The sequence below is a fragment of the Semicossyphus pulcher genome, unplaced genomic scaffold, assembly GCF_022749685.1.
Source record: "Semicossyphus pulcher isolate SPU_LCO1_2020_fin unplaced genomic scaffold, fSemPul1.0.p SCAF_15, whole genome shotgun sequence".
In the NCBI taxonomy this organism is placed as follows: domain Eukaryota; kingdom Metazoa; phylum Chordata; class Actinopteri; order Labriformes; family Labridae; genus Semicossyphus; species Semicossyphus pulcher.
The window spans coordinates 22,253,209-22,322,415 of record NW_027211659.1 but is presented as its reverse complement, the minus strand read 5'-3'; the positions used below and the strand labels follow the sequence as shown (position 1 = coordinate 22,322,415).

The window sequence follows — 69,207 nt, the reverse complement described above, 5'->3', positions numbered from 1 at the left end:
CTGGCCACAAACAGCTCTTTGATCCGCGCTGGGACTGAGCCATTACAGTGTCACGGCACATTGAAGCGATAGCTCACAGCAGAAGTTAGCCTTGACGGCAGATTCAAGCTTCAGATACCCTCAGGCCTTTACCTTTAAAGGTAAGCTACAATCAGCATTAATATGTTGCCCCACTTCAAAGGGCATGTCTGTCAGCTGAATGAAAATAATGCAGGAAATGCCTCATTGCATGCAAATGTCTTTTGCATGTGAAGAATGTGTGGATTTGGGGTAACACTCACTTCCTCAAAACCGCAACAACACATTCTGAATGTGTGATCCTGTACTGCAGTTATTTGTGCAAACTGTGCCACAAAGACAAACTCACTTCTCCAAATTCTGCCAAAGAAATAACTCTGATTCAAATCCTGAAAGTTAAGTAGCAGCTTACTGGCTCCGCGCCCATTCCTGTCTGCATTTCAGACCCAGTTCAGGTCTGGAAAAAGCATCATGGTCGTAAAGTGGACCTTAAGCAAACACCCCTTCGGGGGCACCACCCCTCTCTGTGGACCAGCGAGAGCCTGAAGCTGGATCTGAGCTTCATAGAAACACATCAGTTCTGCAGTATGGGTGTGTGTACACTGCATGACAACAGGTGGTATTTAGATAACATGAGCTTGTATGTGTGCGTGTGTGTACAACACATCATAAGCTTCTCCTTTGCTCCAGTTTTACTTTATTAATCCCAATCTGTGTATACATCATGTGACCTTTGGTGTGTCTCTTTGGGATGTGTGAAAGGCCACAGAGCCTCTGGGAGAGGACTGATCAGTAGGAATGTATGAACTGTAATCATCAGTGGTGACACCTGCAGAGGACCAGATGTCAACAGGACTCCCTCTAAAATCACCTGACTTCAACAGATGATTTCATTGTCAAAAAGGTGGCTCATTGTCTTTATTTGGAGTTGTAAGACACTTTTACTATAGGCATATTTCCTGAGCTCATGGACAAAATAACCAACTCACCGATATATAAAGGCCTTTTTTAACTTTCGGCCGCTACCAAAGTCAGAGTAGATTTTGGCAGAGTGTACCAAACCACTCTGATTAGAACGGCTGGGTAAATCATAGTTTAGTATGAGGTAAGCATGCCAGTAAAGATATTCTGTGATTAGTAAGAGAAACAAATTTGCTATAAAGAGAATCCTGCAATGCAGGGTCAACCTTCTAACAAGTAAGGAGTCTTTTTCTATTTGTTTTTATTAAGGAAAGAACGGTCATGATTGAAGCTACAGAGGCTGATGATCCTGACTATCAACTAGGGAGACAGATAAGGGTCACAATATAAAAATAATGCTTTCTATAATTGATATTTCATCTCAAAACAAAACGAATCATCACCAAAGAGAGCCATTCAAAAGCGACAAAAGACATTACGCAACCCCTCATAACAAGTAAGCTAAACTGCGTGTGTTAAACTAGTGGAGTGCCCCTTTAAATATTTGAATGTGGAAAGACACTAAAAAAGTGAGAAACTCAACAATTAAAGTTACAATCTCAAAGATCTCAGTTTCGTTCTCTTTGGTGGCACCTATGGCGATAAACGGTAAACAGTGTTGCATGTGTGACGTCCCCGGTTGGCTCCAGTTGTAACTCTTAATTTTCCTCGCTGACGGTCGCTTTCCTTTTTAGACCGTTTGCCTTCATCTGAGCGTCCAATTTGCTTCTTTTGCTTTTGATTTTCACTTATCTTTGAAGTTGTATCTGTAGTCATCGATCTTTTCTTTGTTTGTTCAGCCATAGTAGATTACTGTTTCCTCGCAACGCTTGCAGAGACCGGAAAAGCAGCCGCTTAGCTCCGCCTACCCTCTCTGGCAGACCAACCACTGCTGGCTGATGGAAAACACGTCACTAACTGGGCGCCGCTTGGGATTTTTTCTGTGAATGTCACCACAGACACCCAGTCTATAATACTGTAAATGCAAAGGCTTTCATCAGTGGGCCTTAGGCTCAATCACCATTGTGTTACCTCATTCTGCGTTAGATAGGGAATTAACAGACATTTATTTTAATGGAAAATCTTCAAGATTATCCCTTTAATATCATTTTCAGTGGACAGCAGCAGAGTGGCATGTGGATGATTTCTAGCCCTGATGATTTTTTGTGCAGCCTGAGGTATCATTATGGGGACACTCTCGCTGAAACCAGATGTGAATATGCTCTTTCTGCAACTCCACTTCCTTGGAACAAAACACTATCAGGTCCATGGAGACAAACACATGCACACACTGAAACCCACACACACACAAACACATTCACAGGCCTGATACTCTGGAGATTGCCTTTACAGGCATGAGGGCGTCTTAGGTCACTGCAGAGACATGCCTGTGGACACACTGGCCCTAAAGACCAGCTGCTAGCTTTGTTGTGCAGCAGTTGTGTTCATGTCTCTTTGTCCCGACCCTGTTGTTCAGGTCACAGAGGTGTCGTATGTTTTCCCATCCTGATTAAGAGAAAATGAAAGAAGCTGTTTTTCTGTTCAGTCTTTTCGGATCAGGGTTCACTCTTAGGACATTCACACTCCGCACAATCGTCTGCTTGAGTGCTTCTGAGTGGTGGATAGGATATGTTGTCCAAAGTTAGCCGAAGAAAGAAGATGGCTGAGGCTGAATTGAGGATAGAGCACTTTGGACACAGAAGGTGAATATGTTGTTGCATGCTCGGGAACAAGAGACACAAAACAAAGAATGCAAACAGGGAGCATCTCTAATGTCACTCTTTAGTTAACTGGGTGATTATCTGATAATCCAATTATCTCTTTTCTTCTGTGCAGATGAATGCTTTCCTCTGGGGACAGATGCTCTATGTGTATGATGGGACTGATGCTTCCCTTAATGAGACAAGAAAGTGTAAACATTGCATTATTTCTTATATAAGTTAACCAAACAGCAACATAATTAGTTCAAATATCAATTAAAAGTGATTCTTATCCAAGTCAAACATTAAACCAATAAGAACTCAGTCTCTGTTTAGCAATTGGACGAGCAACACAAAGACTGGAGACAAGAAGAAACAGCTACACAATGGCTCTCTCCAAAAGTGATAAAATGAAACTACCAGCAATTAAAGCTCTCTTAAAAAGACATCATTACTCATATGTTGTCATCTGATTTATTTCATAATGAAACAGTGACATCACATAACTCTTTTTAAAAATCTAAATACATGTTGATTAACCAGTCATGGCTGCATGGGGGTGCAGTGGTCAGTGCTGTTGCCTCACAGCTAGGAGGTCACAACAAAAGTTGACCTTTCTGTGTGGAGTTTGCATGTACTCCCCGTGCATGCGTGGGTTCTCTCCGGCTTCTTTCCACAGTCCAAAGACATGCTCGTTAGGTTAATTGGTGACTCTGAATTGCACGTAGGTGTGGGTGTGAGTGTGAAAGGTTGTCTGTCTCTATGTGTCAGCCCTGTGATTGACTGGCGACCGGTCCAGGGTGTACCCCGCCTTTCGCCCAATGACAGCTAGGATAGGCTCTAGCCCTCCACGACCCTGAACAGGATAAGCGGTATAGATAATTGATGGGTGGACGGACGGATGGATGGAATAATCAGTCATATTCCATGTAAGAAGCAGGAGGTTTGAGGTATGGATTTATCTTAAAGAGGGAAAATAGTCCAGAAAGTCTAATTATTTGCCAAAGTGGCATAGGGTTACAGATTGTACATAATTCAACTTCCGCATGACAAAAACATCTTAATCAGGAGGGAACACTTGCTCCTGCCAAAGGATATATAGAGAGGAAAGAGAGTGGGTGCACAAAGGAAGGAGGTTAGGCTGTTAAACATATAGAGAGCTTCTTTAAACTGGTCCCATCTGATAGAATAATGATGGCTTTATTATTTTTTCCCAAGCTGTTTTTTAAACATGCATACTGGAGAGGAATGACAGCTGCACCTCTGGTCACTCAACAGTACGAGCATGCAACTGTAGCTTGATGACAGTTGTCGAGCTGAGAGGTAAAACGAGCTGGTGAATGGAAGCAAAAAGAAGCACTGTAAAATGTTTAGTTATTGTAGCTCTGATGTGAAAGTGTTATAACATCGTTAATAACATGCAAACTAGTCAGAGGTGTGGACCCTTTCGAACAATGGGTGTTTTCAGTTTGGGTGATTTTTACATATTGCAATTAAACTCTTATTAGTCTAGTTCTTTTTCTTCACACACCATCCTTCAGCTTTTCATGAAATTGAAAGTGAGCATCTGCCACGATCATTCTCCAAGTTTTTTTTATGCTTTCTTTCATCCTACACAGAAAGCAGATGAGTTAAATCTGCCTCATAATAACATGCAAATATTTGAAAGACCATTAAGTTTACTTTTGTGTGATTGACGGCTTATCAAACACTGAGACCAACTGATCTGTTTATTTCTCCTATGCACAAACAGTCCTGAGCAATTCTTTCCTATCTCCGCTATAACTGTTCGACCTCGGCCCGATCTGCTCCCTCATTCAGTGAGACTTTAAGCCTGTGAGGCACGCAAGCATTTTTAATCAACGTCAGAGAATTAATCCAACCTTAGAACAGAGCAAGTCACACCAAAAGCTTCAGCATCTGAGAACAATTAAACGTCTGGTTTCCATGAGAGGCTGATTTGCAAGTTGACAGTTGCAGTGGGGGGAGAGCACTTCTCTCCCTTCGCCCCTGAGTGCCCCGCTGCCTGCACCAAATCACCAGACAACACGCATTAGCAATGAGGCTTGATTTTACTTCACAAAGTCACAAAGTCAGAGAAAACAATGTTGATATAAAAACAGCAACACTGCAAATGTTCCGATCCATTTGCAAACGATTCAGGCGCATTCCTTCCTGGTGTTAATGCTCCCTCCCCTGTGGGGCCAACTGAAGGCCCCGTGTTCATTCACAAATGGCCCTAAAGAAAAAAGCTTTGACATCAAGTACAAGCTTGGATGCTTGCACTGGTCTTGAAATACATTTAAAGAATTCTGGGATATATTCACTAGCTTTGAGAGTTTGATGAGGAGATGGATACCTCTTTAATGCCTGTGCAGTGAATCTGAAGCTACAGCCTACAGCTGGTTAGCTTAAAGTTATAATCTCGAAGATCTCAGTTTCGTTCTCTTTGGCGGCACCTAAAGCGATAAACGATAAATTCGGGAGCACACTTCCCAGATATCCAGACAGTGTTGCATGTGTGACGTTCCACGGTTGGCTCCGGTTGTACCTCTTTATTTTCCTCGTTTCCCTTCATCAGAGCGTCGAATTTGTTTCTTTTGCTTTGGCTTTTCACTCATTTTGAAGTTGTATCTGTTGTCATCGATCTATTTTTTGGCCCTTCTTACACTGCGGTTCCGCCTCAGCACCGTAACGAAGCTTCGCTGTCATGGAGCCTTTGTCTTTTTACATTGGACAAAGTAATGCCGGCTTGAAGCCGTCCTGGTGTGTGTTTTAACACAGTGTTCTGGCATTGCTGAAGCAAAACATGCGCAAGGTCTAAACAAACAGTGCATGCTTCAAATACACACACACGGCGCTGTTCTGCCCTCCCGTTTACACAGCCGCCGTTTCGCCTCTGTTACTACCTCCGATTACTACCTCCGATGCCGGCTCATATCCGAACGTAACAGAGGCGAAATAATGCCGCTTTGAACTGGCAGTGTGAAAAGGGCTTTTGTTTGTTCAGCCATAGTAGATTACTGTTTACTCACATTGCTTAGCTCCGCCTACCCTCTCTGGCAGACCAACCACTGCTGGCTGATGGAAAACGCGTCTCTAACAGGGGCCGCTTGTGATTTTTTCAGCAAAAGTCGCACCAGACACCCAGTCTGTGATAATGCGAATGCAAAGGCTTTCATCCGTGGGTCAGAGGCTCAATCACCATTGTGTTACCTCATTCTGCAATAGATAGAGACTTTTAGCTTGAACAGAGTAAGAATTGGGGAAAAGCTAGAGGTCGTTATGCTAAGCTAAGTTGAGTGTTTGTCGATCGCAGTTTCTAACCTACAAAGGAAATTATTGTTTCAATCAAAACTTTAGCCCATTGTTTAAAGAGTATGCAGTATATGATACTTGTAGCTGCCAACACAACAGTGCTACATATGTAATGTTGCAACTCTTTGAAGCTGTAAATATATATGTTGTGTAGTGTAACATGTAATATTTGTCAGTCTTTCTTCAGTTTGGGTTTGGGAGTGTTCTGGTTCAAATCCCAGTCCAGCTCAGCAAACATGTAAGTTGTTTGTTACAGCTTCTGAGCAAGGCATTTAACCCCCAATTCCCCGGGTGGAGCTGCTCAGCAGTCAGCAGTAGTACACTGAGGTTTGATCATCATCAAACATACCAATGTGAACCAAGACATTACAGAACAGGAGCGCATGTGCTCAGCAAGTCCTCCCCAGATAAATAAGGTAAAGAAGGTGTTGCCCTTGAAGGTTTAATGGGATTATGTTCCAGAGCCTTATTTCTACTGATTCCACAGTGATCCTCCTGTTTCCTTTTGCAGAAAGTCTCTACTCACTGGGAAGAACAAAGGAGAGTCCGGTGAAGAGGCTGTGTCATAACCATAATATTGACCTCTAACCTCTTAGTGCTTGTGGCATGATGCTCTTATTTTACACTGCGGCCAGAAGAACCAGCACATCATGAGCTGAAGTTGGTTCTTGTGCGTGCCTCTTTCAGTTAGTACGTTTTTAAAGCTGATTCCCATCTTGTACATTGATGTTTGGACACTAATATTTCAATTTCAAATCAGGATAACACTGAGATGGGATTTTGTTGTCTTCCTAACTTTAGAATCTCCAGTGTGGGGAGTGATAAAAGAAGTTGACCTCATCCAGGAGTAACGTCCTCCTTCCTTTGAGACAACCCCACCTCATACACTTACACAGCCCATCCCCAATATGCTGTTTGGATTAGATTGATGGCTCATGCTGTAGGTGTTCCCATCTTCTGGTTTAACTGCTGCCAAGGACTTAAACTGCTTATCCTTGAGTAGGCCTAATCTTGGAACATCTCATAAAGACAATAGGAAAAAAGACAGAGAAAGAGATTGGCTTGAGGAGAGAAGGAATAAAGACCGGCAAACAGAAAGATTATAAGAAACAGATTGCTAAACATAAACACCAATCAGTTGACAGGAGCAGAAACAGGAAATTAGATTCCCAGGAGCTGGAAAATGCATTCATGAGAGAAAAATGAGGATCAATGATTCATTGTGTTTCGCCTGCCACAGTTGGATGAGGAAAATAGGGGTAGGAAGGATGAGAAAAAAGTGTTAGAGAAGTGAACAAAGAAAGCTAGAGACAGACAAGAAGACGAGGAAAGGAAACAATCACACACAGATTTAAGAAAGAGCGATCATGAAAGACACCCAAGACGACAAGGTTTCTTCCCTGCTCTGCCAGATACCGCAGGAGCTTCTGTCTTGGCTTCACAACCATCTTTTCCCTTTATCCTCTGAGTTACCACCATCTCTTCATTTGTCCTCATATATCAGAAGCCCAGACTGCAACTTCAGTTTCCCCCAAAGAGGAGGACCCATCCTTAGCTGCTAGAGAAAACACAAGGCCTGAATAATGTGCAGAGATGTTGCAGGTATGACACACAAAAAACAGGTAAAGTTAATGTTATAATAGGCCTCAAACAACTACAATATGGCTTAGCTCAGGCTCACTTTTTTTTTTGAGTATCTGCGTGTTAATCACTGAATTTTATGCCTAATATTTGCCTGGTTTAGATCATGCTCATGGGGGACTTTGAACATTTTAAGAAATATTGTTAATTGTTATTTTACTTTATTTACTGAGAATTACATGAGAAGAAAGATGCCACTTTCATACCTGTGTGTTTGAGAGGAAGCTACAGCTAACAGACGGTTAGCTCAACTTAGCTTGACTTAGCACGACAAGCACTGGCAAAACACTGGGAAACAGCTAGCCTGGCTTTGTCCGAACAGCACTAACGCAATAAAGCACAAACTTGCCAAAACATGTCGAGCGCCCCCTGCTGACTGGCTGCAGTATAGGTCATAAAGCCCGCCTCCTCCATGCTAAAAGATGGGACATGAAATCAAAATACACATCAAATTTTTCTCATGCTGATTAATGTCCAGGTGTTCATTTTTTATTTTTAATTAGTTATTTGATGCTGTAAAAAGGATGATTGACAGCTCTGTTGACTAATGTGGCTCCTGCAGCTGATCTGTTCCAGATTAGTAGAGTAGAGGAGGACCGGCAAGAGGAAACGTAACTAAAACATTCACTACAGTCACTGAAGTTCCCATATCTGTGATTGTTTGCTTCAGACCAACACAAGAAGCTGACTTGCTGTTAAATACACCGGCATGCGGGATCCTTCCTGTTTTTTTCGGCAATTAACGTATGTGTTTTGGTTGGTGGAAGAGGCTACGGTGGTCCACCTGCCGCTCTCTACTGTACAACTCTGGCTCCAAATGATGTAATAAACAATAAACAAGATGGCAGCGCCTATCATGGAGGCTGTTTTGGCATCAATTTCATTCAATGAGAGCAGATGGAGATATACAGTCATTGGTATCAATGTTTTCATGTAATTCATTTTAAGCTTCAGTGTTTTCCTTGCGAAGTCAAAGCACTTAAGACACAACTTAAAGCAGTTCAAATAAAAAGGGACACATATATATTTAACATACTATTTTCACTAATGACAATGTGCAGATTCTGTTATAACATTATAAAATAGGCTACTGTTACTGTGACAGAAGCTCCACTCAGCCCCTTGTCTCCTCCTTCACTCCCCTCCTCTCTTCACTTGTCTGCTGTCTTGTGGGAGAAATGTAGTTAAAAGTGTCTTTTGGAAATGAGCAAAACATTTTGGAATAGAACAAAGCCACTGTGATCATGGTGTCAGTGGATTTCCTGCTGAGTCACCTGAAACTCTGGAGCCATCTCGCCAATTTGTGAGTCACTGGATTCTTGAAGCAAAAGTCATGACATGTCACACAGTGAATTAGAGTGGATCCCCAAACCTCCCAATTATTGGATTAACATCAGAAAGAATGGAAATTAGCTACAGCGAAAATGGTGAAAAACAAACGTTTTAAATGTTCTGTGAGGCTCATAACGGAAACCACAACAACAAAAAATGTATTTTCAGTCACTTCAGACAATCTGAAGTGAAATATTTTTGGCTTTCCCAGTCCCAAATGCAGACCAAAGCACTGGGAACAAAAAGTTTAATAATATAACATGAAACCCTCTTTGACTATAAAACCACTGTGACTCACACAAATGTAACAAAACTAAGAAGCTTGACAAGAGTTTCTGCAGGGATCCGCTTAAGATGGATGGGATGCTCCTACTGTTTAAGAGAAGTCGGGTTAGTACATTTAGGATAATATACAACTTGGACTTGTTCTATGGAGGGAACAAAGGCACAGGAGCCGCAGGGTGGCGGAGGACTGAGGCCAGGTTGTGACCTGCTTTTCCTGAAGGCCTGACCTCACAGCTGCCCCCTTATGGGCAGGAGGAAGCTCAGCTCTTCAACCTGGAGACTAGAAAGAGTGGGACGAGGCCAAACTGGCGAGAGTCGCTGTGTTTTGGGGGCAATGAAAAATAATTTCCTCCTGAAAATGGGCCTCAGGGGATCCGGCTCGGCCCAAAGCAGAGGAGTGTGAGCCATGCAGGAGGAATTCCAAGGCGGGGTGACTGAGAGCATCAGAGGGGAAATGTCAAAGACAGACAGCGGCGTCAGGCTGCTGTACCCCGGACCTGTTTACTCCATACCTGATTAAACTGCACCATGAAAGAACAGCCAGAGTGCAGTGTGAGTCAAACAACAGGTATTAGGTCACTAATGTGGACTGCAGAAATATCAAGTGGAACACTTTTCTTTGAAAACCTCCTTTTGGGATATGTTATGTAATAGACAAACTTCCTTAATTTCACAGTGTTCCTGATGGAAAGCAACTTTTTATCTGTGACTAACAGAAGTAAATGATGTTCATGTGTAAAATCATACGGCTCAAGAGCTGGTATTGTAGGAAACAGTTATTAGGGAGCTGCATTATTTATGGAGTTGGAATAAAAAATAAAATTCATCGACAGTGAATGGAAACTCTGATCAGCCTGTGAGAACGTTTGTTGGCCAAGGAATTAAGGAACTGACTATTTGTATGAGTCAGTCAATCAGTTCTATATTTAAAGTTATCACATCACACTGTAAACAATAAAGCAGAGTAAAGCATATATGCTGGTTATCTCAAAACAAGCACTTAAAGGGTATAAATATTAGGGGTGTGAATCTTTTAATATCTCACAATTCGATTCGATTTCAATTCTAAAGGTCACGATTTGATCCAAAATCAATTCTGGATTCATACGATTCACAATCAATGCAGGCCCTGTTTGTTACGAAGGGGTGCTTATTTCAAGATTTACTCCAGTCTGCTGTGTGCTAACAAAACGTATTATTTTATTTTAATATGATATTAAAGCACAGTTAAATGTGCTCAAGATTATGCAGCTTTTATATTTGATACAACAATGTAAATACACAGAGGCAAACCTAAGAAAAAAGACAATGTATTTTTGATTAACTTGCTAAAATAAAACATTAATAGTTGTATTTAGTACTTAATAATTAATTACTTCAGCTGTAACATTTTAAGAAAAACAAGTTCAAGTTATACAAAATAAAAATTACTTTAACTTTTTAAAAATTGGTGGCTCAGCTACCTCTGTATTTATCAGAAACTTGCCATTAAAATAATGTTTTTATGGGGTACTGGTTTAGCTCAGTTGGTAGAGCAGGCGCCCTATGTATAGAGGCTACAGTCCTCGACGAACTGATCGCAGGTTCGACTCCTGGTATGCCAACCATTTGGTGCATGTCTCTACTCCCAACATTTCCCGTCTATCTTCAGCTGTCCTATCAATTAAAGGTAAACATAATAATAATAATAATATATTTACATAAGTAACACTGTTAAACTCAGCTTTCAGTTTGAGTGTGGGCAACTGCAGATTCACGTTCACAGCCGTGTGGCTTTCTTGCATCACTCACGTTTGTATGTGAGACTCGAGCTGCCAGGCATCCGTGATGTAGTGAGCGGTGAATGTCAAGAATATCTTGGTGGCTCGAGAGGTCCACGCATGGCAGGGAAGAGCTATTCTGTGAGCTATGGTTAAGGCTTCCCCCATACATTACTGATGCTGAAACTAGCTAACGTTAGCAGCGCGACTGACGCACTGGAACTGTGTACAACGGAAGCCGGGAAGGGTGCACGGCAAACGATGCATGCAGCGGCTTGTCATACACAAACTGGCGATTCTTGGACGTTTCAAATAAATTCAGAATTGTATATATTAGGAATTGCGATTCTGACATGAATCAATTTTTATCAGCACCCCTAATAAATATATTGTGTTTCCATGTCAAATTGTGGCCATTTTAAATGGATCAGGAGAACTACAACTGTCTGAAGCTCACATTTTAATGTCATGTATGAAATCTTTTAAACACTCCTCATCTAAATAACATTAGACACAATAGTAATTAAGCTTTATGTAACCCCACTTTTCACCATTCTTGTGTTTAAATATCCCGAGCTTTTAGAACCACCACTATTATCCCAGCTGCAATACAATACATAGTAATCTGGCACCGCTTTGTCCCTCTTTCCATAGGCTTCAAAGGACCTTATGGGATCATGTCACACAAGTCTATTCGAAAAAGACAAATTCTGACATCACGTAACAAAAGAAATATACCCAAATTACAGTTGTGTGTTGTTTCTAGTTAAAAGTGCCATGGCAAAAAATATACTAAGTTGCTATGACAGATTCCACATTGACACGACGTTCCGGTATTCTCCCCTTGTTAAACCAGCTGGACATTTGAAGCTTGGAAAAAAGACCATGATGGAAAATCCTCCTCCCTCTGACTGTCCATATCTTTGTTTTATGAGGAGATGATGATTGGTATTTTTACAGGGCATCTGATGTTCTTTAGGGGTTTTTTTTAGCTGTGGGCCGAAAACTAAACTTGACAAAGAAAAAAACATTACACATTACTAAATTTACACACTCACCCAACAGTCTTTTTCCGATAGGCAGACAAGACACTAGAAACCGCCACCAGGTCATGACCCTTACAGAAGCCAGTACTCAGCTGTACTTGTGTATAAAGTTTTCCACTTTCCCAGGCGCTTGTTCCAGTGCCCAGACTTCAAAGAGCACTTGAAAAGGTAGAGATATCTGCCCCAACCACTCCCCATTTATACAGGGGGAAAGTGGAGCAATGTGGTTCATATTATTTGATAAGCATCCCATATTCTCTAAGGTATTTTAATGACCTGCGGCTAGTGCTTTCATGGTCGTGGTGCTGACTCTCCAATGACACTTAGGGAGCCTGCACATGGAAGGGTCGTGAGTGAACGGGGCTCACAGGTCTTTATTACACAATGACACCCGGTGTGTAGACATCGCTCTGTTTGATGGTGAAGAAGATCAGTTTTCCTTTCTCCCAGACCACTGGTTTTCATTATGCATTTTCTTTTCTTTTTTTTTCCATCTGTCCGTTTATTTTTCGCTGTCTGGAGATGTCAGGGCAAGCATGTGTTCTTCCCCATGCCGTGACTGTACGAGTGTGTACTGATGGCCGTCGGGAGGGACACACTGTGTATTGTTTTAGGCCGTGCGGTGTGCCAGCTGTCATGGACGGCCTTGGCCGAGGTTTTTCCCTCAGACCTCTGTGTTTCTCAGTTGCAACAAGTGCAGCCTGTGAGGTCTCTGGCAGTCACGTCAAACCATCCACTGATAAGTTTAGACCAAAAACAGGGGTCTCCCCACAGAGGGATTTTCACAGCTTCAGCATAAAGATTCATCTGAGCCCTGACGTCGACCACCCAGGCACTGCTGTCAGTGTGTTAGGAGTGAGTCACTGAAAAACTACTTCCTCTTCATGAGCTTATGTTTCAAAGATGTACAAATCAATAATGCTTAAAACTTTTTGTTCTTATTGTAGTAAAAATCGTATTTATAATTTACTTTCATTGATTTAAAAATCAAGTTTTTGTATACTGTCTGTAAAAGCCACTGAAAACCCAGATCCATAATAGCTTCTTAACTGTTATTTAGGGTTTTATATTAGATAAAAGTGTTTTAGATTTAAGTTTCAATCCCAAGTTAAAATGTTTTTTTAAACTTTGTGATATTGGGCTTCAGTGGGCGTGGCCACGTTGAGATATTACTCAGCAAACTCCACAAACCAATCATAAGCTCCTTCTACACTGCCAGTTCAAGGCTGGAATTATTACCCCTCTGTTACGCTTCGTCTACTATGTAAAACGCACAGAGGCGGAATGGTGGCATCAGAGGTAGTAACAGAGGCATAACAGTGACGAAATAGCTTCAGTGTAAACAGCAGTGCCGGCAGGGCGGGACAGCACTGAGTGTGTGTGTGTGTGTGTGTGTGTGTTTGTGTTTGTGTGTTCACACCTCTCGCACGTTTTGCTTCTGCGACGCCGGAACGCTGTGTAAAAACACTGGGGCAGCTTTACGCTGGTGTTGCTCGGTCCAATGTAAAATGGCAAAGGCAGCATGACGGAGGAGCTTCTTTACAGCACTGAACCGAAAGGGTAATAGGAAAGGACAAGGCAGCAATTTGGCTTTTTACACCTAGCGTTAACATCATCCCAGAGCCAAGTAGGCCTATTGACAGTCACTGTTGTTCAGAGTTGACAACAGTTATCTAATTTTTTCTATATTTTTGCTCCGTAATAATATGGCACTACTTAATGCGCCATGGCCATCATTTAGCTTTGCACTCATAGCATCTAGTACAAAATAGGGGCATCTCAGCTAACGTTGCATGTATATGCTAACTGCCAACTCTGATATGGATAGCAGAGCAGTTTGTAACTCACCATTCAGTGACCAATTGAAATGAACATTTTCAGATGGCAGGGCTTCTGCTGGTTGTATGGATCCAGGCAGATGTCAGTCAAAAGGTGATCAGCTCCGCCCAAACACTTTTTTTTTTAACTAGTGAATGCTTAATAAAAAATATAATAACTTTCATCATACATTTGAACCTATTTAAAGTGAGATTTCCAAAGGCTTTAAGGTTGTTTTTTATAAAGAGTTCTATGATGAAGCAAGTGATCTATCTCTACTGTATAAGAACACATTTGCCATCTTTGGAGAGTCGATGGGACGATTCAGCCTGGAACTTCTTGCCACTCTCCCGTCTCCTGTTCCATCCTCCCGTCGGCATACAGCTGCGTTGTTTGCCTTCATCAAGCTGCACCGCAAAAAGCCAAGTCTCACCCTTCAGGGGTTGGAGTTCGGCCTCATTTACCAACATCAGAGCTTGTTTGTGCGGATGAGTTATGGACTTACTCTGCTGGTATGTTCTTTTGTGGTGATTACAAAGGCCCATACAGTGACTGGGAAGCCTCCACTGAACTGTCACACAGCGTCTTCTTTGTTTCAGAAAGACTTTCAGGAGGTGGCTCTTTGCTAAGCAAACACTCCAATCTCCCAATAGCCCCATCTACCCCCCCCCCCCCCCCCAACTGTAAACCTGCCAATCCCTCTGGACCCCCCTGGCATCTCTACAGGGTCAAACAACAAGGCCTGGATCTAAGCTTGAGGGTTTTACAGATGGATCTGGAATATGTATTTCTCACTCTTGTTCATGGCGTGTATATTTTAGGGGAATATTGCTTCTGAGAATCCACATTTTCCTGTCCTCTTGGGAACTGCGAGGCCGGGGGAGCGGGGGGAGGTATGTTGTGGTTTTTTGGGCAAAATCCTGTTTTTCTTTGATGTGTTTCAAAACTGAGTGTGCAGTCCAAGTGACAGTGCCCGACCTTAGCAGCTACACTTTATTCTGCCCCGCATCTTTCCATAATTTCCTTTTCTTCTTTTATGTCTGTGGAAATGTGTTGTGGATTCCCAAGCTGTAACATATTGTAAATTGAGTGTAAAATGACATGTGAATCATGAGGATCGATGCATCATGATCTAAATATGCAGTTCGTGCAGAGTGCAGATTTGGCTTGCTGTGGTTGTTTTATGCAGAAATCTTTGTTGAAACAGGGAGGAGCACAGGGGGAGAATATCTGTGCTGGGGTCATTTACCAAAACGTACAATAATAAACTTTGATAAGTGTGCTGGTACCGAACTATCAAATGCAGAACTGTCCTGGAGATGGTCTTAAATCTTACTTGCATTCAGTAAGGTAAGACAGTGATGCTTTAGAGTAAGGCCAAATGCCTGAGCTTTTTATTTTCATGGGCAAATATTAAAAAGTGCAACAAACAAGAACTCTCTGCTATGGCCAATCCTGTTAATGCCTTACTGCCAGATGTGTTTGGTTTGAACAAGAAGTGCTACAAAAAGTTACTTGCAAAAGTACTTACATTACAACCAACATTATTATGTTTATTTGCATTGATTCTATTTTTTTAGACTCTCATAAAACCTCACAATAACATAATTTAAACATCATGCAGAGACTAGTTGAGAAAACCAGTTAAAAGTTGCTGGGCTTACACACAATAGATATTCAGGACGATTTTTAAATTTGGTCTTATCGTTTACTGATTTATAACACTTACATACACTTTAAATTACAATAAAATAACTTTAAATGTAAATAATCTGTATTATAGTTTAATTTCTTACCAATTTCTGCTGTATTTGTATGTATAAAAGGTTCAAGTCTATTTTTCAATCCTCTTGAACTGTTGTATTTTAAAGTTGTATTTTAAGAACTCATCACTCAAAATACTACTTCAAATATTTCATAACTATACTGTGACGTGGGGTGCTCTGCAGTGGACAGGCTCCCTCCTCAAGGGGGGACTGTCCATTTCATCACCCAGTGGGACATGTAAGGCGGGCAGGCTCCCTCTTGCAGGGGAGGGGGCTGCCTGGAGCACCACCTACTAAATCTGCTGATGAAGAATTAAGCCAAAAAAAACAAAAAAATTCATCAACAGCACTGAAATATAACATTAATAAATAAAATCATTTTTTGGTTTCCTGGCCTCTGATCCATGCGAATCAGAAATACTTGAAGAAATATAGGGCATACATAAACACAGGAAATATAAATAGTAAGAAAAACGTCAAATATGTGCAAATAAAATAAGAAATAAAGATAAAAGATTCATTTAAATATGATGACTCCATTCCCCAGTAGAGAAAAACTTTGCACTTGTTTCATACGACAGGTGCGTGGGAGAGGAAATAACCTGTCAAAAGTACAGAAACGTTGAAGAAAATGTTTTTTCTGCAAATTGGACAGTGTGCGAGAGTTTTCTCAGCATTTAATCACAGACACAGTTTCTTACATATGTAAACATGCACAGACAAACAAGACACATATACACAAAGCACACACTAATAGACAAAAGATGACATGAGTACAAAATGTTCAACAGTCAATAGAACGATAGGCTACTAATGCAGTTATGATTATACAAAGAAGAGAAAAAACTCTGATCTTAATTCCTTGAGGTTTTATGTGGCAAACTACTTCAAACTCTGGCTAACTGTTTTCTTGTGCTCTTCTGTGACACAGTGAACATATGTGTGGAATCAGAATATTAAAGGCACCACGACTCAGCGGAGTATTGAATAAGTCTTGACTCAGCTGCCTGATCATACACACAAAAAGAGGGTGGGTGTGATGAACATACAAAAGAGTGAGAGACACCAAGAAGCAGGAATGGGGGGCATCAATCACACAGCAACACATGCTGGTGATGACGATGTTCGTGAGATACAGAGTTCATGACTCTGACTTTCCTCCCCTCCTCTCCCCTTTTATCCCTTTCTTCCCTTGCTGCGCATCGGCCTGTCTGTCTTGTCTTTGACGCTCTTTGTTTCATGCAAAAGCCGCCACATCCAGAAGGAACAGATTTGGCAGGACTGCTTTGATCCTGTTGTTATGATTCTTTCTTTTGCCTCAGCCACATCCTTCTCTCCGCTGCAGTCGGCTCACAAGATGCTTTGAATTAGGCCGGAGGATGGGACGGTAGGGGAGGAGAGGGAAGGAGGGAAGAAGAAGGGTGAGTGATGCTCACATCGAGTCCTGAGGAGGAGACACGATGGTCCTTAGCGTGACCTGGGATGGAGATTCGATGAGATGGCCTTTAATGCAGTTAAAATCATTTCTGCCTTTTCTTCCTTGTTGTCAATGTATCATCAAGTTTAACAAAGTTTTCTCTGCAGTCAGCATCAACTGAGTTGTCCAAAAAATTTTGCGATACATATTTTGATATGATTTGACTCAGTGCAGTGTATATTTATCCCCATGTGCATGTAAGTCTTTAACATGTTGGCACAAGACAACACACTTAGGTTGAATGTCGAATGCGATTTTGCAATTTGATCCCTCTAGTTGGAGCCTTTCTCATTATTTAAGCTTTTAAATGTATTGCATGTGCTTCGTAGACAACCGTATGAAAGACTCTTTAAGAAAACAATTTAAGACATTGATGTAAAATGAAATATTTACAGGACACTATGTCTCCATAGAAGCTCACCTGCTGTGTGTTGATCTTTTCATGAGGCTGTGCTTTACGACATTGTGAAGAGCACTGGACCATCCAGCGACTTGGTTCAACCAGAATGATTTACATTGGTTTAAGTTAATACGAGTTTGCCCTGGTCTAATAGTAAAAAGATGAGATACAAGAACTGCTAAAAATGCAGTGATACAAATACAGTTCAAAGCTGAGAACACACGTTACACTATGCAGATCTGCAAGAAGGAAATATGGAAGAGCAACAGCACCAGCACAGTGTTGCAGTTTATTTTTGGAAAGATAAACTATCCACATTAAATAATAAACTTGTAGTGAACAACTCAGAAAAGCAGTGTCTCAGTGGGTTAAAATATAATTTAAGAGCAGCTGTGGTTTTGGCTCTGAGAAAATCTCTTAGTATAAAGAGACCCTGGTGACATTAAATTAAACTATTGCCAGTGGAGATCCCAAATATGTTTGGTGACTTGAGGTGGTTGTTTTGGAGCAGAGTTTAACATAGCAGGGGGGGTTTCTATAAAAAAAAACAACCATTTATGTTTTTTGGCCACAAAAAGTGATGATGAGCAGATATTTTCCATGCTCTGTGGTGGGACCTTTTTTGGGGGGGGGTTTCTCTAGCACTATGAAGAATTACTTTTTTTTCTTGTTTTAATTGTAGAGCAATTTACTTTAAATGTAATGTCCCCCTTTAACAGTGTTGTCATAAAGCCTAGAAATCCTTGCGGGAAACTTAACTCAAAACAGTGCTGAGAAAGGTATGTGCATAGAAACAAATAGGACAGAAACACAGATATTTTCATGTAGCTATGAAATCAAGAAGAAAAAGCAGATGACCCAGTGCACTGCCTTGTGGTACCCCAAATCACTTACTAACAAAGGAGAGTGTATGGTTACTATGATGACAGATATTTAGGAGAAGGGCAGCAGAATTTCTTTTTTTTTTTTACATAAAATTTGACATCAAAAAGGCTAAGAAAAATCAATATTTACAAACCATTTCTCAAGAAGTATTTTTACACTTCAATAATGAGCTTACATTCATTATATATTTACCCTAATGATTGTAAGCAAGATATTTAGAATTGTGTAAAATGTGCCTTAATACTCTACTACTTAATACAAGTACACACCTCTAATCAGGATTGCAATAAACCACATTACCCATACATTGTATAGGCTAATAACAAGCCTATATTAAGTCTATAACAGTACAGCGATATTATTATTATTAATATTAATATTATATTATTAATATAGCTGCCATAAACAGTGAAACACACCTTTGAATACAGAAACAAGACTAGGTCAAAACCTAGTATGTGGCTCACCGCATCAGGTCAATGTGAGGTTTTGTGGGCAATGTGTCACAAGGACTGTCCTTATGAGGCAACGTGTTTGAAAGCAGGTGCCCGCTGCTGACGTAGGTGAGGACAGCAGAGGAGCAGCGGAGGAGCAGCCCTGCCTACTCCCCAAACAAAGTATCCAGAGCCATATAGACTGAGTGTCTTGTCAGTGGAGGTCCAATATCCTCCATGATCCACCATTGCAATGTCGCAACTCTCCCTCTCTACGGCTGTCAAAGTACCGTCACTTATTCAGTCAGTCAGTCACATACAGACGGTCAGCGGCCAGCCAAAAAAGAAGCTGGGCTTTTACATCCCATGCAAGAACTAATGAACTAATAAAGGGATTTATCAATCAAATTTTGATTAAATAGCACCAAATATCGTATCATATCATATCGTGTTGTATTGTGTCGTTTTGTATTGTGTCGTATAATGTCGTGTTGTGTCTTATCGTGTCGTGTCATATCGCGTCGTATTGTGTTGTTTATTTGGCAAACGGTATTTCACTCATACATGGTGGTGGTAGGCATCAGCGGTGAGGAGAAGTGTAAGGTTTTAGACCTGCACTCACATGTGGGACACATTTGAAAGCGTAAACACGCGCAAGCACACACATGCAAACACATACACATGCTTGGCAGGACTACTGTCCATCAAACACACTGTCAGGAATAAAAAAGGAGCTCACCACGTTGAATGTGAAGCCCCCACACGCAGACTAAAACACACACATTACACATAAACCCCCACATTCTATATAGACCCACACATGTACTGCACACACTCTCCAACTGAACCACTTCAAATTTATGTTTGTATATATACATACACACACATTCAGCCTATAAGCAACTTCCTGGCACATGCAAACACATCATACTCTTTCATCCCAGAAATGTGGCGACCATTACCATAGGATGTGGAAGTGAGCTGTGATAAATAAAGAGGGATCAGTATCTGAAATGTTTATGCGGGGTGTTATATAAAAGAAACCAGAGCAGGCCTGTTTCCTACCTCCCTCTTCCAACAAAGACCAACCAAAATACACAAAAACAATCAAAACAATTGCGAGGCTGATTATTGTACATGCACATACCCACAGAGCCACGCATAAATACACAACCGAACACCTGCAGCAGACCCATAAAAAGAGATAAAATGTCAATGAACTGCTACAGATAAGTTACCCACACAGTGTTGAATATTGTTGAATGTGTTTTAAAAAGTTTGTTGCTTTCCTTTACATAACCTTTTCTAAACTGTTTGGCTGCAGAATAGGCCTTGCTCTTGTTTTCTGCCAGTAAAGTTAGAAAGCATGTCCTACAGAGCCCTGCAATATTGCCTTTATTTGAAAGCGAAAGCTGTAGAGAAAAAGGAAATGTAGGGAAGAGAGTGAGGCGACACAGTACAAAATAGAGGGTTGGTAAAGAACTCTTTACCACTGCAATGGAGGACGCCCCCACTGATTTATTTTTGACAGAATTATTGACTGTCTGACAGAACATACTAAATCTTAGGCTTATTTTGACACTATTATATCTATTATTAAAAGGCAAATATAGGACAAAGTAAACTTTAATCAACATTCATCTTTTTCATCAGCCTATTTCTCTTGCGCTGTGGATAAGTTAAGGATACTGTATAGTGAGCAGGTTGTTATAGCGGAATGGAACCCTGACAGGTTGAGCAGGACCCCTAGCAACGGTCTGTTCTTAATAGCAACCATTTCTTGTGCTCTAAAAAACAACATTGTAAACCATTTCTTGTTCTCTAAATCTTTTAACTGAGCTTTGATGATAAAAATGAAATACTGTTGACTTTAGATTGCATTTTTTGTTGCATTGTGGTTCCAAATGTAACCATATTGCCAAATAGCCATAATATCCTAAAAATAGCTCAAGTTGTTTCTGTACTGACATGCTGTTGTAAGCACTGATTCTACTGGGGGTTTTCAAATATAGGTATTTGTTGCAACATTTTCAGACGTTTAAATGTATTTATGTTAAGGCATTTCAGAGGGTGTGCTCCTTGTTTCTGGCTCAATCGATATAACATTATAAATGAAGTCAAGGCAAGTGACATTTACATAAATCAAAATCAAATAATGCCATATAGTCCATTCTAAACAATACAATATATGACTAAAACCAGTAGGACTACATTTTAAATCCAAATATAAGCTTGCTTAGATGTATAGTTATTGAAGGGAATATTAATAATAATAATATTAGCGTATATGATGGTGCATGAACTGCCAGAGGAGAAGAGGGGAGAAAGGGTTGGCAGCAGGACCCTATGTTCCCCTCCGTCTGTATTTGTTACATGGACAAATCTGCAACAGGGAACAAGAGCCTGCGGTTCTTTAGTTCTTTGTGAGTGTCTTCTCTTTCCCTTCTTAACACGTAAAAACATTTGATTTCAAAAAAGTCTTCTGGGACTGATTATTGTTTATAATTTTAGGCTGCAGCATATCTTAGAAAACAATAAAAGTCTCAAACACTCTGTGGGGATACTTGAAAATTATGAGGTTTCGACTTTGTATTTTATTATTTCTGGTGTCAGATTTGTTGTTGTACTTGAGGACCACTGACATTTTAACGCACCAAACATTCCCAAGAGGCCTGACAACTGAAATGTGAAAAAATAATGAAATTAATTTTAATCTCCAAAAAAAAAAATCTTAAATGCAAGTGTTGTTTTTTCACATGATTGCAGCACACATTTACATTTCATCCTTTGACTGCTTAAATAAATGCTTTTCTGTTTGCTGTTTTTCGCTGGTGGTTCCCCTCATATTCTTAGTTGCACAGCAGCCACAAGGCCTTGAGGCTCCCACTTGTGCTCTTGAACGACCACCTGTCCACCTGTCACTGACTCACTGAGGCTTTAACTAACCTCAGGCCTCTCCCACAGAGCGGGCGTGCCAGTGGGTGAGAAAATAAGAGAGAAGGAATACTGCGGTCAACAGAGCGTCCTTCAGTGCCTCCTCCGGTGGCTTGATTAAAGAGACGGGTTTCGCTAATGGCTGCCTGGCTTCAGACCACAGGAGAGGACACAAAACAGATAAGTCAGGCCGCAGAGGAGCAGAGCGGGAAATATGTGCCTGTCTGAACTGATCTTTAAGATCTGTTATAGACTGGTTCTGCGGTTACATTTTCAGGTCGATCAACTGTATAGCTTGATTCGTTTAAAACTCAGACTTTAAATGTTGAAATATCCCTTTATCCCATTAAAGACTCTAAAGTCTGACATCATCACATGACACATATCCCTTTGTAAGGCTATTATAGGAATGATCTGTATATACGTTTTTACAGTCGATCAAATAACCAATATTGGGTAATAACTGTAACTCTTTTAATTACATTCCAAATACATTCGTCTGTCAATATGATTATTACTTTATCTTTTCAGAAACTGTACACAATTGTTACATGCAAGGCAACCGTTCTAAAGAAAGCAACAGATAAACAAACACTGTAAAGTTAATATTATAGTCTGTTGCTAGCTTACCTTAGTCACAGGCCTGTATGTGCATGTTTAAGTGCTGAAGCAATATAGTGTCACTTCTCTGTCTGCACAGTCGTCCGACGCACCTGATGTAGACTTTATGTATCAGCCTGCCATTGGCAGAAATGTCCTCTTCCACTGTCTGAAAATCCTTACAACTAAGTGAAAGACAACATAAACCCCTGAGTTAGCAACCTTCTCGCTGACAATGGCTGCTTTATTCTTTGTAAAGAGGATTTAATGAAAAACAAGTTCTTTAGCAGCAATTTTAATACCAGGGCCTACTACCTCTCCATATGTAAATGTTCCACCAAGTTCCCATTCCAACACTATTTTGCAAGGGCTGTGTTGCTTCATCCTTGGCTTGATGCCGTCTGAGATGATCATGATGGCTACAGCAAAACCTCCCTCCAGTGCTGTCATGGCGCTTAAAACAAAGAGTGGAGATACTGTGAGTCTGGCTATATGAGGCTTTTTCCAAAGTGACTAATTCATTTGGAAAGTTCAGTGTTACATCATCAAAAATCAATATCTATCAGCCCTTTAATGATGTCATTTATTCCAGAAAGCAAAATACAGGGTCACTGAAGTCACTTTGTAACATTTAAAGCACATAATGCTAGAGAAATTATTATTTTGTGTATACTAGAATATATTTCATATTCACACCCATGTAACATTTAATCCTAACACATGATCATGGATATTTTTAAAATATCATTCAATACATTTATATTGATTAATCTACTTTTCACATCTGCTAACAGGTGTTTTTTTATATTGTTGTTTTATTATATTATTAATAATGACTGAACTACATATATAAGAGCCAGTTCCAGGGTTTGATATTGCACATGCGGGTAAACTGGAGAGGCTTTTACCATAATATAGAACAGAACCATTGTGAATGTTAGTTGTTGTATGTGTACTTTTCTGACATGATAAGTCAAAAACGCTTCTGTGCTTTCTTCCATCAGTGACAAGTCAAAGTTTTCCGTGGAAAAGGGTTATTTCTGGTGACAAATTTGAACATTGCTTTAACATCACAATGAAACATCTATGTGTGTCAATAAAAAAGACGACCTCTCACTTCAGTCTCAGTGGAATTCCGCAGTGCAAGAGAGGACTTTTAGAAACGTAAATCAAGTCACTCTCTTCTACACACACACACACACACACACACACATTCCCCGTTTACTGGGACTCTAGAAAAAGCATCGGAAACCAAAGGAGCCGCACACTCCTCCATGGAATTCAGTGCGGACAGGATGTTGGCTTCACGGTCACGCAATGCTGCACTCATCCCAGCCTACACTCCTTATTCCCATCACACATTATATCATCATGTTGATGTATCAAGGGCTATACAGTGCCAGGAGGGATCAAGACCTTGTTATTGCAATCTGCATTATAAGTGAGGGTAAGATTATGCAGATCTGCAGAATTCTCATAGATGGTGTTTTAAATATTTCTTGCTTGTGTACACTATAATTAGGAATGTTTTTTTAAATTAGTTTCCTTAAAAATGTTCTTGAACTGTACATCCTAGTTTTTTAAGTATTGTGCACATAATTAAAGAGGAATTTCTGGGGAAAGTTCGTTAAAAAGGCAGCAGAATCCACAGGCTGATGAGTTGTTTCAGAGAAATTTGAGATACTTAATTGGGAATTTATTTATTAGTTATATCAACCACATACCATTTCTTCCACTGATTGAACTATGTAATAAATCTTGAAATCAAACCACCCTTTTGAATTTTATTATACCTTTGATCTGTCAAATCTTTCAGTGAAGAAACTCTCATTTGCTTTAAGTCAGTTTGCAAACAGTGATGCGTGCGCTGGAAACAAGTGAAAATGTCTTGCACCATATGAAGAATGTTTCGCTTATTTAAGTAAAACCAGATTTTATGTTTCAGCGACAGACTGAAGGGTTTATTTTCTGCAGTTCAGCTTTGCTATTGCCAAAACCATCTCCCTAAATGTCTTTTTTAACTCTTCTTGCTCTCTGGCAGATCTGGGAAGCTGCTTATCGGTGGAGGAAATGGTCGATTTGATTTGGTGTTCCACTGTGGCCTCGCAGCTGAACCTGTGCTGAGGGACAAACATGCATACACGCATTGTACAGTATGCAGGCTTTCTGTTTAAGCATCAGCATGTCCACCATCATTAAAATGTTACTTTCTTTTGAAGTTGGGGTTTCATTTTAAATGTCCAGAGTTCGATTGAGCTCTATCAAGCACGTGTTGATTTAATGAACAAATGTTAAGAGTGGCTCCCATTTTTGAAGAGTCAGGTAAATTTGTCGCTTAACCCCCGTCTGATTCACATCCAACACATATTGCGACTACACAAAAACAATCCAACAAAAAAGCCAGCAACTGGCCAGGTGTGACGCTTAAGGCCTCTTTGCACTCTACACTTTTGAGGCAAACAATCGTGAGAAAAACATGTTAATATCTATAATCATCACTCCAACAGTCCTAGAATCACTCTGAGGCTCCTGTGCATCGACAGCCAATCGGAAGTTGTTGTGACCAAACACAAAAATCTGAGTGTCTGAAATGTATGACCAAATTCTCACAACTATGACACGATCACTCTAGAAGTGTGAGATTTTATAGGCAGAATTTCGAATAAAAATTAGGCGGAGAAAAAACACAGCAAACAGGGAAAAGAGTTTGTGTTATTGACGTGCCTCTGCTCTCAAAAATGTTCCCCTAAGTTGCACTAACAATTGCACAACTTGACATGCCTCCTTCTGATAGCCTATCGTACAGTCAGACATAAGACCTCCACAGTTTGATAATCAATAAACTTGGTCACATGCATAGTCTATAGGTGCCTTCAGGCTTAATGCAACTACTTTTGCCACTTTTCGTGTGCACAACTGCGTGCAGAATCAGGAATGCATTCGAGGTGAGGCTGCATCAAAGTGTTTGCCAATATCCCCGTTTGTATGATTCATCACCTTAAGACCACAGAGATTCAAAAAGAACAAACAGTTCTTGGAGAGAGGGTGAGTGGGCGGTGGGATACAGCCACAAGGGGGCTGTGACAGCAGGCTTTCTGCCTGGCCTTCAAGTGTGGTCATTCGATTCATTTATGTGGATGAGAGCACGGACTACTAACTCCGAATGAGACCTTTACTTTGTATTTCCCAGGCCAGCAGAACTACACTAGTATCTGGTCAGAGTATAGTTACATGTTGTACAAGCAGGGCTGGACAGGTGGAGTGCTGAAATAGTGATTTCTTTTGCTCCAAGTGTGAGTAAGTAAGAGTACCTTTGTACCTCACTCAACAAACCTTTGTATTGTAATATGCAGATTTTCTTTTCCCCTCCTGTTGCACAGCAGAGAACGTGCGTCACTGCCAGCCCCCCCTACACCAAGTGATCAAGTGATGTTGTTCTGCATCTGACATGTCCTCTCTCGGGGGAGGCAGGCCCGTTTTCCATGCCCGCAGGTTCCAGCTCTGGTGTGGGATTCCCAAGGCCTCAAGAAAGCACAGTTTACAACATTCCCACAGTGGTGGCCACCGAATGACTCTCTTCCTCTTCTCCCTTCTTCTGTTTAACTGGGGTTTCTTTTTGCCCATGTTGTTGTCAGGCAGCGGTTTGGGAAACTGTCCAATGGTTCCTGGTCCGTTTTGTGAGGGGGAGCGAAAAGGAGGAAGAGGAGGAGGGGGACCCACAATCCCTCCAACCCCAGCGTCCACGACAGCTCTACAGCTTTGTTCCCCATCCAAGACACCCCCTCCCACTCCTAACCACGGGATCCTCTCTGTGGCGGAAAATCCTTCCCATGAGCAGTGCGGCTCTACGGAAGTAATTAAACATGGGTAGTTTGGTGTAATGGACATTGTCATGCTGCCATTAACTGATCCCCAGGCTCACAAACTCAGATACACCGCATAAAGTCCATACTGATGAACAAAAAAAGACTGTTTGTTCCTAAATTTCTATTTTTATCACATAGTGGAGCAATAATCAGTCAGTTTTATATGTTCCCTTTAGCTTAACATGGAAGCATTTAGATTGCTTGCATGTTTATTTTATGTTGGTGTTGGAGAAGCAGAACAATCTTGGTCAGTGTTTGGATTGTCAAATACAAAAATGAAGACTCAAATAACAAAACTCAGCCTTTCTAGCAGTTCTGTGAGGATGTACGTGGGTAGGCCTACAGCAGCGTTTAGTGCTAATATCAACATGCTAGCATGTTTCGTAATGTGCTTCCAAAGCCTTCATATAACATATATAATCAGAATCAGAAATACTTAAATAATAATTCTCCTATGTTAGGAACCGTAGTTTAACAGGGTCATATACAGACTCGCGTCTTTCACTGAGAACTTCATAATGTGCTAACATTGTGGCTCACAGCCCCTGTTTCCTGTTTTTCTTCTTCTGTGGTTCTTTCTATGTATTCATTGCCTGCCCTCTCCCCTTTTGTACCATATCCCTGTGGGAGAGGTGGGTCTCATTTGTTTTGGCCAAATTATGATCTTAATCCATCCTCTTATTAATCATATTCTTTTGTTTATAGTTTTGTTTCCCACAATGATAGTGTCCGCTGCTACCTGTTGTATACTGATTTGATTTAAATGTCATAAATGACATAAAATACTTGGTTTAATACTGATTGCAGCTTGCGTAAAGGGGACATATTTTAGCTATGTGATCAATTTTCTATTATTCTAATGTGTTTTTGATTCACGTTGGTAAACGTTGTTTTGTTTTAAAAATGTCAAACATATTTTAATTTAGTTATTTTTCGTAGCCTCTCCTTCCTCCTGAAACAAACAAGCAGTTCTGCCACTCAAAGTTCGAGTTTAGCCACGATTGGCTGACAGTATTTGGAGTGACCTCCCCCACATGTGCGATCCCTCGTGGGGGAGCGGTCGCACTGCACTGTCACTCTAAAGCTCTAGAAAGCATATCTGCTCTAGGATCGGTTATTTGGCCTTATATGTGCGAGCCAGAATCGCCAGGAGGTATCAGAATGGTAAATTGAAATCTTACGTTGAAATCTGAAAAGACATGACTACAAGCTAGTGCAAGAAGGCAGCCTGAGGTGAATGACGGTGAACGCGATTGGTCGATTTCAGTGAAAGCAAGATTCTATGAAGAAACCTGCAGCTGTTCTGAACGGCCCATTTCAGAGGCGGCCTTTTTAAACATGCTATTCTGGAAAAACACAGAATTATGCCGTTTTCACTTTTTCACTGTGAACAATAAACACCCAAAAATGTGAAACCCATGCAAAGTATATCCATTCAAAATATATGAACCCTTTAATGTAACCACAAGCTAAGCTAACTTGCTTGCTGTAGGCCTATATTTATTTAATCATTGTAGAAGTTGGAGTGGGCTGTGACATTTACATGGAGGTTCTTTGCCTTGTTGAATGTGTGGTTTTATTTCATGTTTAATGTTTTGCCTCTGTGGGAACCCTATTGTACCATTAGCCTGGGGGAGAGGAGTTAGAGCGGGCTGAGTCATTTACATGGAGGTTCTGTCCCACTGCGTCTTTGCCAGATTAAACTGTGGAATCCTGGTGTCACAGCATCATTCATCCCTTTCCAACACATCGCAGAAGCCCACTGGTTACACTGGCCTAACACATTTACATGCTAATATTAGCACTAAACAAAAAGCACAACTAAGGCTGATGGGAATGCTATAGTTTAGCAAGTATTTGTTCATAAACTACTACTACTCTTAAATATATCTTGATAGGAACAAGCTGCACCACATTTCAAGACCTTCCAATAGTTGTATGTCTAGGCCAAAGTGTTTGACTTATGAATGGACCAACCTTGCCATCTGTTGAGCCAAGCAGCTCGCAAGGCTAAACTGCACAGTCTTTAGAGGCACAGCCTGACATGCTTCTAATAGCAAATATCTCAGTGTCCTGTAACACGTACAAGCAGCCGAACCAGACAGTCCTGACAGGCCTGTTTTCAACAGCAGGCATAAAAGCTCAAGCTCAGTTCCCATCATCATGGATAATATTGTTTCATGCAACATGCCATTTTTCGTCCAACCCCTTTACTGTCTGTAACTTCTCCTTTCAGATTCAACAGCTTCATTGTTGTTGAAAGTCAGAGCATGCAGGAAAGGCTGCAGCACACACGCAATAATAAAACATCTCTCAAATGAGAGGGAACTAATTAAGCGTGCTGTCGGAGCCAAGTTACAGACTGTGACAGTAATTACAGAAGCAATCACTTCACATCCTTCCTGCCCCTTGCCACATTTCACGACTACCGGCTCCTTTGGAAAACAGTCAAATTACGACTCATTAAGCCCCTCTGAGGTTTTTAATTAAACACACTTTTATACGTGAAAATTCTTCCAATATTTCCAACCATATACTCCTTAATTAGATCAATAAAGCTGAAGGAATTCCCTTGTGTGTGTTGCTCTAAACACTGATTGAGTGGTTTAAAGAGCGAGCCGGCTTTAATGGAAGAAAAGTGCTTCCGGACGTGCAGTTCTGATCCACATGTGCTGTGTTGAAGTATGACACGAAAATCAAAAATGATCAGTATTTTCAAGCACCTTCATCCACGCCCACGACTTCCTATTCAATTGATCTGACGTGAGTTGAGCGGGAAAGGCTGCTTTTCTTGGAAGGCTTAATGACAAACTCAGTTTCATGTTGTTTCTATGAGTAATGGCTTTTTGTTTTCAGAAATTACTCTGCTCTTTCTGTATTGTAAAAAAAATTAGCTTAAACTTGATTAATATTAAAGCACTTGGTCAGAATACCTGCGTGTGCGTGTGTGGCAGTGTGTGCGTGTGTGTGGCAGCGGTAAACACGCAGTGATGTGGTCATTGGAGGAAACTAAGAGTTCCGGAACGCCTGAGGAATGAGTTCACTCAAATTAAAGTGTGTGGCAATTATCAAATGGTGCAAGTGCAGGAGAGCAGGCCGCCTGATAAAGAGTCAGACACAAAGCGAATGTGGTGGAACTGCTTAACAACTTACAGGTGACTCCTCGCATAAACAAACATAAGTTCGCCTCTCTTTTACACAAAGAGGGTCTATGTTTGTTACTAACATATTCACATGCACGCACACTCCAGCAGCGTTTTATATGAAAACACCAAATCCATGGAAACAACCTTTAATCCTCATCTGAAGGCTGTGGTCGCCTCATGAAGTGAGCTGCACTGTATTTAACATCCCTTTGCACGCTGGTCCCCGGTTGAAGCGGAACACTGCGGTGATATTAGAAAAGGCTGCTGAGATTTTGATTGCACTTTGTGGTGCAAATAAACTTGGGAATGAACAAACACCATCAGCTTTTCCAGGCTCTCTGTGATTTTCAAAAGAAATAAACCTTTTACCATCTCTGTTTCTCTTTGGTTGCACAGGAAACCACATTTAAATACTGTTAATGCTGATCATGATTTGAAGTTTTACGTACAAAGCTGTGACTAATAAAGCAGAACTTCCTGAGGTTCAAAAGAGGAGCGCGTGTAATGTGTCCTCATTATCATGTTTCCTCTCTGCAGTGGCATCTTATTTAAGAATAATACTTGTTATATTAAATATCTCTCACAACTCAGTCAATCTACTTCTGAACATAGCGGGGTGCCTTCTTGTGAATAAATTGTCAAATAAAATAAGTTTGACTTGAAAGAGAAGTCTTTCGCAATGGAAACTCCCCACAGGAAGATAGTGGTTTACCAAACTGTCCAAGCTCTGCTTCACTCTGCACTCATGCAAATGTGCCCGATCTGTGTCTGTGTGCGCGAGTTCTGTTAATGAAAGACTCGCTTTAATGAGTTCTGAAAGGATGAGGCTCTCGAGGACACATGCTGGGGGCCGCAGCTGAAACCTCTGTGGCAGAGGATAAACGGAGGAACATGGACAGAAAAAAACAGAGGAGGAAAAAGAAGGAGAGACAAAGGCAGAGATGGGAGAAGAAAAAGAAAGGAAAGGAGAGAAAGAGGAAGGGAAGGAGAGATATTGGTAGACATTGAGATGTCCTGCCATGCTTGAAAGGAAGACAGTGCCATCTAGGGACCTCGTGTGACAGAAGCATGCACACAAACTCGGCAATCTAAAGAATTAGTTATTTATTAATTGTCAAAAATGTTTGATAAGGTATCAGTGATTGTTTTAATGTGAATTTAACAGTCGCATATATATATATATCGCCTTATTTGTTTATTTTTTTAGGCTTTTAGTACTCTAAAAAGAGAATGATTATTTGAAACATGTTTGCATAATGTCTCAATACGCCCACGGCTTTCCAGTAAGCCACCTAGTCCATCTTATCGAAGCTTTGCCAGACCCTCTTGGACTGATAGCCCTCCTCTCCCTCGGCCCTCGCGCTCCCTGCTGCTTCACTCGGGGTTCCCAGGCTCTACATTTTCCACGGGCCAGTTGGGTTTTCACCAAATTTTCTCAAACTTCATGACATCTTGACTCATTCATTAGTTTCATAACAGTAATAAATGACCCTATCCAGAGCGCTATCCCCATTGCATTAGATCAAATTACTTCCTCTTGAGGATATCACAAGTTACTGGACAACATGGAGAATGGGTAAATAAGACTGCTTTAAGAGACAGAAACAAGACTCTACATCTGCTCTAATCAAACTGTATTAAACTAACAGGCAATGCTATTTGTTAAGTACACACTGTATAATGATTCAGTTTTATTTAGGCTGTTAAATGAGCAACTGACCCCTGGTAAAAGCCTCTGTCAGTCAAAGCTGGTGTTTTCTGTAATCGATAGAAGCATAATATTTGAAATTGATGCCATAGCTGTGGAGAAAGTTGTACAAACAGCTTGTGGTTTCGCCCATTCTACATTTCTACAACACACAGCATGCACTGCGCCCCTCCCTCTGAAAGGAACGACCCAGCTAGAGACGCTGGAGTGAAATACTAATGATTATGAGACAAGGACATTGATTGCTGCAGGCAATGGCTCAGAGCAGTGCAGAATCCGAAATAGGACGAGAATATACCGGTGGATCATCTACAAAATCTTCGGATCTGCAGTCTACATTTCAAACCTGATGATTTTGAATGAGACATGACATCGGAGGCGGGTGTTCGAGATTGAGGAAGTGTAGTTTAGCAAGCTCCCTGGCCGCCACCAGATGACAAGTTTTATGTTGTCTGACGAAGGTTTTCCAGGGCCCATTGGAGAAGCAGATAGTGTCCTCCAAAAACACAGAGTGACATTTTTTTCCTACCATAAGGCATTAGCTCCCCAAAACAGCATGATAGGACTGAGGTTGAAAATTGGTGAACTGGCCCTTTAAGGACGATTTTTGGGAATTGATTACAGCCCCACTGACACTCTAAATGTGGCTCCAGTGGCAGAAAAAAAATCACTGAACTCTCCCTGGGTCTGAATCCCTACAAAGGATACATAATGTACTAGAATTTCCCCCCAAAGCTGCTTAACGAAGTGCGCTGAAACTTTGCTGGATCAAAAACACTCATGATTTGTGGGTTGTGTTGCCTTGATATTGACAGAGTGATGATTTTCTTTCATTAAATTCAACCAAACCAAAAGTGAAGAAACTCTGTCCATGATATTGGCTCAGATAATCTGGACTAGAACAGATCTTGGATGTAGTTGTGAGGAAGGGAGAAGGAATAATTCTCCAGTGGTCACTGTAACAGAACAGGAAGCGTGGAACAGGAGATTTCTTTTGAAAAATTGCTCCGCTTTTTTTCTAGTGGTGTGGAAGCCCTCCCATGTACTTTAAGATGATAAAAAACAGACAGCAAAGAGTGTAGAATTATTGCACATTTACTGTATGCAAAGAAAGATGAGATATACAAAGCCAAATGACTCGTCATGTGAAATGGTAAAAACGTATGAGCTCTGCAACAGACATGCACAGTCGACTCTAGGTGCAACAGACTCACAGAGAAGGCAGCTTTCTGGATCAGTTCTAATAAATTATAAATAAATCATACATAATCATTATTATAAATATGTTTCCATAACAGAAAGACTTTTCTTAAATATGCTCAGGCAGTACATTTTTTCTAAAAAGCATTTAATGGTTTACACTTAGTTATTAGACTCATAATGTAAACTTTTCTCCTGCTATGCTGTTTCAGTAAACATCCAGGACTTTAAAATGCTAACTTAAAGCTTTTGTAAGTTAATTTATGAGGCAATTTTCCAACACTTAATGTTAAGGCATAAGGCTGAAAAATAATCTAGAACCAGCCAGCACTAAATTTTAGATTGCCAACCCACAGCCCAGCCCGTCCGTTGCCAGCCAATTGGATTGCTTAATGCATCAAAAGAAGAAGAATTTACTATTTTTTATCCTCCCTGCATATTTTTTCCACTCACTCTGGTAAAATGCCTAAAATCCAAGTTTACATAAAACACAGGGGCAATTTTAGGAGCCCAGTCTTGGTCATGTTGCTCTGCCTCTGAACAGGATATTTGATACCTGGCATTTTAAAGTAATTACTTCAAACTGAATGACATTCTTAATATGGCTTTTTTAAACCTTTAAAGTGCTACTTGAAGCAGGAACACAACACATCATGTTGATTTGGGAAGTTACAAGGCAAAAACATCGAGGATGCACATTTAGTTTCCAGAATCAGGACTTTCTAAGGCTTCTCTGATAATATCAGAACCATCAAGATAGGAGTGTTGCACAACTGTTAACTTCAAAATGTTTGGAAAATAATATCACCAACTGTCTATTATTAGAAAATAATTGGGGTAACAAACTCTACCCTGAAGAACTGGAGGTTGGACTGATGGAGGTTTTTAAGGTTTGGATAGGAGGAGCTCTGAAGAAGGAGAGAAGGTGGATGGTTGTCAGTTCAGGTGATGCAGGAAGTTCTTGATGGGTTGTGGTAGTGGTAACGAGGATATGTGGTTTAGACGATTTTTGCCCATCGTTCTGCGGATCCTAATGCGACACAGGTGTGTGAGCCTGCGTGGGCTTCCTGAGGAGGGAAAGCGCAGACCTGTTTAGCAGAAGAGCCGTTCTACAGATTCTGGTAAACCAATATAACATGGTTTAGTCCAGGTTACTTTTTTTCTTTAGTAGCCATGTTTTTAGTTGAGTTGTTAAAAATGGTGTGACATGGCATGTAAAGTGTGTGGCATATGAAAGCAGTTATGTTTAACTTAAATAAACACTTTCACAATGAAGAGTACTGAATGGAAATCTGAGAGTAAATTAGTAGGTGGCTGAGGGCAATCACAAACAACTAACACTGTAACCCTGTACCTGACATTACAAAGAAACTACCTAAAAACATACGTATTAATCAACTAAAAACATCATCAGCATGGGTTCTCATAAATGCCTGCATATTAACACATCATACTCACTCTTCGCCTCCAAGAAGACCCTGAGTGCCTCAGCATCCACCTTCCTCCGATTAGGAGCCTCCAGCTCTGACTCATCCCAGGGCACAAGGGCTGGGTTGGCTCCGTGGTCCAGCAGCAGGTGGATGAAGGTTACCTCACATCCGTGTCGCAGCACAGCATCCAACAGGCAGGAAGCCAGGCCACGAGTCAGAGCCTCTTGGCAGACGGGCCCTGTATAGTTGAAGTCAGGCTGAGCGCCAGCCTGCAGCAACAGCCGGAAACAGGGGAGGTGGTGGTAGGCAGCGCTGATGTAGAGCGGACACACTACCAGGGTGTTGAGGGTACGAGCACTTAAGAGGAGCCGGGGACCCAGCTGGTGGTCCATGTCTACATCGGCATGAAACCTGGACAAAGGGAACCATGAATATAGCTCAGGTTGACGCCCCCTAAAAAAATACATGTACTGGTTGATTGCAGAGAATAAAAGTATTCAAACAGGTAACTGTCTAGGTGTGTGTCTATGTGTCTAGACCATAGACTGTATAAAAAGATGGACGACATGACAGCTCCCTAAAAGTGAAGCCACCTGCTGAATGGCTGCAGTATAGGTCATAAAGCCTGCCTCCTCTATGTTAACAGATGAGACAGGAGTCAGAACTATAAAATCAAAATACATGTCAAATACATTTTTCTCACACATGGTTTCTGTCATTATACTTAGTTGTTATCATGCTGATTTATGTCCAAGTGTTCATTTTGCTGACAAGTTTATTTTTAATTAGTTATTTGATGCTGTAAAAAGGATGACTGACAGCTCTGTTGACAAATAAGGCTCCTGCAGCAGATCTGTTCTGGATTAGCAGAGTAGAGGAGGATCAGCAAGAGTAAACGTAACTTAAACAATCACTACAGTCATTGAAGTTTCCATATCTGTGAAGGTCTACTTCAGACCGACACAAGAAGCTGTTCTGCTGTTCAATAAGCCGCTGCGCGGGATCTTTTTTTCGGTAATATAAGTGTGGGTTTTGGTTTGCAGAAGTGGCTACGGCGGCTCCACCCGCCAATCTCTACTGCGTAGTCTCTGGCTCCAAATAACGTCACTATCACAAGTTGACAGCGCCTATCATGGTGGCTATTTTGGCATCAACTTCGTACAATGAGAGCAGAGGGAGACACCTCGGCCAACTACATAAACAGTCATTGGTCTAGGCCAAAACTCTGTGGGTAAAACCAAATTTTTAGGCCTTTCCAGCTTGTTCAAATCAATCAATCAATCAAATTTTATTTGTATAGCGCCAAATCATAACCAGGGTTATCTACAGAAAGAGCAGGTCTAGACCGACTCTTCAAAAAGTTTGTTCTTGTCAAAAATGTGTTCCAAATATGTTCTATGTTGCCTGCTGTCCGTGATTGTAGGACCCTTAACACTAAAAAGATTTTTTTTGGTGCATTCTTGGAGTAATGGAAGTTGCTGTTTTTGCAAAAAAAAAGAAAACATTGCGCCACACAGCTATCAATAGATCAAAATACTAAACTCAAAACAATCCACCATAGAGACAAAAAAATTTACCTTATGAGCTCCTGCAGTACATCCATCCGGCCCACCCGTGCTGCATGGTACAGCGGGGTGCTGCGGTGATGGCGACTTCCGTTGGGATCGGCTCCGGCTTCAAGGAGGATCCGGACACACTCCAGGTGACCGTTGACCACAGCTACATAGAGGGCCGTTTGACCTTTCACATCCACTAGATCCACCTCAGCTCCTTGGGCGATAAGATAGGCCACGCAGGCAGCGTGTCCGGCTGTGGATGCGATCCGCAGAGGGGTACAGGGCAGACAGCCACAACACCACACAGACTTCTCATTGATACGCCTGGCAGGGAGATAAGGGAGTGGTTATTAATTGTATGCTTGGATCAAACATTTTAGATGGTTGGACGTATGTTAACTTAAGACTTGTGTTTTAAGTTTTCTATTAAATTTTATAGATAAAAGCAGTCAAATGTCCACAAAAGCATATAAAATACAAAATACGCATACAAGTGATTAAAATATCAATGCTGTGTGGTAATCACTAATTTAATATTTACAATAACTACCTGCAAAACATGTTGAATAGTTAGTCAGTAATAATGGGCTGGCTGGGTGTAGAGATTGTGGAGTATGAGTGAATTATAACACCACTGTGGGATTTAAGTTAAATGGGTACTGGCCTCACTACGATGGTCTTTCCAGGCTATGACACTGTGAGCATTATAAGTTTAAGAACCTGTATGGACAGCATGAAAATAACCCAATGCAAGTTTACTGTTTGACTACCTGTGGCCACCAACTACAAACCAGGAAGAACACATATATAAATGGATGGTGGTTATAGCTCCGTAAAGCTAAGGGGATAAAGTACCCAGCATGTGGAGTGTGTTATGTAGTGCAGGACTGTTTTGTGGTAGAGATGTGGAAGGACACATTCTGTACAGCATGTCTCTCTCTCAGGCTGTCACTCAGAGAACCTTTAACACAAACCCACACAGCACAGAAACCACAAACCACTTTCTGCCACACATGAACATTCTGGACACAAGCTGCCGATTCTTCTGTAAGATGGTGTTTACAGTGGAGGGACAAAGAGTATTCGACACATAAACTGCATAAAAGATAATACTTGTGCTAAAAGGTTTGACATATGGCTACTAATTTCCTCACACAAAACCTAACGTAAAAAAACAACAACTTTCGTTTGACACACTCTGTATGGCAACTTTGTTAATATAGCTGACTGATATGTGAGTCTTGAAACCAGTACAGATGTTAATTGTAGAAAGGGGAAATGAGCATTTTACAGATATGGAAATCAATAAAGTGAATTGTAATGTATTGTCTACTTTGTTTGGGCACCAATCTTGCAAACATATAACTTTGCAACAGTACTCTGAAGGCTGTTAGGTAACATTATTACAAGGCTTTGTCAAATACTTGATTCTGATTGGTTAATTACGGCATTCCGAGGTCTGCTATTTCTTGATAACAGACTGTAGTTATGAAGAACAGACAGTTGCTAGGGAATGCGGCTCGAATCACACAATCCGGACAACAAACTGTAATTATATCAATCCTCTGAAAGAAGTCCAGCAATTTTGACATCGGTCTGTTTACAGAGGGAAAAAAAGAAAAGCTGCGCTGATTCCTGCGGTCCCGTTCAACTTGCCTTATTTCATTCTAATGTGAGTAATGAAAGCAAGGTTAGCTCATTTTAAGAAGGCTACGGAGTTAACCGTTGCTATGGACGCAGCTCTCACTGTGAGTTTAACAGAATATTTTGAAACAGAAAGATAGTCATTTTTTAATTAGTCAAATAATTTCCAAATGGGATACATTATCCCTTACTTATTATACATTTTTAACAATTTTAATGCTGATATATCAGTCTTGCTGTATTTGTGAACAAAAGAGTACTATATAAATATAGCCTTATCAAATTAACATTGTTATTATTGTTATTATATTCCCGTTACAAGCCTTTTGAAGCTGTCTTCCTGCAGCAGGTTCCTCAGGGTGTCTAGATCTCCGACGTAGGCTGCATTGTGAAGCCGCATATCATCCTGCTCCAGAGGTTTGTCGCAGAACTGCTCCTGGAGCCATTCCTTCAGGTTACGGCCTGGTGAGGACACAAACATACTAAACTGTGGCTTGTTGTGTAATTCATAAATCCTTATTTGTGAGCAACCATACAGTAAATGCGGAAAATTGTGTAAAAAGCAATATTACAGTACATCTTTTAAAATAGCTTATGTATGCTATATAGCCGACTTATTTATGCAGAATCAATTTTTTCCAGCTCCCTCAGCACAGATCCCCGAATGTTTTCATATTTTACAGTAAAGAAGTTAGTTGAGAATCCTGCTTTTGAGAGAGCTTTTCCTACTGTATATTTTTTCATAAAGTGTCCCAGAAGGTTGGATAAAACAAAAATTGTGTTATGCAAAATTACTACTAGTGTTTCTGGAGAGCTCATGAATTGAAACATGTTGGGATGCATAAAATTACAGGATTTACACAGTAAAAACAACACCATAGAACCAATTAGGGACCTGCCTTACACAGCCTATCAGGAATATAACACACCGTTACCAAAGGTAATTATTGCAAGGCCATTGTTTTAAATATCTTTTATTTTGGTCAGGTGTTGCTTTTATTGTGTCCAGCACTTGTACAGTAGTAAATATACAAATGAGCTCTAATGGTTAATCTATTATAACTCACTTAAAGGCAATGCCATTAACAGTCCAGATGCAGTGCTTTATACCTCTGTAATGCCAGACATACTGTAAACATTCCATGATGGGCCACACCTTATATTACACAAGGACCACCCTCAACAACACCACATCTATTATTGTTGTCATGCTAATGAACTCTGCATCATATTGTATCCACTGTCCTCTGACACACACTGCATATGGAGGCTACATGCTGCCCTGACAGGGCTGATGAATCATCATGGTCCACAGTCCATTCAGCCGCGGTTACCTGCAGCGGTGGCACTGGGCAGATCAGAGACAGTGATGAGCGGTGGGAAATTGATACTGGGCGGTTCGTCGACATCAGCCTCTTGACCGTCAGCCATGCTCCTGATATGTCACAACGTCAATCTGAAACAAGTGGAAGTAGATCGACACTGGTTCCAACCCAAACACGGGAAACCCAAAGATCTAAATCAGCGAAGGAACATCAAAATAAACAAACGTGACTGTGTTGATGACGGCGTCAGCTCAGTGCTCTGCGCTACTTCCTGCCTGCACTCAGCTGGAGGATTTAAAGGGGCAGCGTCGCTTTAAACGAAGCACTAGAGAACTGAAGCAGCAAAATGTGGCAGACAGAAAAATTCCTAATGAATAGTTAGAGAAATAGATATACAATTAAGAAACATGTTTTGTAATGTATTAATGAAAGTATATTTTCCCAAAGTAGAAATACTGATGTCGATGTCAAAATTAAGTCCTGGGTTAAGTGTTAGCTCATTTGTACGGAAGCCCTAAGCGGACATACATCCATACATTTTATTTACTCCGTTTTCCCGTGATAACAAGTTATGTCTGGTCGTTTTCTCATGAGCTCGACTTATTTTTGTTGTTATTGCGGGATATCAAAGCTTTTACAACTCTGGGGACATGAGTTATGATCATCTGATGTTATGGTGGTGCCGCGTCATTATTTTGTGATAATGAGAAAAAAGAATAAGTCGAGATCTCGAGAAAACGACCAGATATAACTTGTTTTCCTTATCACGGAAAACGAGTTATTTTTAAAATGTATGGATGCATGTCCGCTAAGGGCTTCCTTACATTTGAACCCGGAAGGAGGACATATTTTTTACTGCAGCTTAACAAAATGTTTTAAATATATCATAATCTCTACCTACTTTAGCTTACATAACTTTTGATGTTATTGGCTTTTAAATACCTTTTTTACATTTTCGTAATGCCTTGTTTAATGTAGTATTTCTCTGCCACTTTAAGGCACTTATAATTGCACTTTTTCCGAAAGGTGCCATTTAAATAAACTTGCCTAGCTTTGCCTTACTAGAGTGGTAGATGAGCAGTAATTAGGAGGATATAGGCCATTAGTATTCAAGATTGATAGAGACTTTAATTCCTATAAATCATTTGTGAGAAATTACATGGAAGACTGGCCATGATATCTATAATCGTTCTGAGCTGCACTATGATGTGTTTTTGTATTTGGTGCTTCCATGAGCCAAGCCAAAATCCTGGAAGATAATTTTGAAGGTCAAAGAGCAGTAACAAACAGGGTCATGATCTAAGGAAGGAGTTTGGACTCACTAACTTTACAGCTCTAACATACTGTTGGCTGTATCCAGTTTTCTTTGCAGCATAATAAAGAATCTTGCATTCTTTTCAGCTGCTGGTTGCATGTAGGCAGTCTGGGAAACTGCAAAACGTATACCTATAATGTGCTGTCAACCCTCTTTTTGACTTTTAATCTGCAGTGAGTCATTTTCGGGGTGGGTAACACACACCAGGGAGGCATGCGGCCATGGCTCTGTGCTGTCTGATGACGGATGAACCGTCTACACTGACGCTCTGCTGGTGATCTAAAAATAAATGAAGGGGTCAACAGTGACATGTGTCCCTTTCAGTGGACAGCTCTGTAAAGACAAGGATGTTAGGGGTATTTCTGACGTTAAAGCCCATTTTATCACAAGACCAGGGGACATCGTAAGCAGCTCATTCAACTGATTGCAACACTCAATAACTATTTAATAACAATTTAGCTGATTATAAACAAGTGAGGGTTTTTCACTTATAGTTAAAGTTGACAAAAGTCATTAGGCCGTTCAGATTGGCCCAACATATGGAAAAGTAGGGTTCATTTCTCATTAGCAGCACTATCCATTGTAAAATTCAAAGGGCAAAATCAACAGACGCTTTTTAAAGAGGCAGTCAGGGTTTAAGTCACTTTCACCTTGGGGTACCCCACAGTTCTAAGTGAAAAGGTGGACAATGAAGTTGCCCTTTCCTTGAACTGTGCTGATTTTAATCCACTTGTTGAGACTGAAAGCAGGTGTCTGTGCCTCCTGCAAGGGGCCCTTTCACTAAAACTGACTTGCATCACAAATGCAAAGTCTAAATCTTGTTAATAGCTGTGTCCTAATAAGCTTTGTGAGTGGCAGCTGTTTCATGTCTTACCAGAGAAAAGCTGCTGCTAATATCACGTGAGGTTCTTAAATAGAAGTTAAATGTTTCGCTTCCGTCATGTCGGACCATTCTTCAGAGGAAGCGAGTGACAGTGTGTCAGATGCCACAAGGAATTCTGAACTACTCAAAATTTAACCAGGGTTATTTATCATTTTACTCACAATGTAATACACGCAATGTAGACCTCTAATGAAGTTTCTATTAGCAGGCATTGAGACTCTAGCTTTCCTTTGGGTAAGCTCAGCGACAGTCACTACTTTTCACTCTTAATAACAAGAGGAGACAAATACTTATTGAAATGTAACCATTTATTTCACTCCATTACAAAATTATATATACTTTTAGCTATGATACAATCTCCACATATACATTATGTACAGTTTAAAGAGAAACAGAGGATATGATACAAATAGTTTACAGTGTAAATAGTCCTTTCATATAGAACATATGAACATCCAGCTTCTCACTTTTCGGGAGCTGTTGTTTTCAGATTTACTTGCAGGATAGAGTTCACATTTATGTTTGATGGACTAAACATAATACTGATATGAAAATGGAGTAAAATTAGACTATGAGAAAACATTTTAACTAAATGCTTTCAGTGAAGTATTCATAAGCTGTACATTTCTGCCCATTCAGCGACAACTGACTGTCTGTTCTATTAGATTTCCTGGTTCTTGTCATTCATATTGTTCATTGTCAAATTGTTGAACAACCATTGGTCTGACAATGCAATATAAGTGGTAACCCATTTTTGGGCACTACTTGTATATATTTGACCTCTATGATTATCACATCCAGAAAATTCTAACTAGTTTTGTTACAACTGCGTATTATAAAAAACATTATTTAAAAAATAGTGGATTACATTCATCGATCCAACCAGGATGTGACTGCAAGTGTGTTTTGAATTCCCTGTAAACATTGGCAGTCTGGGACGCAAATCTGCAGTAAAACTAACAGAGGTAGCAACTGCACTGGAACAAGTACTTACAGTAATTTGAAATTACATTCGGCACTTTTATTTAGATATGATGACTGCATTTTAAGAAGAGTGGACCTGACTAGTATGCTTGTGTTTTTTTTTTTTCAGTCACACATGGACGACAGTGAGATGGAATTATTGGAAATGTGAGGAAAACATTCTACAGTGGTTATTTCTACACTCACCACTTTCAAACCATCAACTGCAATTATCAGCCTAGTATTGCTTCATATTTTCATATTAGCTACATCTGTAAAGCACATTCATTGAAGCCACAATATAAGCTAGTTAAAAATTCTTATTTTTTTCAATCTATAAAGAAGTGAAGGCCCATACAAAGGGTTGCCATCTGACCAAACATTGCCTTGATTCAGAAAAAAGAAACATAGAGGCAAATCCCACAGAGCACACACTGCAAGGGACCTCCATGATGGCTGCTAACCTGCATGCGAAGGGATATAAGCTTAATTTTCTGTAAAAGTACCGTACCTTGAATTAGTGTGCCCACTTGAATGTAGTGTTTAAAACATAAAATACAGAGTTGCCACAACTTTGTTGCCATAAACGCTTTTTCTAAGCTTTAACATTGAGCACTGCGTGTATTAGTATCAGCAAAGTAACGCCCCTGAAGAGCAAGCACAGAGCAGTCTTACCGCTGATCACGTGTAAGCAATTTAAAAAAAAGATTAAATGCAAAATGTTTTAGGGCAAATTCACAGTCATGTAGCATACATGACTGCATTCATTAGTCCACTTGGACTCTCCTCATAAGCCCAAGCTTAATGTATCAGATGTATTTAAACTTTCCTGCTGTGATCAACAAGCTGAATGTGACATTGTTAGAATGTGTGTTTAGTTAGTTACAATTGTGTAGCTGGTCCAATAGCATGATAGCACATGACATAATTGTCAGGGAAACATCAGGTACTCCAAAAGCACTGACTAATTCCACAGTTTTTACTTCCAGAAAACATTAGAAGTAAGGCAATGAAATAAATAGAAACATGTGCCACACTATTAGGACTTTGTTTTTCACTATGTTAATTAGAAACACAACGATAAAGCTGTTAAAAATTTGGTCCAGTCGAGTGTACAGCAAATCTGACCTCGATATCATTCTAGTGTATTGTGGAATATATCATTGGGAAATTACAGGTATTAATCCAGACTATCTAGTCTAACATTCAAGTCACAGGCTGTGCACTGGCTCATTCCACAAAGGCACCATTACAGAAAAGGGTAAAAGATGGGGTCATTTTATTGTGTGGAAAAGGAAGATTTTGTTTTAAATCATAGCAGAAGCTAGATTGGAGGAAGAACTCCAAACCATCAAATGGAGCGCCTATAACTAACATCATCCGACTGATGGTGTCTAATATGTTTGGGTCCATCTTGACAAAACCCCTAAAAGTGCAGTGTTTGGTCCCATCCAATATCCTCAGTAAGAAATATGGTCTTACCATCATCCTGCAGGAGAAAATGTTTATTCCTAAATCTTGAGTGCATTTTTAAGAAAGATTTTTCTCACTTTATTTCTCCCTCAAGTTTTGGAAGAGAAGTTGATTCCAGTCACCATCTTCTGAATCTTGTCTTCATTCTTCAGTATGTTGGATCTTACAGCACAAATCTTGTCCTGTTGGTCCTTGATCAACTGCTCCAGCTCAGCTAGTTCTGCCTTTAGAGGCTCCACTGCCCTGTCTGTCGACCTGCAGCAGATACAAGTATGAAAACACACGTACAAAAACAGAGAAGGGTTGATTAATTAAAGACATGCAATAATATATAAACAGGTGGGGAAATTGTCCACTGGACGTTAAGTAATGGGACACTTTGAAGCTCTCTCAAAGTTGCTAATCACATCAAAGTAAAGGAATCAGTGTATGTAATAGTAAGATAGCAAGCATGCATGAGAAAAAGGGTCTGGATTTAACTGGTGTTAAATACTGGCGATAAAATATATTCAACAACACTGAACTTGATGTGTATGTGCCAGCCCAACCTTTGCTCCTGCAGCAAGGCCTGTGCATGATCTTTGTTCTCTCGCCGCCAGGTGTTCAGCTCCGCCTGCATGGCGTCCATGTCCTCCTGTATGTAGTCCATGATCTTACCCAAAGGCAGGGTGCTGCGACACACCGTTTGGATGGATGAGCGGAGTCGCTCTATCTCCCGAGTTACCATGTCCCGCTCTTTCTTTCGTGCTGCCTCGGACACCACGTTCTAAAAGCAGAGGTGGTGAAAACAATGGATGAAGTTTTGGTGCCAACAACACATAAGAAATATAATGAAATAATGTCTGAAGTATGAGCTGGTATTCTAGGAAGGATTTGTTCAATTCCATAAGCTGGTTCCTCAAGATTCAAAGTCTGAAATGCCAACGGAAAGAAATTAAGATGTTTCCATATAATCTGCTTGATTAAAACGAAACACTGTGTCAAACAGCTGTATGAACACGCAACAATCACTTGTGTCCCTTGACCAAAACATAATAAACCCTCTTAAGGAATTCTACCTTTGCCAGCAAAGGCTCAAATGCCCCAAACCAGAGCAAGGCTGCATTTAGCGGTTTAGGATTTCAAGGCTAAAAATGTTAGGCAGGAATTCTACCAACCTAGCTGTATATATAAAGATCAAACATGCGGCTGAATTGTGTTGGCCAAAGTAGGGGGACTGGTTGATGAAGGCCTCCAGTGTATGGTGTGCGGTTGGAGGGGGGTTACTCTATCCAAATTACACTCAGTCCCTCGATGGTGAAAGGAGGGGAAGGTATCAGGGAAGGACCTCCCTTGGCAGCAAGCAGACCCAAGGATGTTTGCTCAGCTGGGCTACGCAAGGCCTCTGAGTGTGTGTAATGCGAAAGCACTCGGTATTGCAACCCTAAAGCACCACACACACGCGAGCTAGCCGAGGTTCAGACGAAGCATACAGTGGACACAGGCCCCTGAGCCTTCTTGCTCTTGTTTATTTTAGTAACAGGCTGTGGCAGAGGGGATATTTTACTGCAGTATTGAGTAACAACTACTACACTTATGCATCCTTTCAAGTTCAACTCTTGGCCCAATCTATACTATTTGGCTCCACAGACGGGAGCACCTGCCGTCACGAGGCAGCAGGAATCTTATTTGTGACAGTGTGTAAACTAAATGACAGCTTCCTCTGCAAAACACACAGTCTGTCATAGAGCCCGCTCGGGTAGCCGGCCACATATGCTTGGCACAGCTGGCGCTTATAACATTTGCCTTATCGAGACATCTCTTAAAACAAACCAAATAGCTCAGTAATTACAATCTAAAAAGCAAGCTTGACAAGACAAGACCACACTGCAGAAATGACATCAAACATCAGTGTTTGCCATCATTTCTTTTCAGGAAGTAAGTACAAATTTCTGACAACTTGACTCTTAGTTACTTATTTGCGGTGGTTCAGGAGTGTGAGGGTAAGAGACGCCTTGGATCAGCGGTCCCTTGACAAGGTGGGTGGCTTTCCACTGGGCGCTGTGAACCCTGCAGCTAGACAAACACTCTACGGCTCATTCGGCCTGCCTGGCCGCGGTTTGGTCTGCACAGCCCAGACAGGACCCATGGCTTCAGTCTATTTGCCGTCCCCTCGCTACCTCGGCCCCTCCTATTCTTCTCTGTTGGAAAATAAAAAAACTTGGCGTGAAAACATGACCCCTGGTTCGTGTGCACTCTGTCCTGGTGGATATAAATCACAGCTTTATGGAGGTCTCCGCCGGGGTCGGCCAGACCTGTGTGCTCCCAGTTTTCCTTTTTCTCACCCAGATCACAGAACAATATTTAGACGTGGTGACCGCAGAGGAGTAGGAGGTTTAGACAGAAGGAAAGGGGGGCAGGTTTTCCCATTATCTCAGGCAATGATGAAATCCCAGGGCAATGGGAAAGACTCGGCCACTGGCTGGTGCTAAAAAGGACAGGTGAAAAGAGAGACCTAAAGAATCTTCTTGAATGGAGATGTTTTTATCTTGTTAAATTACACAAATAAATACTTAAATCTGGTGTTTATCAGCATTTATACTGCTGTTGCTTTGTAACCTTGTTAAGTTGAAATCTTATATTTGAACTACAAAGTATTCAATGGGGGAGACAACGTCATGATGTTCTCTTGGACTTATTGTTACACTGCAGAGTACACAACAATGTGAAATTCACCCAGTCATCACAGCCTAATCAGCTTAATTAGCAAATGCGTGCAAAAATGTGATTTATGGACTGTTTATAAAATCTTCTGTGGCAAGAGAAAAACAGTCTTCAAAGCATCCTCTGACATGAAAAATGGGGTGCACGCACAGAACCTGTCAGCGAAGGAGAAACCTCCAGGGTATCATTAGTTAGGAAAATAATAATTTACACTAGTTGACAAGCTGATGGAAGGAAATCAGATCTCTTTATAGGGAGAGAAGTTTCATGCATTTATTCGCTCATTACTGTGCATTAAACCGATTCTTCTTTTTGAAAATATAAGGATGAGACACAAATATATATAACGCTCTGTTAAAGCTGCTTTGCCTGGATTCAAGTTGAATCAAGTTAAATAGAAGTTGTAGTGGATACAGCACGTTGTAGCAGATCAAGCTAAATTTCCATGTCTAAAGACCAGAGCTCTTTATTAATTCATCATCTCAATGGCATATTTTAAGACATAAGATTTGTCAAAGGCTGTATACTGCAAACAAAGCTTCTGGGAACAACTCTACTGGTGACTGGTGTCCAGTGGAAGAAGCTGCTGCACATCCTGATGGTTTTACAATGTGTTCCTCTAATAATTTGAAAGGTGAGCCAAGGAGTGAAGCATAGGATGAGAATTCGCTCTGGAAATTGTTTATGAGCTTCCTCGCCATTTTTCATAGAAGGCCATTCAAAAGTCCGGCTAGATCATAAAAATAGCTTGGAGTCAGTGAGGTGGAGAGAAGGGCTTTTGGCCAATGAGGTTACAGGATGTTGTTGTTAGGTCGCTGTAGCCCCTTGGGGAGACAACTGAGATCATGACCCTGGGCTACAGGGGGAAACTCAAAGGAAACTTCCAGAGGGACCACAGGCTACACTGGATTGATGGAAAATAAAAGTATTTCAAAAAAGGTAGTGTATCATCCCAACATTCTCATTGAGAAAAAGCTTATTTGAAGGGTTTTTCAGATATGACTTCTGATCCCATTCAAACTGATTTTTCAAGGTTGAGGTCTGGTTTGGTAGCAGATTGTGGTGCTTCAGGTGGGTACTCCTCATAAACCTGACCAAATTCCTCAGTGTCAATATGACCCCTGCAAAAGTGATATGACTAATGGAATGCCACAGGCCCATTTCCTTATGTTTCTACAAAAGAGGCTGGATGTTTATGAAGACACAGAGGTCTGCAGAGAGCCGTATTTATTTTCTTGACAATTCTGCAGAGAGTATTCTGGCCCTTCTCCTCTGTGACTCTCACTCAACAGCCATCCATTTGTATGCCACAGGGTTTATTTATACATTACAAGCCTTCATCAAGGCTAATTTGATGGGGGTAAAGAAAAGGGGGGAAAGAGTACACAAAAATTCTTATAAAAACGCAGCTGCTGCAAGGGGCAGATCCTGTCTAAATAAAAAGAGAAGTATCTTGGAAAAATATACAATACTGGCGAGGGGTCATGAGGAAGGTCATCCCCATAAATATACAGCAAATTCTTCAGCCACACACACTGTGCTGGGACATGGCATAATACAATCATTGGCCTGTTTGAGAATTACCATTATTTACATCAGTGCAGCAATGGAGCAGCAAAGCATTGGCATTAACAAAAGCAGAATTAGGTCAAAGAATGACAAAGAACATAAATTGAAATTTGGATAATAACATATAGACTGGACTGAAATTAGATAAATAAAATGGTTCAAAGACCAATGTTTTTGACTGAACATGATGCTGGATCTTAAATCAGGGTGGTTTGTGACTCATTCAGACACAGTGTTTTTATAAACTTTGCTGTTTAAGAAAATGAATAGGGGTAGCTGTAATTTCAAACCTGTCATACCACGTAGAATGAGGAAGCTCAATATTTACATTTTTGACCCTGCGTGTTTTACCGTGATTACAAGAGAAAAAAACGACTCCATTAAGCTGACCTCTCCACCCTTTCATGTCTGGAAGGAAGTCATTATAGTTCTTTATACAGCTGACAAGGCAAGGCCAATAATGATGGAGGTCTGGACTGAACAGGTCCTATGTGCAGACATACCTGCTTAAAGCGTCCTGTGAAGACCATACAGGATACTCTGAAAAGAACGTATGGAACCCTTGAAAACTGAGATGGCTGCATTAAGAAAATTAGGATAAACTCTACAAGGCTGTGCTCGTGTTACTCAAAGAGCTGCACTATTTTGGATGTTTTGCCTGTGTGTTTTTGTTTAAGCATGTTTGGCTGGACTTGATGAAATGAATTATTTTTAAGAAAAGTGTACAGATGTGTAGAGATATATTAATCTACACATGTAAAGGGTCTAATAATTTCTGTCAAGAAAAATCAGTTTTCTGGTGGCTAAACTGACAAAACTTTCAGTGTCAGTTACGAGGGATGATGTCTAAAGCCGCTGTTAGGAGGGGATAGATCGGGGTCCTTTCCGCATGAGTGACAGTCCAAAACAGCTCATCCATCAGAGTCAGGGTGGTCAGTGAGGGAAGGGATGCTGGGAGGGCATGCTTCAATGAATAGGACCACCCAAAGCAGACAGTGTACGCCACCTCACACCATGGAGTACAGACCAAACTGTAAGCTTCACACGTATTCACACTCAAAATAATGATGAAAGATGGCTCTCTCTCTCTGGCTGATAAATAAACTGACCAAAGGGAATAGATGAGCAAGATTATGAATGAGTCACCTTGAAAAGGAGGCCTTATTGTGTGAAAAATAAAGGCCAAATAAAAGAGAAGGGGAGAGGAAAGAAGGACCTTTACAAGAAAACCTGAAGCCTGTGTGCATTGTAGATCTAATGGAGGATCTTTAGAGACAAAATACAGCAGGATTTAAAATCTCAAAGATCAGAACTAATTGTGTTGTGTGTCTCTGGAAGTCCACACAAGGAGAAAGAGTCAGAACAATACTGTTTAAAAGTTCCCAAGACAGCACATACCCTTAAAAAGTAATCAAAGCCAAGACGTCTGTAATAAAAAATGAAGGCATATCTCAGATATTGAGCAACCCCAGAAAACAAGCTAATTTCGCTCCAGACATCTTGATGTCTATCAGTTGTGTGTGGTCTGTTGGAGGCCATACATGCTTGTCTGGTTATTAGCCCTTCAGCTTCAATGAAGGGGAACATTTTTGTGGTTACAAGGGGGTGCAATTACACCTCTCCCCTCCATTTGTTTATATCTTTCTTTTGATAATAACCAGCGTTGCACTAGGCATTTCACTGCGGTTAACACACTTGTGTTGGGAAGTAGACTTTTAAAAAAGAACAGCTGATAGATTCAGTGGTGAGGCTTAACTTTAGTCAGAAAAAGGCGTCCGGAAGAGACGAGTGCCAGAGAACAAGGCTGATACTGCCCTCTAGTGGGGAGACAGGAGAACCACTGCTATAACTGTACTTACCTGTTCTTTAGATTTTGGGGAGGATGGGGATGATTCATAGTCTTTTTTGGTCTCCAGGATCTTTTTCACAAGGCCACCTACAGTGAGAAAAGTGAGTAATCAGTTTCCTCAAACCAAAGGTGGACTGTATTCAGCAAGAAAACCAGGAGAAAATGTTGCATTTTTGCTTAAGAAAAAAAAAACATGACAGTGTACCATGTTTGTCTTCACTGTTGAGTTCTTGAGTAGGCTCCTGTGATAGTAAAACAGTATTTAACAAAACAAGGCTCATGTTCTCCTAATGGTAATTGCACAACCAACTGTAAATGTCACTTACCACCTCCATTGCAGGAGCATCTGCAGCTAGAGGAGCCGCTTCCTCTACGACAAATTGCTCATCTTCATCCTCTTCATCCTCAGACAGCCTCTTCCCATCCATGATGACTGGTGCTGGGGGCTTGGCACTGGACAACCTGAAAGGCAGATAATTGACAAACACTTACAAACACTATGGTAACCCAGTGTGTTAGCTACAATTGGTTCAATAATCTATGTGGGGATCTGCCAGGGAAAAAACATGTTTTAAGAACAAAGACTGAATAAGACTGTATTCATAGATAAGAGATTTGCATTCTTTTCAGTATAATTAGACTTATAACATTAGAGAATATTTGTGGTGGAGTCACCTCTCAGCTGGGGTCACATCAGTGGAACTCTCTTGTCTCTTGACTCGGGGAGGTGCTGGGCGAGCACTGCTGGGCCGTGGTATTCTCCTGTTGCTGCAGGATGAAAGGATAATAGAAACTACTAAAACTAACATTTTAAAACTAAATATGCATGCGTTTCTCAAGTTATTTTCCTTTTGTTCACATGTTAAATTATCTGTGCGAGCCGAATTCTCACTCAACAGCTCTGTTTTGGAAAATGTTAATTAAGAGTAAAATGGCTAGAATCAATTGCAACCAATCTATTGAATACAACATTCATAATTATCCAAATTACAGGCATGTATGTCAAAAGCAAAACTACACTATATTTTAGGTAATGAAAGTGAGGTGTTTTCAGTAGGAGCATAACGTAAATATAAAGTAATACTGAATTAGTACAGTGTTCAGTTTATCAGCAGAGTGCAATATAGGAGGTTCAGTGTTGATTTTACAAACCTGGAGGCCATTTCAGATGAGGAGCCTGCAGTGTCTCCGTTTTCCTGTGGAACAGGTCTGTTGGCTAACTGAGCATCTCCTTCTGTAAACAGAAAACAATAGCTTGGGGGTGGCTCAGCACAAAATAGCAAAATTTAGACCAGCCCTTAACATTTCAGACACTGACCAACTGGTATAACTATACTAGCTATCCAACAAAGCTAAGGGCAAATATATTCCTTTAGCCTCCTTGAGTTTGCCAATTCCAACCAATCCCAAGGCTGATTTTTGAGTGCTCTTTCAAACTGCTTAACTATTATAACTACCACCCTCAGTTCCTGTTGTATTGCACACCTGACCATTTGAGGGGACAGAGTATCTCTTTGTTTCTTTAACGCCTTTTTTGGTCTTTAGGTGGAGGCAGGAGCGGTTGCTTATTATAAACCTGGCCCATTGAGCCATGTATCTCATATTATACCTAATGAATAAACCTGAGAGATTTGCTTTGCTTTTAGTAATAACATACATTATATTGCTTAGTTAGATGTCACAACTAAACATAATTTAATTGGTTTATTAATTTGAGTGCTTCTTAATAATTGAAGTTGAACGTTAACTCCCCTGTCATGTTGGCCCCTATTTATGCATGAAAAGTTCTTGTGTGTATGTTAAAATCCTTTATAATCCATTTTCTGTGCAACTGCACAAGAGAGACAAGGTAGAGACCACTTACCTCCTTCACTGTCTGATTCGTCTGTTGGAAGCAGAAAAAGAGAAGAGCATTCAAAGTTTCCTTTCAATGTGGCATGCTAGTATGGTAAATGAAAAACAGATGAACCAATAAGCCTTGTATCTTTTAATATATATTTCAGCTCTATCAATCTTGGTGCTTTCAAAGTAACTGCCACTATAAGATACTAGTTATTTTGTTCAACAAATGAGTGTTAATAGAAAGCTGTCAACTAAATAATCATTCAGGACATACAAGATTTCTATCAGTGATAAAAGCTCAGTTAAGGCCTCAGTATTAACTGCATACTTAATGCTTCACTAACACAGGTGATTAAAATAGGGTGCTGGAAGGTAGAAGAATTAAAAGGAGGATTTACCTTGACTTCCAATTTTTGGTCTCCTCCTCTGCCCTTTGGCAGATGAAGGCCGAGGTATTCTAGCAGGACTGTCAGACTGTGAGAGGATGAGAGACAAAAAGGTAAGCGATAGACTACCCGACATGAAGCACTCAGCTGCGTGCAGCCATTCATTTCTCAGGTAGTGGGAAATGCAGTTGTACATTTAATAAACACTATGGTCAAATATATGTATTGGATCAGAAATGTAAAAATTTAATATTTGATTTTAACCATTGACTAATACAACCTGAAGTGTCATAGTATAATAATTGAATTTTTGATTATAAACATTCAATCATAGCACACAAGAAAGAGCAGCTTTCTTTTGGTAAAGCAAAATCACAGTGTGCAGAAAGTGACTGAAAATAAGCTTTCCAACATTCAAAAACCAAAAATTGAAATAAATACTAAATGGTGCAAAGGAATATCATAAGGTTGTCAAAAAGCCAGGTGGACCAGAGAAAAAAAATATTTTATTGTTCAATGAAAAACCATAAAACGCTATCTCAAATTAGTAACAAAGCAAAGCTGGCAACTGAAAATACTGTGAAAATTGTACTGGGTATTCCTTAACTGATCATCTCAAGCCTTGCAAGACACTGTCAAACTAACTAAAAATTTAAATCACTATTCCACATCGGAACTAGGGCTGAATGATTTAGAAAAAAAAACTAATTGTGATTACTTTGACTTGTATTGCAATTTCGATAGGATTTGCGATATTAAAGGGAATGATAATTTACATCTTTATTCTCATTTTCACTGAAAAACATATTTATGGTGTGATTATGGTGTGTTTTTTGCGGGGATCTGTACCAAACAAAGATATTTGATACTGTCTGTGTATGATGTGTAGGTCAGAACATCTCTGCGGCACAATATTTAAATTAAAATGGTATTTTGATACACATTTTACCTTTTACATATATTGCGCCTCCTGCGATTTGAAAAGTGCAGTAGGCCATATTGCGATTTCGATAAAATTTCGATTAATTGTTCAGCCCTAATCTGAACTACATTGTATTACAGCTAAAGTAGGCCCTCTGTCATTAAGATGTCTTACGGCACATTGTTTACACTTAATTTTAACTTTGCAAAAGTGATCCAGACTAAACAATCAGGTCACTCATACAGGGAGGAGACCCATTTCAACAGCAGTGAAGATATTAAATATATGGCAAAGAGCAAAGTCTGTGTCAGTATACAAAATAAAGGCAGCTACATTCAAGTTTCACATCAACGGCTTCTAAATTCTAAATGAAAAACAAATTACCACAGGATTGTAATTTCATTGAAGGATACTCATTATCAGGATACTATTGTTGCATCTGTATTTGACAAGAAAAGTGTTGTTGACCCACTCTTCTGAAATGGAAAATGTTCTCACCTGGTTCTCAACTGCTTCTGCAAGCTGCAGAGGCAAAGAACACAGCGTTACAGTCCTCACATGTCTGTTATACACTATAGCCCAAATAAGCACTAAACCAAGCCACCAGCCACCAAAAAGGCCATAGCAATAGGCACTGCATTCTAACACTAATAGGTCTGTAGTGTGCATGTCTAATTTTCAACTGAATACCTCTTCAGCAGGTTTAAGTTCCTTTTGAAAAGAAGCACAAAACAAGAAAATAAATCAGAATTGCATTCAAAAAAGTTTATCTTGATCTATCTATCTTTTGGCAAAATGTATGCCTTTAGAATTGGCTGACTTTATCATAAAGGAAATTCTGCCACCATGATTGCAGATAAGAAGATTAAATGGTACCAATATAGACTTTTTATCATGTGTGAATTTTCTGTTTAGAGTTTAAACTTACTGCTGGCACAGGTTTGGCTGTTTTGCTAGGCTCTTCAGGGCTGGTTTGTTGTGGCTCCTCTGATACTCTGACCTAAGAACAAAGACAAAAACAAACATAATGACAACATAATGACATCTGTTGCCAACATTGACGACTTGAGTAGGGTTAAGTGGTATACCTTGCTACTGCCACTCTCTCCACCTTTGTTCCTCTCGTCCCCCTGTTTGTGCCGCTCTCTGTCTTTCTCCCGCTCTTTGTCTCTGTCTCTTCGTTTTTCCTTGTCTCTTTCCCGGTCTCTATGAGAATCCTTATCTCTCATCTTTTCTCTGTCTCTCTCCTTGTCCTTTTCCCTATCTCGACCCCTCTCTCGGTCTTTCTCCTTGTCCCTGTCTTTTACTCGCCCCTTGTCTATATCCTTGTCTCGCTCCCGGTCCCGGCTCTTGTCTTTGTCCCGGTCTTTGGCGTGGTGGTCTTGTTCACTGCGGTGGTGTTTGTCAGAGCGCTCCCTGTCTCTGTGGTGTTCTTTTTCCCCATCTCTGCGTCGGCCATCCTGCTCTCTGGGCGGGTCTGGGTCCTTCTGGTCCCGGCTCCCACTACGCTCTGTAATCCTTTTTTTCTCCTGGAATAGTTCATACCAACACATAGGGTGAGCACTGAATGCTAGCTATGATACACACTAGAAAACTCTTAGTTTGATATCTTATTTAAATCAGGCCTGAATTTTGGAAGGTTACAGGCCTGTGTCCACTAACGCTGTTTTTTGCACTGACAGCGGCTATTTTCTATAGAAAAACCAATGCAGTTCAGCGTTTTTAGCGCTCAGTGTCCTCAGTGCAAAAATGCCCTCAGCATCAGTTGTTGCGCGCCTCGCATTTTTGAGGAAACGCCCGAGCGCCTCGAGTTGAAAAAACTTCAACTCGAAGCAGAAAAGCGCCCGACATCATGGGCATATTTTCTCATTGGTTCGGTTAATGACAGCTAATGATTCGGTGGTTGCCTTAACAACAGTAGAAAAAAAAGCCGCTCCCAGCTGCTAAAACGCGCTCTGTCTGATCGGGTGTTTAATTCCACAAAGAAGGCAGTGGGGTGCGCCTCGCGTTTTACAGCCTGCAAAACACATTCTGTCTGATTGGGCCCTTAGTGGACACAGGACCTAAATGCTCACACTGACAGAACATCACACAATACGCAAGATTGAACAGTGTTTTGAAATTCCAAAATCTGAGCAGTCTGAGGACTCTCACCTCTCTATCCAGATGACGTTCACGTCCCTCCCTGTTTTCCTTGTCCTGGGACCTGGAGGTGCTGGCTTTGGTCTTTATGTCCACCTTTTCTCCTGAAAGCACTCGCTTCACTGCCTCATCACTTGACATCTGGAAATCAAGTACAGGAGACCTATTCAGTCAAATACAGCAATACTAATCAAACATCATGATAAAATATTAACTGTAACCCAGTGTGTGGCAAACAAAGTGGTTTAAAATGCACCAAAACATGACCTTGAGACTGAAGTTTTCTACTGCTGTTATTGTTGCTTCAGAGAAAAATATGGATATACCATCAAAAAGAAAAAAACAGATGTCAAAATCTCAGTAAGTTTTGTTTGTTTAAAAAAACAACAACAATTTATTAGCAAGCATTCTTTATTCTTTATTCCTCATCCATCTCAGCTTACTCAGATCTTATCTGAAGTTTCAGAGCTAAATGTACATTGCCGACATATTCATGTTTTATCTTCAGTTTTCAGATAAAAACCTGAATTAGTATCTCTTTTATAGGTGCAACCAGACGTCCTCAAAGCAGTCAGTGAAGCATTGCATAACATCTGAGAGGATTTAAATCAAGACTGTCTACTTGACATCAAAATACAGTTTAAATAACAACTATCCCCAAGGATCTGCTCTTCTGTTTACATTCCTCCTCTAGGGTTCAATTAAAGTATTTTAATGATCTCCCTGAGGTGGGTAGACAATTCCCAAGAGTATAGAATTTGATGTGAGAACTAATACACTCTGTATTTGCTTTTTATGTAGTGCCAGAACTATGCAAGTTCCTCCAGTGTAACGGACAACATGATAAATAATTTAACTGGTGAGGGAATGTTTTAAATTCCCTATCCAGATTTTCAGTGTGTGTGTGTGTGTGTGTGTGTGTGTGTGTTTGTGTGTGTGTGTGTGCGTGTGTGTGTAATCTCCCAAGAACACAGACCTTGTTAAGGCAGCACTTGGCGATGGCTTGCAGCAGCTCATTGGTTTTCTCAGGCTCATGGCCGGCCACGATGCGTACTGGCTTTGCAGCCAGGGGCTCGCCACTCACCAGCATCACAACATCTATTGCTTTCTGGAGGAAGACTATCTTTGAGTCCTTATCCTAAAAGTGCGCAGGAGAAATAGGACACAGGATTTGGATGTGAAAGTAAAGGAACTCTAAAGGGAGATCGTTTCCAACACAGTTTAAAATGATTAGCTCTTTAACTCCGATTCCTCTCCTTTCACTGACATTATATTGTATTTTTCCCGTGGAGACCAGGGAAATAATTTGCTACAAATAATGAATGTGACTACAAATTCCTAATTTGAAAGGCCAACAATCAACATGTTGGCCTTTTTGAAGCAGCAGGACATGATATAGAAAACCTGGATTTATGAAAAGGAGTTTATCTTAGAAAATGAAGGGAAAAAGTCATATTTATCCCACCTTTGATTTATTCTTGCTTGCATGTAAATAAAACAGACCCTGTTCCAGGCAAATGACCCAGCTAAGCGGCGCTTCTAGTCTTTCGGCTTGCTGCATCTAAAAACTCTGCCAACTGTGTAACATAAGGACTTGAAGCTTGTGCAGCCATCTGGCCCTTCTGTGAAACATCTGATAATAGGCTGGCCTTTCTATTGAGTAACATGCTCTTGTACAGGTGCTCTAGAGACAATAAATGAAATACAAACGCCTTAAAAATGGTAGGCTTAATGCAATCACTCACATTTTATGATCCTCGTTTAGCGTTATTGTATGTATTGTAGATTAATTGAGTTGCTCGTGTCTGATAGATTTGAAGTGGCCATGACTAGCTACCATTATGGGGTTGTATAATGATGTTTTTCTTTGCTTCACTCTGTTTGCCTGTTATTGTTTGACACCAAAAATACAAGCAAGAGCCCAAGACAGTAGCTTCAATAAGACTAAAGAAGAATAAAATGTGAGTTTCTCAAACTCATTAATTTCACATCTGTTGATTCTGCTATAATATCAGAGCATTAAAAGTATATGTTAAAGAAAGCAAGGCATTCAATATGTAAATGATCAACATATTTGGGGGGCTGTCCTCTTGCTGCATAAATACCTATACTATTAAATCAACTTGTCTCATTTCTATAGCAGGCATGTGACAGAAATGTATTAAGAAACAATGTTATTCTTGTGATACAAATTCAACAAATTAACACTATCTAGTTACAGTTTCCACTATGACTTTGTCAAAGCCCAGCATCTCATCAGTATTAATTTGGGCTCAGCTCTGCTCTCAAACAGCAGACTTGAGTTCTGACACCTTGGCAGACGCGCTTAGTACGTCCTGCCAGATCCTCTCACTCAGTGTGTCACAAGAAGTGTACAGTTACCCCCCACATACAGACACTCACCCTCAGACTGACCCATGTAACACACAGGTGATCTGACGCTGCTGCTTAGGACGTTAATACATATTATGTATACAAGCAAACACATTATCAAGACAAATAAAAACAAGACCACCATTAACCAAATAATGGTATTATCAGTTTGTGAAGTAGGAGGGAAAAACAAAAACAAGAAGCCAAGCAGTTTAACCTGGTGGACAGCATGTGGTCAACTTACCTTAACATTATCTGACTTCATTTCATTTTCTCCATAAAGGCCTTTCATAAAACCAGTGGTCCTGATGATCTGAAAGTGGTGAGAAATAAAGGCTTTACACTCAGCAGTTTGATCTTACACTTAGATTTAAGCTATCAAATGGTGGTTCAAAGTATGAATTTCTAAGTGATTTACCAGTAAGCTCTAATGCTTTTGTAACACACAATACATACATACAATACAATACATCCATCCATTATCTAGACCGCTTATCCTGTTCAGGGTCGCGGGGGCTGGAGCCTATCCCAGCTGTCATTTGGCGAAGGGCGGGGTACACCCTGGACTGGTCACCAGTCAATCACAGGGCTGACACATAGAGACAGACAACCTTTCACACTCACACCCACACCTATGGGAAATTTAGAGTCACCCATTAACCTAACAAGCATGTCTTTGGACTGTGGGAGGAAGCCGGAGACCCCGGAGGGAACCCACGCATGCACGAGGAGAACATGCTTCGCACAGAAAGGCCCACCTTGCCCAAATTGGGGTAATAACCAGTGACCTTCTAGCTGTGAGGCAACAGCTCTAACCACTGCACCACCGTGCAGCCTGCACAATACTTTTTTGAACCAAAAAATCCATTGCTACTTTAATTCCGTGGGTGTATTACTGTAGTTGTGTGACTACAGGAGGAAAACAGAAGAAGCATATCTACAAGTAGTTCATTCATGAACACTACTTGACAGCATTCTGGCCTTATTAGTGAGGTTCAAGAGTACATGTATGGTGATAATTTGGTTCCCCATATCTGCAACCAAACACCTTGCTAATCCAAGGAAAGGAGTCACAGATGCCAACATGCTTCATTTTGTGAAACTTCAGTGAAATAATTGACTACTCAGAAACAGAGAGTGAGCGCTGTGAGTCTGTTAAATTATCAAACCAATTGTGAATATGTTTCTTATACTCAATTTACATCTCTATCTGTGAATAACAATGTTCTTCATGCCAAAAAAAGATCAGTTAGTCCCAAAGTGGTTCAGTATATCCCTTCTCACAACACAAGTAGATAGAAAAACAAGTGTATGTGATAAGGAAGAGGTAGCTAACCCTTGTCTGTACCTGACCTGTGAGTGACAGCTGCTGTGACTCTAATCTGTTCCTTACTGTCATGAAATGAAGACACTTTACACACAGCTTAGATAGATAGATAGATAGGAACATGATGAGCAGAGTTAGTGCAAAAACACTACGGTGCAAATGTGCATAAACATGTATAACCATAATAGTGAGTGTTACAGTGTCATAATGCTTTAAGTCCAGGTGTTTTATAACACAACGTAACCCTTATTATCAAAATGCCAAGCTGTGATAAACTGGATTAATCTAATTTAACTGCTAATTTAGCCAACTTAGTACTAACTGCCACCTCATTCAAGTAAATGTTATCGAACAGTGGACAGAATTGGTGTGTTGATCCCAGTGTGGGCTCAGGTCGTGCCTAGCAACTAGACGACGCGGTAGACACGGCTAGCAAGCTATAAGGCTAACACAGTATATTAATTTAATAGGCAACTTTACTTTATATTGCTTCAGAGTGTTAGCATCTCCTTCTTTTGTTGATAATTAAGCTTAATAGTTTAACTGCTCTACGAGTCCTATTAGTACCCTTTTTGTACTACAGCCGATAATTTGATAGCGAGAGAAAAGCCGCAGATGTAGAAACGTTACTGCGAAGTTAATGTTAGCTAGCTAATTTAGCTTAACTAGCTTAGTTCATGCTAACGTTATGGTATTAGCCAGCTAACTAGCTCGCTTGTCTGTGTTTTTAAATAACACGTCCAGTTGACGTCAGACTTTTCATAGATAGGGACAAACGATGCTTATAGTGCTAGTTAATTAAACGCCAGTTTGCCAATGTCACAGTAACATAAGCAGACCAGTCTCACCTCACTGAAGATGTCGTGTAGGTATCGAAACGGCGGCTTGCTTAGCAGTTTCTCCGTGAGAGGCGGTTTCTTTATCACTTTACCCAGTGTGTCCTGAGTCTTTTTCACCAATGCTCCGTTCATGGCAGCAGTCGATAGTAAGGCTATGGAGTTTAAAGACAGAAGAGACTGCACAAACTAAGACAGGCTGGAGAAACTCGGTGACTCTGCGCCTGGTTGCTATGTCAATATTCTGCAATCCCACAGTGCATCATTAATGAAGACTGCGCCTGCGCCGAGGGTTTACGGTTGCCAAGCGCTGCTTGTGTCCATAGCAACAACTAACAATGTGCAAAAAAAAAAGTTATAGATAGATGGATAGATACCCTATAGGTGTGTGGAGGGAGTAGAGCAACAGCAGTGGGAGAAGATGATTGAGCAGCAGAAGGTTGAGCAGGCCCAAAGTTGCATAAAACATAAATGAGCTATTTACAAACTAGAATCTCAGGTCAGCTTGTTGTATTAGTGCTTTTTACAGTTTTAATAATAATTGTTAAAAATTTGGGTGGGATTTTTTTCGCCTTTGATGGGGTGCACGACAGAAGAACTCTGCTAATCCCATGCATACTCTTACTAAATCACCAGATTCTTTTTCACAATTGAAACTGTGTGTCAGTGAAGGTTAACTTTCACATTACAAGTATGATTTTTTGTCCCACTCCATTAGACCACATGTAAAAAGTTGGTATTCAGCCAGATAAGAATCAATCAGCCCGTATCACTCGGCATTCTGTGTCTCAGTTGTTCTCTGTGTGAATGTGAGTGATGAGTCTTGTTTATTTATAGCACACTATTTTGATATACCTGTTTGGTGAGTTCAGTTAAGAGAGAAAACCCATCTGACAAAAGAGACGGTATAAAGAAGAGTGAGAGCAGATGCTTGTTGCTTCATGCTGTCAAGGTAAGACATCTACTATGTACCACTTCAGGACGTAGAAATACTTGAAAATGAATGACAGTTTCTATCACAGTTGGGGTTTTTTTTTACAATAGGTAGAAACCTTCAAAGCTGAATTAAAAGCTTGTTCCTGAAAATATTGCATCTAATTGTAAGATTTTAAGTGATTGTTTAATCCTAATTTTTGACACTGGTGTTTGTTTAAAGTTGTGGTGAAGGTAGAGTAATATATCAGTGTTTTTACAAAGCATAAAAATCTGAGACAGTGCAGTAGTGCAGTAATAGTGAAGATGTTACAGAAAGATCTTATTTAGCAATTACTTCTTAAGTCATCTGCTTTGACATCGCTACTTTAAGTACAGTCAGATGAATCGCAGCCTTGTCAAGCTTGTTTGGTGAGTCAGCACTGCAGTAAACAGAAATGGCAGATATCTGTAAAGTGGTCTGCAAGCAAACCCTGTGACTGCAGTGGGTCAAAAACCCAATTGTCATATGAACATCTCACTGATTTTTAAACTTATATAATTGCAGAGTCATTTCAGGTCTCTCGAAGGACAGGAAGTGATGTTTCGCTGGGTCTTGTTCGTCTTGTTCTTCGGTATCTGTGCAAGTGCCGGAGAACAGAAAAAAAAGCCTGTGTCCTTAGCAAGAGGTCAGTGATCCTTCTTTTGTCAATCATATGAAGGTGTTGTTTCCATATCAAGAATCACAAACTGAATGCATAGCTTTGAGTTTGAGTTCAAACAAATGAGGTCCATAAAGTTCCATATTCTTTGCTGTTTTGTCCTGCAGGATGGGGGAGTAGCATTAGTTGGGTACAAAGTTATGAAGACGGACTGGCAGAGATGGTCAAAAGGTAAGACTGAACTCATTGATAACAGCCTTGAATACTTATATTATTATATATTTATATTTATTTCTGTTTGGACATGAGTTTTGGCTGTGAGAAAATAATTTAAATGGCAAAATGCAATGTACTCTATGTAAAGTCGAGGGTGGGGCCTAACAGATGGAATGCATTTGGAAAGCAGACGTATCACTTACAGCTCCTCCATATACAGATTTTTAATTATTGATACTTTTAAAGATTCTTTAAAAATATACCAAATTGCTTTTTACATGTGGTCTGTCACTTGCATATATTCCTAATGTGTCCATAAGGATGATGAGGTGACTTACTGGTTCATGTTAGGGTGAAAATACAGTATAATGCAGAACTACATGTGTTCTATTACTTTTAGCACCATTAGTGTCCTATAATGGCATTTTGTCTGTCGTTATTCTTGTAAAATCTGGAACAAAGACTTAAATTTCATGTTGCACAAGTGTGCACTCACACCCATCACTGTGCTTATTGTGTTGAGGAATGTGTTGAGTTGTATCTCTGTGGTTTTCCTCTCACAGTCAGAAGCCTCTGATGATCATCCATCATAAGGAGGACTGCAAGCACTGTCAAGGTATTAACTCTTTTTTTAACCGCATGCATGAATAGGCTTTCACAAACATCACTGACTTGGGCTTGTCCTCATGGGGAACACAATGGGTGTGTTCCTTAATACCTGCCAAACAGGCACTGAAAATACGTTGGTATTATATTCATAAATCACACAGCTGTTTTTCTGAGAGTGTGCTCAATGGCCTTTCTTAATACATAAACCTTACAGACCACCCGCAGGGCAAAATCTGGCTCTTACTTGAGACTTTTGTCAAGTTTGAGGGAGAAAAAACTGAATATTTAACAGGATTCTTTGAATGCCTGAACATATAGAGCATCATTTGATTGTGAAAACCTTTGATAAGACTCAATTATACTATTTCAAGACAACTAAAATGTTTGGTTTCATGCATTTATAACATATTACTTTATGTAAGCTCGCTACATGTATGTAAGATCACTACACATGATTTTCTGTAGATTCTACCTGCTAAACTGGTTCCTAACTTGTACTGCAAGTTGAATTGTTGGGCCAGATTATGTGAACATAATCCACGAGAATTTACAGTTGCATATTCATAATTTTTGCTTTAACATAAAGTTGAGGAGTGTTGAAACCTTATGAGTTGTTCGGGAGCATATGAAGTTTAACTACCCTTATTACTTTAAAGAATATTTTCCCTTTAATCTCAAATCTAAAATGAATTATTTCCGCAGCACTGAAGAAGGCTTTCGTTTCTGTAAAGTCCATCCTCAAAATGGCCAAAGAGGATTTCATCATGCTCAATTTGGTGGTAAGTACATTGGGCATGTATTTAAATTTGCTTTAAAGTGTAATGCACACATTGAGTATGCAAAGTGATGACCTAATGACTGTAAGTGTGTATAAACTCTATAAACCCATTGTAATAAGAATGCACGTTTTATTTTTTGTCACAATTTAAATTACGTACATTTGTCAAATATCTTAAAGTGAATAACTGACTCTGTAACAATGTTAGGGGTGCATAGAGCAATGGTTCTCAAACTGGTCTAGCCTTAGGACCCACTACCACCTCCTTAGTGACAAATCACAGCCCATATTTCTGAAACTTTTCGACCACTTACATTTTTTATTTAAAAAGATGCAGTTTGGACCTGAGACGGAACGAGACATCAGAGTATGTCAACGTTACAAAACACAACAGTAGTTGTAGTCAAGCAAAATGACCAGCAGGTGGCAGTGCATCAGAGGAAAATATTCCCTCTACAATTCATTCAATTGGCAGCCTATTTTCAACAGAAATGCAGTAAAAAAAAGAAAGTGCAACATAAATGAAACTACTGTTGGGCTCATCAACTTTCAAGAATGTAAATATAACCGTAGCTGGGATCACACAATCAGTGGATTTATAGAGTATACATAATCTACACTACTACTACATGCATGTCATAGGAAACCCATGTCCTTTAAAATAAAAGAGCAGTATAGACTTTTTTGCCGCAACGTTTTTTTCAAGCACACTCCCGCGACCCACTGAAAACAGCTCCACGACCCACTTTTGGGTCCCAACCCACCAGTTGAGAACCATGGACGTAGAGGTTTGAAATTATGTGCAAATAAAAATACAATCTGGAAGGAATGATGGTTTAAATACAATTTCTATTTACTAATTATTAATCAACCTCTGTGAATTATGTTGGGTTTTTTTACAGGAGGAGACTTCAGACCCAAATTTGGCCCCTGACAATTACTATGTACCCAGAATTCTCTTTGTTGGTAAATACATCCACCATTTAAAATAATATTAAATTCATTTAGTTGATGATGATGATGATGATGATGTTGATGATGATGATAGTAAAACCAAAAATCTGCTTCTCTACATTCATTTCCTCTCTGCCCTGCCCGTCGGCACCTGTGTCCGATCGCACTTGAAGCTGCTTGTTGGCACGTTGTTCTCTTTTAACAAAAGCGTCTGCTTAATTAAATTGCATCATTGTAACATTGTCATTAATTTCTAGTCAGTCAGTTTTCCTCCTTTTGCTGTCTTTTGGGATTTGAGATAAAAACGAATATGATACTCTTACTTATGAAACGCTCCTGCATCAATCTCCGGTCTTACTATCTCAACACAACTCAAACCCAAATGAGAGTGTATTTAAAAATACAGATTTCTGCATCCACTCATTGTGTCATGGTAGTTTCATTGCTGTTAAGCAGAATACGGATTCCAGCATGACAGATGGGGTAGATATGGTGCTAGTAGGTGGTGGTGCATAGTAATGTATTCCTAATGAATGTGTGGGAAGTGTCAGGGAAACTAGCTGTTCTGTTTTCCACTCTGTCCTAAACAAGCACCTACGATTTCTCACTGACACCTGTTGTTGACATCTGTGCACATTTCCTCACACTTTCTTTTATTTTGCTTTTTCCTCTTTCTTTTTCTCATTTTATATATTCACAATGAGCTTTTTACATAAAGCACTTTAAGTGCACAAATAAACAGAATATGATGACCCCTCTCCTCAGCTGATCACGTGTGTGACATGTTTTCTGCAGATCCGTCGATGACTGTGCGCACAGACATCACAGGAAAGTACAACAACCACCTGTACACCTACGAGCCCAGCGACATGGCACTTTGTGAGTGACTGTCCTCTCTCTAATGACATTGCTCAGGAGGGCTGGTGGGCTGCCACACGCCTCACCTGCCACACCCACTGATTTAACCCTTCCAATTCCTCTCTAAATATTTTGACAGAGAGTTTTTGAGAGATGGTTCTGACAGAGAGAACAAGAAGGAGGGATTATAACTCTTTAGAATGAGCAAACCTAAATAGCTCAGCACTAGTAGTTGTTTAGGTGGTCTCTGTATAAAAAGATCCGCCAATCAATGTTTGAGTAATTCCAGATTAATTCTCAAATTGTAACAAAAGGAACTAAATAGGGTGTTAGGATGTGCAGACAAATGAACTGTACTTTGACTTTTAAGCAACGTACTGCTCACATCTGAAAGGTTTCCTCTTCAGTTTTTTTACACTGAGCATTTTGTCCACAAGGAAAATGGTTTGTTATGTTTTTCTTTATTAATATTTTTTGTCCTCTCTCTTTCCACAGTGGTCGAAAACATGAAGAAAGCCAAACTCCTGTTGCACGATGAGCTCTAAACAGGCTCGATCTGGTACAACTGACTCCTGTCCATCCTTCAGCCATGCTGAGCTTCATGCTCAGTGAGCAGCACTGAAATGTTTACATGTGATTCAGAGCTCAATAAAAACCAGAATCAATTAATGCAATACTGTTTTAAATAAGCAAGAAAGACAAAAAGAAACAAATCAGCCTTTTTAGAGAACAAAACTCTGTTTAAAGGTTGTTAATTTTGGTAAAACAGCATTTTGCCTACGGTGGAACTAGGGATGGGTACCATTCAGATTTGAACCCTTCGTTGTTAGCACAGTTAACATAGCCTACTGGAATATATTGCAGTAAGCAATTCGCGTACTTTTGGTTTCGTTTTCAGATGTTGGACTTCTCACAGACTGTTTTAGAGGACTAAATAGAGTGACATACTCACCTTGTCTTTCATGGAGGTCCTCACACAGTCTTAACGGTTTTTACCCAGGGAGATTTGCCCGGGGCATGTCTAGTGTATGGGAATCTTGAAATCCTGAATTCAAGGTGAAGAAAAATTAAGTTGTCGTCCCACATTAATCAAGTTACCCCAACTTGAATTTCTTTTAAGCCAATTAACATATTATTTTGAGTTTGAATGACACAGTATATTAAGTTGATGTAATTACCTCTTGCAGCTTACTATATAATTTGTAGCATAGCCATAATGAAACAGCTTCGCTGGTTGTTAGATTCAAACTTAAATTGCACCGTGGTGGTCCTCTCCTCTTCCGAGCTGCTGGTCAGAAACAAAGCATAACACTTGCGGGTCCACGGGAGCAGGGGCCATAATCATGCACTGTAAAAGTCCTGTTTACAGACGTGTGTTTTAGCACTATGTGCCCACCCAAAGAGGTCCAATTCTCCTTTGAAATAATTCCCTCACTGTTTAGAAATGGGTTAGCAAAATCCCAAAAATATGTAATAATAAATATCAGAGCGCCATTAAAATGAGCCAGAAGCCACTAATGTGGGCTTTTACAGCCCTGAATAATCTGAACAATATTGTACAATATTATGTACTATTAATTTAAATCATAACTTTTCTTATGCTCTTCTTTATAGTTTGTGTGAAAGAAAATTAAAAAATGCGTAGCCGGCTGTGGCGAGGTGGTGCTTTTTTCAACATGTGTATATAACTTTGGTTTTGGTTTGCCACCCCAGTATTTTCTGTGGCCATCTCCGGCCACCCCTATGAAAAAATCCTGGGGTCGCCAATGGTCCTAGGACCCAGCTTTGAGAACCACTGCTCTAGGTAAGCCATGGCTATGGCTTTACAGGAAGCACAATGCAAAAACACCCTGCAGTACACGAGTGGGCCAAAGGCTTCAAACTACAAAGGTGGAGGTCTGAGGTGGTGAACAGAGGCAGAGACAGATGTTACAAACATTATGGGCTTGTGCTGCGTTCCAGACAACTGGAAACTCAAGTTTTTCCGACCTCCGACTAGAAAGATTGCTATGGAATGCCATTGAAAGTCCGAGTTCCTACTTGAAGACATGGAGCAGATTCATCTACCCCGACTTCACAGAGAATCAGATTTCTGATGTCATACAACAATGGAGACAGCTCAGCTGGAGAGGGAAATAGTCAATGGTAAACGATCAACTGAAAAGCAACATAATATATATTTGCCTGTATTTAATTGAAATAACTTCTATTATATAGTAACACAGATCAAAACAAGATCTGTGGTGCCACTGATGCACGGAAAATGTTTTCTGCTTTTAACTCACTCCTATATCCACCGCCTCCCCCAGCCTCCACTCTGCTCACTCCAGACATGCTTGCCACATTCTTCACAAATAAGGTTTCTTCCATCAGAAATCAGTTCTCTGAGTTTGACCAACTCAGCCTGCAGCCACCAGCCAATAGCGCCTCACCCCTCACTCAACCCCACAGCTTATCCACAGGGGTGCCTCAAGGGTCAGTGCTAGGTCCCCTTCTCTTTTCAATATATACCACCTCACTTGGTGCAATCATCCGCTCCCATGGTTTCTCATACCATTGCTATGCGGATGATACCCAGCTCTTCCTGTCATTCCAACCAGACGACACTACAGTCTCGGCACGTATCTCGTCATGCCTTGCCGATATCTCTAAATGGATGAAAGGACATCACGAACCTTCAGCTCAACCTATCCAAGACTGAGCTCCTTGTCATCCCAGCCAGTTCCTCTATGCAACCACAGATCAATATCCAGCTTGGAAAAACTGAACTCATACCCACTAAGTCTGCCCGGAACCTGGGCGTCACGATTGACGACCAGCTAACCTTTAAGGTTCATGTGGCCTAGATTGCTCAGTCATGTTGATTTGCCCTGTAATTATTACTTTAAAACATCGACACAGTTGAGATGTATCCCTGCATATCTTACAAATAACTTTGTGAGCCTAATCTGCACAGTGACAAGTGTTTTAGTTCTGTCTAAATACGACACCTTTATCTGTGATGATGTAAAATACAAAATAAAGCTTATAATATCCACATACTCATAATTTACAGTCTGATATCAACCTAACCGTTTGAAATATTTAAAAGTGAAATGGAAATGTTAAGAACAAAGTCCAAATGTCGGGTAAAGTCAGAAAAGCTTATAATTATGTCATAAATTCAGTAGAAAAGTTAAGAATAAGGTTTTAAAGTTAAGAACTTAGTTTAAAATGTATAAAGGTTGCGTCACGTGCGTAATCATGCTTCTTCGACAGAGAGCTGCGACTACCTGTAATAATCCTGCACATAGACAGATGTGTTTAAGCCTGCTGTGTTAATGATCTCACTGTTTAAACTTGGTGTCCGTGAGGAACAGCTCATACCAAACAATGGCATGTTCACCTTCAGATCCCGCTGTGCGCGCTGTGCGTAAAATACGTGATGCTGATGGCTTTTTAAGAAAACCTGCACACATTGTGCAAACTGTTGTTTAGATAAACGGTAAGGATCAGTCATCGTCGTATACAGTCTGCCTTTTTATATTTAAGATTGTTGAGAGGTCTTAATGTGCGCTGCAGCCAAAACGCCAAAGAGATAAAGCGATCAGAGCAGATGGAATATCATAAAATGATCATACAGATATCTACATGAAGAAATGAAGAAGTTGCACAAGTGTGTTTGGTTAAACAGAGACACATTCAGGAGATATAAAAGCGTCCGACAGTCTAAAGAGGACACAACAGATCATAATCATACTGAAGTGCAACTAAAATTATTATTATTATTGTTGCTATTATTATTATTGTTGTTATCATTATTAAACTCAGAAATATTATTCGTTTATTGTAAATAATCAATTTTGCGCTTTTACTCACGCGCGTGCACCTGGGTCAGTGAATGTCATGGAAACGGGAGTGTGACGTAAACCGACATGGAACGAGAACGCAGGTCACTTCATTTTGCACCTGGACCTGACCCGAGCTGACCTGCTGGAGCTGAACTCGTGGACACCTGCCTGAAGGAGAAGCTTCTGTTGGAGAATTGAGCCGGAGGAGAAGTGAGGAGCAGACTTGTTTCTGTCGGAGTGAGCTGCTGCTGCTGCTGCTGGAAAACTGAAGTGGAGCTTTGACGTAGGAGCCGCAGCGGAACCAGAGGCTGGAGGTCGCAGCTACGTTACAGCTAAGACTCCTTCTAATATCACTCCTGATTAACTGTTGTTCATTAATTAATCTTCCCGAGATCCGTAACACAGTTTCATTGAAAATAATGCTTAGTCGATGTTTTTGTCGGATTTAAGATGACAGACAAAGTTTTCATGAAACAGACACACAGAGACTTCTCTCGGTGTCACATGTGGAGGATGAGAGGATGTTTATGAGTGTGTGACATGGTAGAAATGTGCGGCTTCTCCCGGGAAATGTGTAGAATGAGTTAATACTGCTGTAAAGATCTAAAAACCCCGTATTTGGGTTTGAAGAAATCACTTTCACAACATTTTATTCGACGGTTTAGGACACAAAGATGGCGACGGCGACATTTTTCAAATAATAACAAAAAGTCAGTTTTTCTGGCGCACCATGGAGACGATGGAACTTTGAGGAGCTGTGACGTCAGCACACGCAGCACCTGTTTCTCTGTGTAGACTCGAGTTTGATGGTTAAAGCTTTGCTGTGATTAGTCCTTCGCAGTTCACAGTCTATAAGATGAATGAACTTTAATATTCAGACATGAGCAGAGGTGGAAAAAGAACACGTTATTTACTGAAGTAAAAAAGACTCCGAGGTACTGATTGAACTTCTTTACTGAAGTCAAGAGAAAAAGTACCGCCTCTGAAATGAACAAACAGTATAAAAGGAGCTCTCTGAGGGACGTTTATAAACAACAACAACAACAACAACAACAACGACCGATCGACCGATAGTGGATTTTTAAAGGCTGATATAATAACGATAGTTTGTACGAGGAAAAAGCCGATAGCCGATTAATCGGCCGATATCTCCCTACCCCACGAAAAAAAATGAAACTAATTTAAATTAGCAATCTTTATCTTTATTACATATCCTTACACATAACTGTTGAACTGAAAGTCTATGCCAAATAAATAACAAAATAAAAACATAAATCTGGAACAGAACATGAATCTCAAAGAGTAATGAATACCTAAATAAATAAAATAAGTAGAAAATATAAACTGCAAATGAACATCTAACTGAAATTGTTGTGCCCACATTGTGCCTTTCCTCAGCAAAATAGTCCCGTAGAGGGACTGTGTTTCCTCCAGCTGCCATCTAATGTAAAAAACAAGAAACATGTAAATCAATTCAATATAGCTATTAACTAAATAGGCTATCAAATAGATAATGTATATATATATAACTATTATTTACTTTTATATATTTAATA

General features: G+C 40.3%; 3 protein-coding genes across 4 annotated transcripts; 1 reads left to right on the top strand and 2 right to left on the bottom strand.

The window, feature by feature from the left end:
• Window positions 1–33,152: 33,152 nt before the first annotated feature.
• Window positions 33,153–38,496, bottom strand: asb1 (ankyrin repeat and SOCS box containing 1). The gene is made up of 5 exons (XM_069663316.1): window positions 38,259–38,496; window positions 37,248–37,386; window positions 35,302–35,604; window positions 33,753–34,135; window positions 33,153–33,361 (listed from the first exon to the last, which is right to left on the bottom strand). The coding sequence occupies exons 1-5, from the start codon at window positions 38,353–38,355 to the stop codon at window positions 33,231–33,233; spliced, it is 1,053 nt and encodes a 350-aa protein (XP_069519417.1). The 5' UTR covers window positions 38,356–38,496; the 3' UTR covers window positions 33,153–33,230.
• Window positions 38,497–40,767: 2,271 nt separating this feature from the next.
• On the bottom strand, window positions 40,768–59,062 carry traf3ip1 (TNF receptor-associated factor 3 interacting protein 1). 2 transcript variants are annotated; one of them, XM_069663739.1, is made up of 17 exons: window positions 58,845–59,062; window positions 56,914–56,982; window positions 55,273–55,434; window positions 54,309–54,437; window positions 53,243–53,683; window positions 53,083–53,154; window positions 52,845–52,865; window positions 52,653–52,676; window positions 51,245–51,320; window positions 50,869–50,889; window positions 50,157–50,238; window positions 49,680–49,772; window positions 49,331–49,466; window positions 49,210–49,246; window positions 49,015–49,091; window positions 43,432–43,649; window positions 40,768–43,138 (listed from the first exon to the last, which is right to left on the bottom strand). In XM_069663739.1, exons 1-17 carry the CDS (start codon window positions 58,965–58,967, stop codon window positions 42,973–42,975), a joined length of 1,947 nt encoding a protein of 648 aa, XP_069519840.1. In that variant the 5' UTR covers window positions 58,968–59,062; the 3' UTR covers window positions 40,768–42,972. The 2 variants fall into 2 exon arrangements, with proteins under 2 accessions (XP_069519840.1, XP_069519841.1); XM_069663740.1 differs by lacking the exon at window positions 52,845–52,865.
• A 668-nt stretch (window positions 59,063–59,730) lies between these two features.
• agr1 (anterior gradient 1) lies at window positions 59,731–64,486 on the top strand. Its single transcript, XM_069663643.1, has 8 exons — window positions 59,731–59,784; window positions 60,313–60,433; window positions 60,574–60,637; window positions 61,186–61,238; window positions 61,934–62,010; window positions 62,912–62,975; window positions 63,759–63,842; window positions 64,317–64,486. Exons 2-8 carry the CDS (start codon window positions 60,346–60,348, stop codon window positions 64,364–64,366), a joined length of 480 nt encoding a protein of 159 aa, XP_069519744.1. The 5' UTR covers window positions 59,731–59,784; window positions 60,313–60,345; the 3' UTR covers window positions 64,367–64,486.
• Window positions 64,487–69,207: the final 4,721 nt, after the last annotated feature.

What these genes read in the sequence shown, in the direction of transcription:
- traf3ip1 (XM_069663739.1), bottom strand. Translation starts at nt 58,967, where the DNA reads ATGAACGGAGCATTGGTGAAAAAGACTCAGGACACACTGGGTAAAGTG. An exon ending in CCAAGTGCTGCCTTAACAAG is followed by an intron (nt 54,438 to 55,272) that starts GTCTGTGTTCTT and finishes CTTGATTTCCAG; the next exon opens with ATGTCAAGTGATGAGGCAGT. An exon ending in AACGTCATCTGGATAGAGAG is followed by an intron (nt 53,684 to 54,308) that starts GTGAGAGTCCTC and finishes GAACTATTCCAG; the next exon opens with GAGAAAAAAAGGATTACAGA.
- agr1 (XM_069663643.1), top strand. Translation starts at nt 60,346, where the DNA reads ATGTTTCGCTGGGTCTTGTTCGTCTTGTTCTTCGGTATCTGTGCAAGT. An exon ending in CTGGCAGAGATGGTCAAAAG is followed by an intron (nt 60,638 to 61,185) that starts GTAAGACTGAAC and finishes TTCCTCTCACAG; the next exon opens with TCAGAAGCCTCTGATGATCA. An exon ending in GGACTGCAAGCACTGTCAAG is followed by an intron (nt 61,239 to 61,933) that starts GTATTAACTCTT and finishes TTATTTCCGCAG; the next exon opens with CACTGAAGAAGGCTTTCGTT.
- asb1 (XM_069663316.1), bottom strand. Translation starts at nt 38,355, where the DNA reads ATGGCTGACGGTCAAGAGGCTGATGTCGACGAACCGCCCAGTATCAAT. An exon ending in GCCCAGTGCCACCGCTGCAG is followed by an intron (nt 37,387 to 38,258) that starts GTAACCGCGGCT and finishes TGTCCTCACCAG; the next exon opens with GCCGTAACCTGAAGGAATGG. An exon ending in GGTCTTCTTGGAGGCGAAGA is followed by an intron (nt 33,362 to 33,752) that starts GTGAGTATGATG and finishes TTCCCTCCTCAG; the next exon opens with GAAGCCCACGCAGGCTCACA.